Source organism: Micromys minutus (assembly GCF_963924665.1).
Source record: "Micromys minutus genome assembly, chromosome: 32".
Taxonomy (NCBI): Eukaryota; Metazoa; Chordata; class Mammalia; order Rodentia; family Muridae; genus Micromys; species Micromys minutus.
The window spans coordinates 5,725,809-5,795,488 of record NC_137967.1 but is presented as its reverse complement, the minus strand read 5'-3'; the positions used below and the strand labels follow the sequence as shown (position 1 = coordinate 5,795,488).

The window sequence follows — 69,680 nt, the reverse complement described above, 5'->3', positions numbered from 1 at the left end:
CGTGGTATCTCCCCTGCCAGGTAAGTATCCATTAGGGTTTCTATTACTGCGACAAAACACCAAGACAAAAACGCAAGTTGGGGAGGCGGTGGTGTTCCGGCAGCTTCTTGACACTTCCGCAGTCTTGATGATTGGCAGAGCCTTGTGGTTTCTTCTGGATCGGACTGCTGTTGCTGATTTGTGAATGGTGTTCTCGAATGGATCGAGCTGCCACTGCCGATTGCTGTGAACCCAACTGCTGGTTCCTGACAACACAGAATGGATTCTAAACAGGTCCACATGTCCTTTGCCCTGTTAATCTTTCCTTTTCACTACCTCTGCTGGGTGGTGGGCTAGAACGGGGTTAAAGCATTTACGTACACTTATTGAAGTAGGTTGTTAAAAACATAAGCCTACAGGGAGAAAAGGGTTTATTTTGCTTCCACGTCACTGTCAATCACTGAAGGGGTCAGGACAGGAACAGGAACCTGGAAGAAGATGCAGAGGCCGAGAAGAGGGGTTGCTGACTGCTTCACTCAGCACGCTTTCCTAAAGAACCCAGGTGCTACCACCCCAATGGCTGGGTCCTTCCCTATTGATCACCGATTGAGAAAATGCCTTACAGCTGGGTCTCACGGTGGCATTTCTTCAACTGAGGCTCCTTTCTCTAATGACTCCAGCTTGTGCCAAGTTGACATGAAAAAACAAGCCAGTACTGTTGCAGCCACAAAGACCTGAGGTTTAATTCCCATCACTCATGTAAACATCTGGTAAGGTCCGTCTCAGGGAGAGACCCTGCTCTGAAATCTGTGTGGAGAACTGGAGATGGCCCTGTGTTTGAGTCTCTTCTTAGAATCCCTCAGTGAAGGGAAGCAGTGCTGGCTCAGTTTTTGAGGCCTTGTCTAACGCTCCTTACTTAGGGATTAAGAGTGTGGCTCAGTGGTAAACCTCCTACTATGTAGTCCCCAGGAAAGATTGTAGTGGGGATCAATCAGTGACAGAGTGTCTGCCTAGAATCCCCCAGAGAGGGCCTGCGGTGTGGCTCAATGGTTGAGCTCCTACTTAGAATTTTCCAATGAGGAACTGGGGGTGTGACTCAGGGGTAAAGCACCTGATAGAATCCCAAAGGGATGGTCTGGGAGTATGGCTCAGTGGTAAAATGTTTCCATACACATGAAACTCCCCTGTTCAATTTCTAACCTTGCAATCCCAAAGGGATGGTCTGGGAGTATGGCTCGGAGGTAAAATGTTTCCATATACATGAAACTCCCATGTTCAATTTCTAACCTTGCAAAAGTAAACATTTAAACACACACACACACACACTCCAAACCCTAAAATCTAAACAATAGTCCTAGGTATACAGAGGCCCTGTGGAAGAACAACCAATCTTTGGTTCTGTGGCCACGTTATCTTCATTAGCCAAGGCTGAAAACAAATTCACGGACACAGACAATATTTACTGTCCTAAGCAGTAAAGAAGTTGGTTCTAAGTCCATTCCCTACTTGGACAGCAAGCAAAGCCGATCTCCAGAGATGCCATCTCACAAGGCTGCCTGCTGGACAAACATCCTTGAAGGGCAGCCTGGGAAGGGGGAAGAGGCAGAAGGGACAGTATGGCTGGAAGTCACACAGCACACCTCTGTCCCCTCAACTTTTCCCTGGCCTCTCCCAGCTGCAGGGCACCTCAACTGTGTGTCATGAAATACCCTGTCAGCTACATGCCTCATCTCCTTGGCCACCAAGGCTGCAGGTCCAGGTCCTGACACTGTCTGGAGCAGCCCGTTGTCAGTCCAGAAGAAAGGCAGGGTTAGAAGCTGTGGGGCTTGGCTGAGCTGGGGACCCTGGGTGGGACATGAAGGGCAGGAAGACTGGATTCTGAAGGAGGAAGAGGCTGGTGTCAGGCTTGGGCGAGGAGGGTGAAGCCTGGCACCCGAGGCTCCTGAGGGGCAGACAGGAGAGACTTCATCTCACCAGTACTGGGATGGGAATATCACACGGTGTCCAGGATTCCTGCATCCTTGGAAAGAAGACCTTGTTCAAGAGGCCATGTTCCAGTTTTGTGTGTGTGTATGTGTGTGTGTGTGTGTGTGTGTGTGTGTGTGTGGCAGCTCCATGTCCCTGAGAGGCAGGAACAATTGGTCCAGGTTCTCAGGGAAGAGCATGGGACCTCAAGGTTTCCAAAGAGATGGAGAAACAGGTTCTGCCCCTTCCATGGTCTCTTCTTCCCATGCCTCTGCTAGGGTGCTCCAGAGATAGTACAGTGAGTGTGCCATGTGAGACTCCCTAGAGGTTTGGGGAGGGGGAGCTATCCCTCCTCACCCAGAAACCAGGCTCTGAGATCTACTGCCATGATGTAGCATGGCATGACCCTCACCCATTTCCCAGGCCAGGGTCACACCGTGAGCTCACTTGTGTCCATTTCTAGGGACACCTATGGGAAGCTCCCTGGAACCTGGGTCAGACAAGCATTCTGTGAGCCAAGGGAACCTGGTTGAAATGAGCTTGAGGAATGTTGGGTGCTCAGGACAGACTCGCTATGACTTCTGGATGGAAGCAGGAAGAGCCTGTGGTTAGGAACATCATCCACCTCCACTGGCCTTCTGGGTCTCTGAGACGTGTTGGGCTGTGCCAACAGCAGAGCATCTCAGCCATGTCTAGAACAAGGGCTAGTCAGGGTGCTTGGCACATAGTCACTTTAATGCCACAGTGGAGGTGGGTGTGGGGACTCTTCTGCAGTCCTGAGAGGGACTCTTGGTGACACGTGTGGGGTCCATTTGATGATCAGGATGTGCTGGTTTGGGGTTCCTCCCAGCAGCTCAAACACTGAGCAGGCTGAGGACAGGGGATGGGGAATGGAGGATTGGGGTGCAGCTGGGGAGGTAACCAGGGTGGTGAGCAGGCTTCTGTTCTCCCCCTGAGGCACATCAGTGCAATGTTTAATCCAACCAAGTATGAGCTCTGGCTCTTTGAGCTGTACTGAGAGACTCTGGCTTCTTGACACGTTCTCTCTTGGCCTGAGAGAATATGGCAGTCTGTGGAGAGTTCAGAGGAACGAGGGGTGCCTAGGGAGGTCAGTGAACCCCACATCCTTTACATGAAGACGGACTGTGACATGCTGCAGGCTTAGTCATGGAGACCCCTGTCTCCGGACTGGAGGATTCTGGGCGGGGCATCTGTGAACCATGAGGAGGAGCATCAGGAAAGGGAGGAGCACATGTGGGAGTCCGAGCTTCTGAGTCTGAGACCGTGTCAGCTTCAGTACAAGCTTGACCCTGGGTTTGGAGCAAAGAGCTCGGCATGCAAGCATGAAGATCTGAGTTCTAGCCCCTAGATCCCCTTTTTAAAAAATGATCCCTGTCACACACCCCAGAAACCCCATTAATGAAGGGTGTGGTGATGGGGTGGTTGCTGGGGCTTGTTGACCACCAGCTGAGCTCCTGGTTGAGAGAGACCTTGTCAAGGGAGTAAGGTGGACAGTGATAATTAGGGACATCTTGTCCTCTCCTGGCCTCCATGACTGTATACAGATGCTTATACCAACACACACACACACACACACACACACACACACACACACATATAATGTAAGTATTCAGAGAGAGAATTCAGTTAGAGAGGGTTAGTCTTGGCCTCAGAGTGGAAACAGTACTGCCATATTTAGCACCAACCACTGAGTTGTGAAAGCAAGAATTTCAAGGATTTAATTGGAGTCTAGGTAAGAAAATTTCGACTGAGGGCCAGTCATACCTTTTCCAGAACTTTCAGCTTCTCTGCTCAAGCGTCCCTGCCCATAGGCCCTCCCTCAGTCACGTCTCATACCCAGTGTCAACAGAAAAAGGAGATACAGTTTCTGGTGCTCGGCCACTGTTCTTGGTGCAAGGGTCCAGTTCACAGGCTTGGGGACGTGGCTCAGACATGTATGTGTGCCAGCAGGGCGGGGCGGGAGCATGGCAAGGTGAAGGCTTTATAAGGCCTTGCAGAGAGACGTCAGCCCCAAACTCGCTGCCTCTGCCATGCCGTTCCTGGTTCCGTGTCTCTGGAGATGTATGGTGAGGGATCCACAGGAAGAGAGTGGGACCAGACTCCTCCCTATAAGTCCTCCCTCTCACGGCAGCGGCCCAGCTTCATCCTCCAGCCCGTGGCGTTCCTAGGAACTGGGACTGGGGTTCTTATTTCTTGTGGTGCCACTCTGGACACCCCGTCTCAGCCCCTCTGTGCTGCGTAGACCTTCCCGTTCTTTGTTTTCTGTCCCGATGTCCTAGATCGTCTCTTCCAGTCTGCTCCCTGCCCCCAGCCACCTTTCTTCAGGTGCAGATGCTGGGTCCTCTCTGTCTGTCATGGTGGGATTCAGAATCCTTCACCAGGGGCCATCGCTCTGCCTTCCAACACCCAACCACGACATTTCTGTCACTCTCACACGACCTCGGTGTCACCCTAGTCTCTCCACCTTGACTTCTGCCCCCCCCCCAGTTCTTTTGCTGGGAACACAGATTCCCATGACACACCCTGTTTTATCATATCACCAAGAGATCTAGTCGAAAACCGAAAACAGCCCCTCCCCTGCCTGCTACAGTCTGGAGTTGGAGTTTCTGAATTTTCTTCTTTTTTAAATCGTGCGTTGGTGTTTGGTCTGTCTCTTTGAGGGGAGTTGGACCCACTGGAACTTGACTTACAGACAGATGTGTGAGCTGCCATGTGGGTGCTGGGAATTAGACCTGGGTCTTTTGCAAGAGCAGCCAGTGCTCTTAACCGCTGAGCCATCTCTCTAGGCTTGAATTGTCTTCTTACTCTGCCTCTGCCTTACCTTTCTGAGAGGGTAGCAGGGGCTGTGCTAGGACTGCTTGCTGAGTCAAATTTAATCTAATCTGTCCCCACCCTTTCCCACTCTGATCTCTCAGCCCTACACAGAATTCTTTCCTCATCCATGGGAGCCCATCTCCACTTCGATTTATTTATTTCAGTTACGTGGATACACTGTGACTGTCCTCAGACACGCCAGAAGAGGGCATCAGATCCCATTACAGATGGTTGTGAGCCACCATGTGGTTGCTGGGATTTGAACCCAGAACCTCTGGGAGAGCAGTCAGTGCTCTTAACCGCTGAGCCATCTCTCCAGCCCTCATTTTGGGAAGTCTCTATCCCTGAGAACACAGTTTCCACCATCCCCCACCCTCCACCCCAGACCCTGCTCACTCCAAATCCCACGGAGCCCACGCAGCTCCAGACCTCGACTCCAGTCTGCTGCCTAGGGTCAGCTTTGTACCCAGAGCCTAATGTCTCCCTAGTCGGGGTAAGCTGCCATTCAGCAAGCCAGGAGTCAGTCCTGAAATCCAGTCCATTCCAGTGCCCCTTAACCTGATCACCCTCCTGGTCCTTCGCATCCACAGGAAAGCTTTCCTTCCCAATCCCTTTCCCATGCCAACCCTGGGTCCTACCCAACATTCCTTTCTACAGGTGCCTTTCCCCTCATCCAGTCCAAGATCATTGGAGGCTGGGGGTGTGAGAGACAACCCCAACCCTGGAAGGTGGCTATGTGTCATTATGACAAGGCTGTGTGTGGGGGTGTCCTGGTCCAACCCCAGTGGGTACTCACAGCTGCCCACTGCATCAGCAGGTAGGACGGGCTGGGGTGTGGCTCATGGCCAGAGCCCTTGTCTGACATGAGGGTCCCTGGGATCCAATTCCCAAACACATGAGTAGGGAAAATGTGGGGGCTTTTATCCTTCAAGGAAGAATATGTCATCCTCTTCCTTGGATGTCTCGTGGGAGGGTTGGGTCTTAGGGATCCAGAAGGGAAGAGTGGTAGGTGGGCTGGACCACCGCCACTCCATGACCACCTGAGTCTCTCCTCACGTCTCCCCATGTTCCTGACTCACTATCTCTTGGGGTCCTGCTCTTCATGTGACTCTGTGAGACTGTGTTTTGGTCTCTTCCTCCTTCCCTGAATGCATGTCTGTGTATCCCACCTACCCCTGCCCTCCCCTGGGTGCCCTGTGACCACCTGTCATTATGTGTCTCCCTGTCTAGACCTCTGCCCAACTGTCTCTGGGTCTGGGTCTCCATCTCCCATCACGACTGGCCACACTGAAGAACTGGATTAACTGGGACCTAGTAGGAAGGGGGTGGGCCCCATAGGCACATGTGAGAGAAGTCCTCAGTTTCCCCAGACCAACCTGTCACCGTAGGCTCATGTCCACTCTGGGGACATACAGGAGAAGGCAAGCGGATGAATACAGAGAGAGGGCAGGGGACAGGGAGAAAGTGGGCTCAAAGATTGGTCTGTAACCATGTCATGCGGGCCAGGTAAGCTCAGGCTAGCCCAGTGCACCTGAGCGGTTCTCAGGCCTGCCCCTTCTCTGTTCCATTTCTCCTTCTCTCTTTACTTCCTGCCTCACTTGCCTACTTCCTCTATTTGTCCCTGACTCTCATCTGCCACCACCACCCCCCTCCCCCGTCCCTTCTCTCTCTCTCCTCTCATCCCATGTGCTTGCTGTTCCCACGTGCTCCCACATGCTTTCCCACGGTGCTCCATGCGGCCCCTTCCCTCTGTTAACTTTGATAGTTCTCTTGTTCTAATCACGTGTGTGTGGTGCATGTGTGTGTGTGTGTGCTGTTGGTGTGTGTGTGTGAGCGTGCGCATGTGTACGGGGGCCAGGAGCGGATGTCAGCTGCCATCCTCCCTCGCCCTCCAGCTTGTGTTTTGTAACTTGATTTATCGCGTCTATTTGTTCTGTGTGTGCGAGTGTGTGCGCGTGTGTATGTGTGAGCATGCATGACATTGCATGAGCTTGGAAGTCACGAGACAGCCGGCAGGAGTCAGTTCCCCCACCCCCTCACCGAGGTCTTGCGATTGAACTCAGATCACACGGCTTGGCTGCAAACCCCCCTTACCCACTGAGCTGCTCCACTGCTTCTGTCCTTTTCTTCTTTTAAATCATCTTAATAAAAAAACAATCATTGTGTATGTGAGTGTTTTGCTTGTGTGTGTGTGTGTGCACCATGAACCAGAGCTACAAACAGTTACGGGCCGGTTGTCTGTGCTGGGAACTGAATCCCGGTCCTCTGAAAAAGCCGTCAGTGCTCTAACCACTGAGCCAGCATCTCTCCGACCACCTTCTGCCCCTATTTTTTTAATGACGGGAGCTCAAATATTCAGCATAGCTGGGTGCTGGGCAGCTCTAGGGATCATCACATCCCTGTGCCCTCAGTGAGGGACAGCTGATTGGTATCTCGGTTCTGAAGGTCCAATGTCAGGCGCTCGCACTAGTGTGGTAAACTCGTTACCCACTGGGCTGCTCACACCCTGGCACCTCTGCCTTTCCCATTCTGTGTCTGCCTCTGCCTTTCATCCCCTCTCCTTCTAGTACTTTCTGCCTATCTCTGCCTTCCACCCTCTTTCCCCATCCATTTCTCCTCTCACTCTCCCTTTCACCCAGATCTGTTGCCTTCTCCTCCTTCTCCCTCATCTCTGCTTCTTCCCTAGCAAAAGCGAGGTGAGGCCGGGTCGGCAGGGCCTGGATGCTGATGAAGACGCTGGTCAGTTTGTCCCCGTCAGATGCTCCATCCCACACCCGCTCTACAACCCTCTCTGGAAGCCCACGTTTCTCAGTCCGGATGCTGCCGGCAGCCATGACCTGACGTGACTTCAGCTGAGTGAGCCAGCCAGCATCACAGAGGGTGATGAGCCTCCCCACTGAGGAGCCCTAGCATCTGGCTGGGACGGCATCAGGCCAGATAAGTGTATGCCCGGGTCAGACCCTATGACCTGGAGCAGGAAGTACTGCTCTGGATGGAAAGGCTAGCAGCTGGGCTTCTGTAGACCTGCCATGGTTGTGTTCCCTTGGCCTACAGCTCTCGGGGCAGGGATGCTACAGTGTGTGGACCTCAGCCTCCTCTCCAGTGAAGCCTGTAAGAACTATTCTCAGAGGGCGACAGAATCCGTGCTGTGTGCTGGACACCAGGGGGCGGCAGAGATACCTGTTTGGTGAGTGAAGGAAACTGATTCTGGGCTGAAGCCCAGCCAGCAACTCCTCAGCCGCTTAGACACTGTGGCCCATCAGCGCCCCCCGCAATGTGTCAGGGCCCCCTCTGCTCCAGTCCCGTCCCTTCCTTCCCAAGGCACCCCGTGTCTCTCAGTCTTCCACATCCGGAACTCTCAGCCTATGAATGCCTTTTCTGTGACCATCCCAGACCCTGGGCAGCCACCAGTGAACAGAATGCAGCCCCTCCCACACAGAGCCCCGTTATGGGGTGGGAATGTTGCATTGCTTTCCCTGGGGCAACGTTTCTACTCACCACAGTCGGAGAAGACAACATACTAGTTTATCCATCTTGGCGAGCTCTTGAGTTGTTGGGGTTAGCATGGAAGACAACTGTATCATCAAAAAGCCTGCCCCGGTATAGCGCTTAGGAGAGCTGCGGTTCCCCCCAACCCCGCCCACACCGAGTCTCCTGCAAAACTTCAAGCAGTTTCACTCAAGAGTCTCCTCTCCCGAGGGGCCTCCCGAACCCCCACGCTCACGCCAGGAAGGGAGGTTTGGATGTGGAGAACGCAGCTCCACAAAAAGGGACAGCCATGGGGCAGGCAAGAGGCCTGGGACGCGGGAGGGTCACTTGTGGTAGGAGGGAATGTCGTGTGCAAGATTAGAAGAAGCAGCACAGGAGCGCAGGGTACTTGGAACTAGGGGAGAAACAAAGGGGAAAGCAGGTACCAGGTTCTCCCAGGGGAGAGGAGGTGGAGGGCTTTTGGGGTGGGGGGACAGCCAAGGAGCTTGTGACTAAATAAGTATCCGCAGACAGAACGGGGCTCAGAGCACACAGGAGGTCGCTTTCCGCAGGGCCTCTGCTGGGCCACAAGGAATCCTTTTACTCTCTTGGGTGCTGGACTGTGGTGGGGCTGGACTGAGCGGGGATAGGCTGGCTGTGCTCTCCGGCGCCCTCTGGTGTTCATAAGGTCAGGCTGCAGGAAGGCTGAAAGGGCGAGGAGGGCTTGTCGGAGGCTCGAGCTGGGTGGGTGAAGAATCATCTGGTCTCTCCGGCTTTTGCCACAGTCTCTCCCTGTGCTACGTCCAAGCAGCTCTTCAGTGCCAGAGCTGGCCTTACCCAGACCCCGCTTTGGCTGTGAGTTGTCTACTCTAGAAAAAGTTCATGGGAATGGGGCCATGAGATGACACCTCCAGGAGGAAGTGTCACCTCTGTTCCCCTACTGCCCCCTGGGGACCCTGCCTTCTGTCCCTCCCCCCTACTGATACGGGGACACTACCTTCAGTATAGGAGCTACATCTGTTCCCCTTCCTCTTTGCCCGGGACTCCAGGTATCCCCTGTGAGATGCTATCCTGCCTTCCTCTGGAAGGAAATAGCAAAGCTGCAATCAATAATCAATAATCCGTCGGGGGGTGACATATGAGAGGTGGGGCGTCCCAGACAGAAAGTGGGATGTTCTCTAGCTCTACCTCTGTGCCTTCTTCCCTCGGGGGGACTCTGGAAGCCCGCTTATCTGGGATTAGATGCTCCAAGGGTGGGCGTGGGGTGGAGACACCTGTGCCTATCCTAAGAAACCTCGAATATTCCCCAAAGTGTCAGCATATGTTAACTGGATCAAGGCCAACCTACAGGTCAACCCATGAGGTCCTGTGCCGTCCCTAGAAACCATCATTTCATGTCCCATACTGTCCCCCTTTTCTGGGCTCTAGGCATTTGGGGGCCCACGGCTCAGCTGGCAGAATACAAACCTCCTGATTCTCCCAACTCAGGTGCTCGGAAGGAAGAAAGGAGGTTCACTGGGTCTCAGACGGGTTCCATACACTTCTCTCTAGAGCATGGCAGGTCTAGAACCTGCTCGAGCAGGATGGGGGTGGTGGTGGCCTTCACATTTGTGTGTTGCAGAGATGGAGGGGGGGGGTCACCCCAGGAGAGAGGACAGAGGTATATAGTGACAAGTCCACAGAGCCCCGAGCAAGATGCAAGGCCCGTGCAACTGGGTCCATAGTGGTGCGGTGCTAAAATGTCACCCTCGTTTTTCTGGAGATGACAAGATGACACCTAAGGAAATCCGGAGCAGAGGAAGGAGGTCACTCCATGTCACAAGGCTGGGATGAGGGAGGGGGACCACAGAGTGGGGAAGCTTATTCACTCTGTGGGTGTTGGTGACAATAAGCCACAATTATCAGAGGGACTCTCAGTCACAGACGTGGAGCTAGGGTGTGTCACGGGTAAAGACCATGGCAGGAAGCAGAGAGAGATCCAGAGGCGAGCTCGAAGGTGGACTGTGGGTTGGAGAGGCAAGCCTTACCACTACCGCCACCTGCCCAGTGACTCTTCTGGACAGTGGTGTTCGAGGACATGTCCAGATTGCTTCTATCGGCAGCAGCTGACCAAGCCTGGTACGCAGGATGCTTGCTGGGCTCTGTACTCAAAGCGGTCACATGACTGACATGCTGCTCATCCCCAGACACCCAAATCCAGGTTCACACTTACAGTCACGCTGCCAGCACCAAGTGCTACTGATGTCCAGGGCTGCAGGGGACTGAGACCCCCTCAGACAGGCAAGTTTGAATCATCCAGAATTGTCTCAGGAGAGACTCAGGTTAGGGTTTTCTCGTGGTTGAGCACCAAGGCCTCCTGGGGAACCTTCCACTGTTCAGGAGATGAAGGAGGAAAGACTGAGGAAGAGGAGGAGAGGGGATGAGGAAAAGAGGTAAAAGGGAAGAGAGGGGATAATATGGGGGTGAGGAAAAGGAGGGGAGGGGAGAAGGGAAAGAAAGGAGTGGGGAGGGTTGAGGAAGGCGGCAGACCTGGTGACATCCTGTGATCTGTGGACCAGGGAGGGGGCATGCAGAAGAAAGGTAGGTGAGGGGACACACTGGGGACATGGTGGCCACTCCATTGCTTTGTCTTCACTCCCTTGTGGAAGAAAGAATCTCACCCTAGGTCCACAGGGTAGAGGAATACCCAGCATTCCATGCTGGGCACAGGAAATTATAGAGTGTGTAATAGGGACATAGAGAGACCACAGCTGGGGACGCAGGGCATGGCTGGGCACACGGGACCACACTGGACTGTAAGCAGGATCAGGCTGAGGAGTGGCACAGCTTAATAAACTCCAGTTCTCCTAGGGAGAGTGGAGCATCCTGAAGGCTGGCAGGATACGAGGACTTTGTGAGAGGCTGCTGGTGGTCCCACTGATGGAGACTAGCTAGGTTGGGAGCCTTCCTCAGGGTGGGGCCTCCTGGTGACAGACTTTGAGGCGGGAGCTGCCGTTGAGGACACTGGGTGCGGCTGGATTTCTCCCTCACAGCCCAGGGCATGGGCTTGAGAGCTTCAATTACTGGTCAGAAGGACAGGGTCTGAGTCACAGCCGTGGCCCCGGGAGAGGACGTAATGTCCAGAGCTACTCCAGGAGCTGAAACCTGGTGAGATTATAACCCTAAGAGGAGGCTGAGAAATATGGATGCTCTACTCCCCATCCAACTGGGCCTGTGAGTCACACCGACAAAGCAAAGTCCCCCAGGAAAAGCTGCCTGTTCTAGAGGCTTTGGGAATAGGATGAAGTTCGCCTAAAGTGTAGACCAGGACATAATCCGTACTCAACCCTGCAGTGTCTCTCTGTGCAATAAACTCCCATCTTCTACACAAAGCTCTGTGCCCCTCAGATGAATTCTTTTTAACGGAGATCACAGGGGCTGGGGAGTCAGGGGGAATCCAGCATGAGGTCCTGGTGACTGCACCATAGGTGTGTGGAGAGCCATTGGATGACTACAATGGTTGGATTCCAGGTTGAGGTAGAAATGTCCTAATAAGGGCTGGAGAGATGGCTCAGCAGTTAAGAGCACTGGTTGCTCTTCCAGAGGACCTGGGTTCAATTCCCAGCACCTACATGGCAGCTCACAACCATCTGTAACTCCAGTTCCGGGGGATCCGACACACATGGAGGAAAAACCCCAATGCACATAAAATAGAAATAAATAAATCATTAAAAAATAAAAAAGAGAAATGTCCTAATAAATATATTGAAGGAGATAAGATATAACAATATTGAACAAGAAAACACGAAGCAAGGCCAGAAAAAAAGTAGGTAGGAAAATTTAAATGTAGTTTAAAAAGAAATTTTCAAAATGTGAGGATCTAGGCTAGGTCAATAAAGTGATCACTGTACAAGTTCAAGGACCTAAGTTCAAGTCCCCAGTACTCACATAAAAGCCAGGTAGGGCAATGTCTATCTGATGGGGAGGCCGACAGATTCCTGGAGCTTGTTAGCCAACCAGTCTAGCTGAATCAGTGGGAGATGTTGCCCCTCCCCCAGAAAAAAATAAGAGAGGGAAGAGAAAGAGGAAGGAAGAGGAGAAGGAAGCAGGGGGGAAGGAGGAGAGAGAAGAGGAGGGAGAGGCAGAAAAGAGGGAAGAAAAGAAAAGGAGAAATACCACACAACTGATTATTTGCAATAGACTAGGGAGAACGTCAAATGTCTGCTTTCGGATCAGAGGGCTCCTCAAGGCACTCCACGCGTGAACTTGCACCATTCCTGGAAAACACTTAACGTATTACACTGACCAGGCACCGGCTGTCAGCATCTATTACAGGTCTACACCCCACAGAAACGTCTCATGAAAATCCTTGTGCCAAGGGTCACCCCTGCAGCAAACCGGGATCTTCCGGAATGTTCTTCCCGGGAGAACCACACAGTCAGTGGTGCGGTCTTTACAGCAATGAGGGCAGCGTGCAGGAAAATTGGGGCTGTGAACCAACCAAGATGGAGCAGCAGAAACATGGAGAGAGACAGAGCCTGGGGTAAAGGGAATAACAGAAGCTGAGAAGCCATACGGGTAGACAGGAAGGCAGTCTCCAGTGAAGATGAACTCAGTGGTGTCCGGGGATGGGGCTCTGTGCTGGTCCTACCAGGATTCCACTGAACACAGATTAGCCTTCTCTCTGATCCTCTCTGCCTGGTCCCCTGTCTCTATCACTGTCCACCGTCCAAAGCTGCTCTCTGCCACCGTCTCTAAGAGGCAGCCGTTCTGAGTGAGCGTCCCAGCCTCCACCTGACCTTTCACCTTCTGACCGGAAATCTGAGAGTTCCTGGAATCTGATCTAGCAGGTTGGTATATGAATATTGGGGTCTCTAAAGTCTGGGTCTGCAATTTTGAACCTCTGCAATGGACTTTTTGGGGACAGATGATGGTGTGACCCTTGACTCTCTTTATCTAGTTCTGTGAATATGTCTGAACGCACTCGCACGCACACGCACGCGCACACACACACACACACACACACACACACACACACAGTGACTGACCCTATGAATCTCCAGTACATATATCATATGCCCTTGATAAAAAAAATAATTACTGTGTACAGAGGAGGTTCTATACTTCAGACAGTATCATTCACACACAAACACACAATTTCCCTACGCCCTTGAAAACAATGGGCATCTCATAGATTAAGTAGACTGGTGTGGTCAAAGAAACTCTTCAAGGAATGAGAAATGACGTGTTAAATGCCAGAGGTTCAGACTGGGCATGTACTTGATGTGCCACAGACCCATGCTGTTGATGAGTAACTCTGTCACTCACCCACAAAGCTCCTTGGACCCACAAAGCCCTTTGGTGGAGATTCCCAGAATTGCAGACTCAGCCCCAGTGATCCAACATATAACGACACATTAGGTCAGGTTCCAACCAACTCCGAGACACAGAGTTGGGGCCTCAGTGTATGTCAGCATCTCCCCCCGCCATGCAAACTTTTTGAGACTCCTTCCTTGCACACTCAGACTCCGTGTGCAACTATTTATTTGCTTATGGGATATGAGATACTCAGATTTATACCGGATATTCATGCATGCATATGAACATACATGTTGTGGTTATGGGAGCTACACTGTGAGGCACAGCGGACAGTGTCCTGTGCACATGGGTCCACCGCTGATACGGCCACAGCCATGCTGTCCCGGTTGGGGTTACTGTTGCTGTGATGAAATGCCACCGCCAAAAGGAAATGGAGGAGGAGGGCTCCCTCCTCTCAGATGACTCTAGCTTGTGTGAAGCTGACATTAAAAGCTATCCAGCACAGAGAGGAGGGGACAAAAGCTGTAAATGCCTATAGGACAGACCGTGGGGAGGGAGGACCCTGCTCTCATAAATGGACCCTGTTCTGAGGACTGTAGCCCCCGTGCCCACAGACTAGAAAGTGACCTCATGACCTTGTCTGCTTGAACCCCACACTCACCTCAAACACGTCCCCCTAACTGAATGCAGTCTGTGGGCTACAGTCCCTGCAGAAGAAAGGTAGGCTCAGCATCCTGGAGAAGTCCTCACTGCTGGGGAAGCATTGGAGAAGACAAGAGCCCACGGTCCTGGGGGAGACAGGTGCTTGCACCCAGCCCACACCTTCAAACGCTCTTCATATCTTTGCCCAAGATTATCCCTTTTTCATCGACGCCAGAGTGCAGACTCAAACAGCTCTCCTTTAGACAAAGAATCCAGACTCCAGCCCTCAAACTCAGACCCAAAGCCTCTCCCTCAATCCCAGAGATCCACACACAAGCCCTCATCCCTTAGACCCAGGGACCTAGACCCCAGCTCCCCTTCCAAGAACCACAGGCCCAGACTCCAGCCTCTTCCCTCAGACACAGGACAATTTTTAGCCCTTGTCCCTCAGATAGAGAAAAGGACTTCCTGTGGACACACCCTGGTGCCACCTAGTGGCTAATCCCTCTAAGTACAAAACCAATTTCCACTTTCCACAGCACAACAGCCTGGGCAATGGAGACATGGGAAACCCCTGTTCTTTGCTCTGTGACGCTGCTTCATGCTGGGGCCTCCCACACTCACCAACCTCTCCCATGCCTCAAGTGCAACGGTAAACAGGGTTGTGATCGAGGGGCTTTAGGGATACAGAAAAGGATGCCATACCTGTCAGATTAAAAAGAAACAGCCAAGGATAAAGTGTGTGCATCTTTAATCCCGGCACTTGGGAGGCAGAGAGAGGTAGGCAGATTTCTGAATTTGAGGTCAGCATGGTCTACAGACTGAGTTGCAGGACAGCCGGAGCTACACAGAAAATCCTTGTGCGGAAAAACAGAAAGAAAGTAAGAATCAAAAGCAAAACGTCTTCTCCCATTGAGTCTGTCCGCCACCATGAGCTCTGTGTCCAGACAACTGTATGTAACTCAGCGCTGACTCCCAGTCAGCAGGGACCCCAGCCACCAAGATTGCTGTAGAGAAGACTTACCGTTCCTGCCTCATAAATGAGGAAAACACAGCACAGAAAGGCTAAGCGATATGCCCAAAGGCACGAAGCATTTGTGTCCAGGCAGGATTTGAACTCAGCCCACCCTGCTCCAGAGCAAACGCCCGAATCACATACATTAGCTGATTTTTAACCATTAGCCTGGTTTTATGATTTGCACGCATGCTCCACAGGCATTACCTCACTCAACCCCAGCGAGGTCCTCCACCTTCCCATCAGCCCAGTCTAAGACGTTCTGACAGCCAAGCAGGACTGTCTCACATACCCAAGGAGCAACAGGACCCCCCAGAGCCAAAATCTTAGCCTCTGTCTATAGCTCGGAGACGGGACCAGTCTTCTTGTGAGCAGCCTGTTTGTGTGTGATGAGTCTAACCTCTGTCACTTGCTATGCAAACATATTTTAATTTAGCAGCTCAGAAAAAAAAACTTCACGTGCGAGCTAGCAGAAGCATTATCCTGATGGATGTGTCTTAAAAGAGGAGAAGCCGGTAACACCAGGGTCTTCGAATTACTGACTAACAAACGAATGTTGAGAATGAAGCTTAGCCAGCGCCATCTCATCTAATGTGCACAAAGCCCGGTGCACTCCCCAGTTAGGCATAAACCAGGCACGGTGATACACTTGGGAGATTGGCAGCAAGAGAATGAGGGAAAAACGCTCAGGATCATCCTTGGCTATGTAGCAAGTTCGAGTCCAGCCTGGGCTACTTGAGGCCTTGTGGTTAATTGGGGAGATGAATTAGTTGGTAAAGTACTTGCTGCACAACCACAAGACCCTGCATTTCATCCCCAGCACCCACATAAAAGTGGGGCACACATGGAATCAATGCTCTAGGGAGGTCTGGCAGGCAGAGCCCTGAGGCTCACGGACCAGTCCGTCTAAATGGACAGATAAACTCTGGGTTCGATGAAACACCCTGTCCCAGACAATAAGATGGAGAAGGATAGAGGCACCCAAGGCCAGCCTCTAGCCTCTGCACACACACACACACACAAAGATGTGCGCACACACATACACACAGAGATGCGTGCGCACGCACATGTAAACATACCTTTTCTCCTCCTGTTGTAATTATTGTCACTGAAGTTTACTGCCTCCGACTCCTAACCTATCCCTAGTCCTGGAAGCTTCTAATCTCTGTACAATCTTACCTAGGTCTAGAATGTTTCCAGCCTCTGAGACTTCCTGCTGAAAATGCTCACCCTTTCTTGTTCTTTCTGAACTCTAGCTGTCTGACTCAACTCAGCTGTTCTGGCTCAAAATTCCTCTCCACACTAACTGATTCAAGCTGCCCCCTCCTCTCTCTCTGCTCTCTTAAGTAGCTTTCCTTCGCTCTTTCTTCTTGGGAGAGTTGGACATATCCTATCCTGTCAAATCTTTCTCTGATTTGTCACTTTGTCTGCTACTCAATTAGACATCCTTTCAAACATGTGTGTGTCCTTCTACAAACTAACTTGACCGTCATTGTTTGGGATTAAAAGTTTGCACTAAGGGTGTGTCAGTATTCCAGCCGGAGGGCTGAGCCACACCACAACTAGAAACAGGACTTTTCAGTAACTAATGCAATCTTGGGGCTCACATGTGATCGAATATCCTGCAATACACACACAGACATACACACAGACACACACACACCACTGACGCTAGAAACTAAGTGAATCGAATGGAGTCTGAGTTAGGCTCAATGAATCCAGTGTGAGTCTCTGAATGCATCCTTGAATGAACAGCCAAAGAACGGGGGTTGAGAGGTCAGGTTCCCTCAACTGAGACATCTGTTTTCCCCGAACACCAGGACTCACAAGGGCATCATCTCAAGCAAAGACACCTCAAAAGCCTGCATCTCCAGACTAAGGCAGGACCCTGGTACAGGGATGATAGAAACATCACAGAAGGGCTGTGAGCCCGGGAGGGTGTGGACAGGCGGACTGCAGGGTGAGGAGACAGGGAGGAGGGTGAGGTAACAGCAGTCAAAGGTTAGAATGTGCGCTGAAGCCAGATGGAGAGAAATGTGGGGAGCCGGCTGAGGGAGAGGCTAACAGGAAACAGCGGGGTGGGTGAGCCGCAACAGGGAAGAGGTTAGTGAATGACAGAAAGAAATAAAAGAGCGCATGGCTGGCCCTAGTGTGGTGGAGGAGAAGGTTTATGGTAGGTATGGGGGAGAGCGAAGGTTCTAGAGTAGCCATTACTGGTAAGCTGAGCTGGCAGGGGAGCGAGAAGGGGGTGGTGAGAGGCAGAAGCCAAGACACCAAAAGACCAAGTGGGCCAAAAAAAAAAAAAAAGGAATGGGGGTAGCCAGAATGGCTGAGGTTATATAGGGAAGAACAGTTGAGGGAAGGGCAGGGTACCCCAGCTTTGAGGACCCTGTAACAGGTACCAGGAAAACCTGACAGCCAGCCTCAGCACTCCAGGTTTGAGACCTAGCTAACTAGGGCAGCAGGTGGAAGCAGGGCAAGCTAAAAAGAAGAGTTTCCGAGGGAGAAGTGAGTGAGGCTCCTGGAGACATCAGGGGAGGGAGGACCAGGTGGTTGCCGAAGGCTAAACTGCGGAAGACCTGAGTTTTTCAGCAACTGAGCCATGGGAGCTGATCAAAGAAAGATGCCTCAAGAGGTGAAAGGGAAAGTAAGGATGGGGAGAGGAGTCAAGAGGGGACAAATGGAAGAGCGAGAAGGGGAGGGAGAGGAAGACGGGAAAGGGTAGAGAAGATAAAGGCAGGAAAGAGAAATAGAAAGAAAACTGGGAGGTGGGGCGGAAAGGAGAAAAGAGGGAAGAGGAGGCAGAGGAGGTGTGAAAGAGGAGACACAAAGAGTGGGAGCCAGGGGAGGAGGAAAAACAACACACCCAGCCTTAGGCTCAAGGACTTCTGGGTCGGCCAAGATATTCAAGAGGATAGTTGCAACCAGCCCGCGGCAGGCAGAACGTGCGGATGAGGTCACCGCTAGGGGGCGGGGCAGACACACTCCCAAAGCCCACACCCCGACTGTACTCGGCAGGGTGTGAGAGCTCCTAGGTTGTCCCTTTGTGTGTCTTAGGGACAGTATCTGCCTGGGCAGCTCACTGTAACAGGAGTCATACTGGAAAGCTTAGTTCAAGCTCCTCCCCCACCCCCATCAGGGGCCCATCAGTAGAACCCCAGGTATAATCCCCTTCCCCTGGCCACCAGGGTGTTCCAAAGAGGTGGCTGGAAGCTGGGAATATGAACTCTAGACTCTCCTCCCCTTGGCCTTCTGCATGAGCTTAATTTTTTTCTCTCTATTAAGGAGGGAAGCCCAGGACCCATCTCCCAAGAGGACACGGTAATCTGAGAACAGGCTGCTGTGGGTGGCAACCAGAGCTCCACAGAAAAATAACCCAGCTAAAGCAGCGCTGCCTGTGAACAAAGAGTCAAGTGGACATGGGAGATCTCTAGAACAGCTTAGCCTTGGGGGGTCCAGCGTGTCTGTAGGTCTAGGATGGAGACCTGAAATTGGGGTTCTGGGGGATCTGAAGCTCCAGGGGTCGAGAGTGCCTAGAGACCTGTGATTCCAGACAATTCTAACGCCTTGGGCTCCTGGGTTTCTGAGGACACAGGTAGACAAAATATCCTAGAGTCTGAAAGTCAGTGTTCTAAAGATATGTGTCCTGAATCTTCAGGTGGACTGAGCCAGCCGTTCAGGTTTGTCCCATAAAGTCAACAGCTTCCCAGACCTAGGGAGGGACGGGGCTTGTAACTGATGTCATGCTTGGCTGTGTGACCTCAGCTCAGTCCCTCCTGCCAGAGGGACCTTCTCATTATCGAGGTTCTAGGCACTTGTTCCAGGCCCTCTGGGGCTTCTGAGACACCAGGAGCCAGCCACAAATACCAGAAGCCTTGGATCATCTCTATGATATAGACTCCTGGCCCAAATACAGAGTCCAGAGGCCAAGCTCCAGATCCCAGGACCCCCTCAGAATCCAAAAGACAAGACCCTGTAACCTAGTTGTTCAGGGTATGTTCCACAGCCAACACTGCAGCGATCCAGAGTCAGAAGTCAAGCTGTCTGGAGTTCCAGTCCCTTTTGTCTGCCAAAATAGGATTGCACCAGGCTGGCCCCAGACCTTCCATCCCTTCCTGTCCCTCCTTCCTAAGTACTGGGATTACAGTAAAAAGGCTTGTGACACTGGGCTTGGCTCATGCAAGCTCTGTTCTTTGTCTTTTGGGGGGTCTTTTGTTTGGTTTCACCATTGTTATTTGGAGCAAGTCTCAGGTATCCCAGGCTAGCCTCAGGTTCACTTATGTAGGCAAGCAAATCCTGAACTCCTGATCCTCCTGCCTCACTCCCTTGAGAAAGTGGGTGGGAACAGAGAGGCACTACAAATGCCTTGGTGTCCAGGAGGCAAATGCTACCCTGGATGACCTGTTGTCAGGGGATTTGGGCCTTCTGGGTCCTTTTTCCTGTCTCAAATTGAATTTGAACCAAGAAAATGTCTTGGAGCTTCTAGAAAGTGCCTAGGCTGAGGGGGGAAGAGGGAAGGGGTGAGTTGGGAGGATGTCCCTGAAAACACTTGTCATGGAGCCGAGAACAGAGTCAGCAGTTATCACGGGTCAAATGACGTGGAGAAGGGGGAGGGGAAAGAGGGAGAAAAGGAGGAAGACGTGGAGATGACATCAGAAGGAGAAAAAGATTCAGAAAACAAGTCTGAGACCTCAAAAGTTCTGAGCCCAGGATGCAGACGACTGTCCGCACTGGACCTCAGATTTCAAAAGTAAACTCTCCATCAGAGGGACATGGTTCCGTTAACAAAGTGCAAGCCTGAGGACCTGAGCTCAATACTCAGAACCTACATAAAAACCCGGCTGGAGGTTGTAATCCCACACTGGGAAGATGGGGACAGGTGGGTCTCTGGAGCTGGCTGCCCATCTAGCCTGGGTCTATCAGGAAGCTCCAAGGCCCATTGAGAGACCCTGCTCAAAGGCAAGGTGGAGGGGCTAGAGAGACGGCTCAGCACTTAAGAATACAGGCTGTTCTTCCAGGGAACCTCAGTCTGGTCCTCAGCACCCTTGTCAGGTAGAAACCAACACAACCTTCTGTAAACCCTAGTTCATGGGGATTTGATGCCTCTGGCCTCAGTACATGCTCACATATGTAAGCATGCACTTAAAAAATTAAAATATAATAAAAATAAATAAATAAAACTCCCTAAGTCACTTTTGGGAGACATCCAGAGTTGATACCTAGCCTCCACATGTACACATGCATGTGTGTGCAAATTTAGTATATTTGGATGAATAAAACTAAAATCAATCAGGTGGTGGTGGTGGCACGCACCTTTGATCCCCAAATTTGGGAGGCAGAGGCAGGCAGATCGCTGAGTCCGATGCCAGCCTGGTCTATAGAGTGAGTTCTAGGGCAGCCAGGGCTACACAGAGATAAACCTGTCTCGAAAACAAAACAAAAGAATCAAACTCACACTCTAGACTTTAGGTCATAACAACCAGATCCAAGACCTTCCCAGTCCATATGCAAACATAAATCCAGATCCAAGGTGGTATGGGGTCACTCACACCCCTGTCATCCCAGCCTTTGGGAGACTGAGGCAGAAGGATCTCAAGTCCAAACTCAGATCAGTCTGAGCTACTTTAAGAAGACCCTATCTCAAAACAACAAAAAGAACCAAAGCTCCAAAGGTCTTTCAAAATCAGCTTCCATAGCTACCCAGAATTCTTTCTGTGCTACACTGTCACCCTGGTTTCTACTCTTGCTCTCCTGTCCCCTCCCTCTGAGGGAACTGCCCCTGGGTGGAATTGCTCCTCGCAGACTCAGACAATGGCTTCAGACTAATAAATGCTCATTAGAAGGACCTTGTCTCACATCCCACCAGTCACCATGGCGTCCAGCCTGTAAACCTGACCCTCCACGGCCTCTCTCTCCGCTCTACCCAGCCCCACCCTGAGACCCAGGCTGGGCTAGGAGCTTATAAATGCAGGCTTTCGGAGTCTGCTCCCTTCTGGCATCCCAGCTGCCCTGGATGTCACTGGTCACTGGAGGACCCGGAGGGGGTGAGATCTTTGAGAGAGGACTTGGGAAAGTGGGTGGGAGTGGAGAGGGGACCCCACAAATGCCTTGGTGTCCAGGAGGCAAATGCTACCCTGGATGGCCAGTTGCCAAGGGATTTGGGTCTTCTCGGTCCTTTTCCTGTCGTTTTAAGTTGAATTTGAACCGAGAAAATGTCTTGAAGCTTCTAGAAAGAGCCTAGGCTGAGGGGGGAGGAGGGAAGGGGGTGAATTGGGAGGACGTCCCTGAAAACACTTGTCATGGAGCCGAGAACAGGGTCAGCAGTTATCACGGGTCAAGTCAGTTCAGAACAACCTGCCTAAAGCGTCCCCAGTGCCAGGACCCAACTGGGCAGAGTTGGGGACAGGAGGGTCTGAACTGATTCCATCCTCTGCAAAGATAAGGACTGGGGAACAGCCAGGTCACAGTATCTGCACTGGTACCATACAGAGCCAGGACAGATGCCACAGAATCTTAATGACATCGCCTCTGGATTACCACGTCTTGGTCTTCCAAGGCCTCCAAGGTCTTTCAGGATGTGCCGAAGGCCTAAATAGCAAGATGAGAAGGACTTGAATCCACTCCCCCCCAAGCTTCCTGAGGTCTCTCCATGGGCCAGACTTCTAACACTGGGTGGTCCCTGGGAATCTAGGGTTAGTCCAGTGGGATCTGCTCAGGAGTTCTCCGTCTGATGAGGAGACACCACAGAGCCTGGAGAGAGAGGGGGTTAGAGAAGGTCAAGAGAAGGAACAAGCTGAGCAAAGTCTGGGTATAAAACAGCAGGCTGAAATCCAGCACTGGTTATGCCTAGGGCAAGGTCACAGAGACCCAGCTGGGCAGGCTGGAGGGGAGGAGGCGTTTCAACCTTCCTAAGTACTGCTGAAGATGTGGGGCTTTGTTTAGGGGCTATCAGACGTCCGTGGGAGGCCATGAGCAGGAGCAAGGAGTCCTCAGCTCTGCTGCAGAAGACCCTGTAGAAGCCAGATGGGGTAGTGAAAGCCTGTCACTCAACACCCAAGAGTCTAAGGCATGAAGGTGGAGAGTTCAAGGATAACCCCGGTAACTTAGTGAGACCCTGTCTCAAAGTGAACAGTAAAACGAGGGCTGGGGATGTAGCTTGGTAGTAGAGGGCATTTCTAGAATCCACAAATAAGGGGCAAGGGGCATGGCTCAGCCCAGTTGTCCAGCTTAGGTCAGACCCTCACCCCCACCCTTAAAAACAAGAGAAAGAAGAGAGGAAAGAAAGAAGGAAGGGAAGGAGGGAGGGAAGCTCTCTAGGGCTTTGTGTACAGAGCAGACGACAGGGCTGCTAGACTAAAGGGGACCCGGGAGTCTGTCCCCATTGGAAGCTAGAGTCCTGATCCAGGATCATGGGGATGAAAGAAAGACCTGGGAGGCTACTAAGTAACGCTGGGGTCTGCCAGTGCTGATAGGAACAGAGGCCCCTCCAGAGCTAGGGACCAGGAGGGAACACAGGTGGAGGCTGCGAGAGACGGAAGGCAGGTCAGTAAAAGTAGGTCTTTTAGTCAAGCACCATAGTGTACACCTATCCTCTCAAGGATCAGGAGGTTAAGGCTGAAGGATCATGAGTTCAAGGCCAGCCTGGGACATAGAGGAATACACTGTCACACAGGGGATGCACCTCTGTCAACAGAAGGGTGATGGGGACAGAAGGATCCAACCTTACCCCAGTTTTTGTCATGCCCCTCAGATCTCTAAGACCTGGACCTTCCTCTGCAATGTGGCTTCTCCTTGCTTTCGTCTTGCTGGTGTCTGCAGGTGAGGGATACCAAAGTCAGGTGCTGGTCTAATCTAATAGGGTGCCCCTTTCCCCAGAGTATCCACACCCTGGGACCTGCCAGCTCATACTTTACCCACAGACCCCTTATGACCCTATTCCCATTTCCGTCTGACCCACCAGCTAAATGTCCCTGAATCCTCAATCCTGAGTCACCAGAAGTTCTGGGCCACCTGAGCCCTTGAACCTGAGTTCCACGTACAATCTTTCTTGCCCTGTAACCTTGAGGGAACTCTTTTACTTCTTGGGACCTCAAGTGCTTCATACCTATTACAGTCATGGTGAAGTCCCAATCACATCATGTAGGTGATACACGGGACAAGCAATCGGGATGGTTGAGACACCAAGGGCTCAGGATCTAGGTTCGAATCCTGTGGCTGCAAGTTCCCCAACACTGCAAGTCTGGTTTCCCAACCATAGGATGGAGACAAGCATCTTCCCCTAAGATTTCAGTGCGGTGCTGCTCTGTGAGGTGTGTGACCATGGTAGGACAACTGGACACTCCAGGCTCAGTTATTCCCAGAGTGACCATGTGAGGCAGAGGGCTTGGGGGAATGGCGCGGTGCATAAGGTGCTTCCTGTGGAAGTGTGTCTGGGTTTAGATCCTCGGTACCCACATGAGCCCAGCAGCATGCCTGTAAAATCCCAGAGCTGGGAGGTGGAGACAGGGGGATCCCTGGGGTTTGCTGGCCACCCAGTCCAGCCAACCAATAAGCTCTGTTTAGTGAGGAAAAACGTGTCCCCCAAAATAAGGTTGGGACTTTTGAGATGGCATAGATGGTACTGAATACTGGGGTTCAGGACCCACACATTGGAAGGACAACCACTATTGCCTTCGTTTACTAGGGAGCAGGTTGGAATCAGGGATGGCCACTAAACCAAGGTCACCCTGGGTGACAGGCCAACTCCAGACCAGCCTCTACCACACATCTTGTGGAAATTTTCAGTGTAACCTGATGCTTTCTGTTCTGGAGAAAAACTGGAGGGGTGTCCATTAACAATCCTCCTGTTCCCCACATGACCTCTGCCCAGGGCTCTCAGCCTTCCCCGTGGCAGGCAAGCCTCGCCTTGGGCTCTCCCTGTGCTCGGCCTCCGCTGTCTGCTGCACCCAGCCAGAGCCTCCACCCTCCTCCAGCTGGGACTGGCTGGGTGCAGCCCGATGCCCATATGTTCAGCCAGTGCCCTCCCCCACAGGACAACCTTGCCCTTCCTCTGTTAAGCCCCTCGATGCCACATCCGCATTCCCGCAGCCTCCCAGACCCTTTGGCCCTATTCCTGTCCTTGGAAGGTGGAGTGAGTGTTTGTTGTGATTTTGACCTTGGAGGAATGGGGCAAGCACATTGCTGAGTATAAGGAACCATGGCCTCGGGTGGCCTGATTATGTCATTCCCTGTGTGTGTGTGTGTGTGTGTGTGTGTACATGTGTGTGTGTTGCTGTCCAGAGCATGAGAAAGGTCCCCCCTACCTTGTGAACTTCAAAAACTGTCCTTAAACATCAGTGGTCCTGCCTCTCCTGTCTGGGCTTTCCTGCTAGGTGTCTTTGACCTTGAAATTTCAGCTCTGTATCTGGTGGTATCTGAACGTGGTCTGGGTTGGTTGGACTGTCCATATCTGAGTATTCGCCCTGTAGGTGAGTACCTGGGTCCCTGAGTTCTACAGAATGGCTTGTGGACAAAACACATTTTTTTTTCATTGTATGCACGTGTCTATACATCTGGTATATCCATATGCATGTCTGCCCTGTTTCATTTTATTATTTCATGTGTAGGAGGGTTTTGTCTGCATTCACATATCTGCCCTGTGTGTGTGTCTGGTGCCCTCAGAGGTCATAAAAAGCCATCAGGTCCCCTGGAACTGGAGTTACAGATAATCATGAGCCCACCATGTGGGGGCCGGGCATCGATGCTGGATCCTCTCCAGCCCCACCTTAGTTTTTTTTGACACTGAATTTGTCAAAGGCCCAGTGGCCACTAGTTAGGCCAGGCTGTCTGGCCAAAGAGCTCCAGGGATGTGAATGGCTGCCGGTACCGGAGCTTATGGAATTACAAGCACGTGCCACCATGCCTGACGTTTTACTGAGGTGCTTGGGATCGAACCCCAGTCCTTGTGCTTACGAGGCAAGGACCTTACCAACTGAGTCACATCCCCAGCCTTTAAACTGTGGTTTGGATGTTGGCTGTGGTAACTAGATCTGCAAAGATGTCTGTTCCACTTTAGACATCACCAACCTGAACTTCCACACGGACACACCCATAAGTACATGGGTGTCCTTTGTTTAAAGTGACAAATGTAATTCCAGGACCTGAGAGATTGAATAAAGACTGACAAGCGTTCAGCCCCCCCCCCTTACCCCGTTACCTTACAAGTTTTAAGCCAGAATATACAACAGAGTAAGACCTGGCCTCGGAGCACTGAATGGATAAATCAATCCATAAAGTTACAAGGAGTTCCAATGCGCCAGGTGTGGTTCACCACACACAGACAGACAGACGGCCGCAGGCGCCTTCTTATTTTCATGGCCATCCTCCCCACGTTTTACCATTGAGAAAAACAAGCACCGAGAGTCCAAAGTCTGTCTGGGGACACCGTTCAGCCAGTGAGCTGTTTACTGTACGGGTTTGCAGATCTGAGTTTGAACATGTCATGAGCCAGACGCAGTGCAGCACTGGATGGTGAGGGGTCGGGGGAGACACAGTGGGTTCCTGAGGCTCACTGGCCTCCCGTGCCTGAGGAATGAATGACACTGGAGATTGTCCTCTGACACCCACGCGCATGCACTCATGCAAAGGAAGAAGTCAGGGCCTCGGGGCAAGAACGGGCAGCAATTGTCAAAACTAGAATACAGAAGTGGGAGTGAGCGTGTGTGTGTGTGTGTGTGTGTGTGTGTGTGTGTGTGTGTGTGATATACATGTATACTCACCTGTGCAGTGTGGGCATTTTAAAGATTTATTCTCTTTTTAATCATGTGTGCTCACACGAGCACATGCATGCATGAATGTTCGTAAGCGTGTGTGCACGTGTGTTTGTAGGTGTTCCTGAAGGCCAAAAGAAGGTGTCAGATCCCCTGGAGCTAGAGTTCCAAGTTGTGAGCTGCCATGTTGGCGCTGGGAACTCCAGTCAGGCCCTCGGCAAAATCGATCTGAGCTCTTAACACAAGAGCCATCTATCTAGCCCTCCATTTTTTCTCTTTCTCTTTTCTTTTGTTGGAAACAGGGTCTCTCACAGACCTTTACACTATCTGGTTAACAAGCCCCTGAGATCCGACTGTCTCCCCCAGGCCCCAGCACTGGGGTTGCAGGCACATGCGACCACACCCGGCTTTTTAATGTGGGTGCTGGGGACCCAAACTCCAGTGTCCAGGCAGCAAGAACCTTACCCAGGAGCCATCCCCAAACCTAAGCAGGGATTTCTTAATAAAGAAAGGGAGGAGGGCCTGGGCGAAGCCTGTGAAGAGAGGGTGAGGAGGGGGCAGGAATCCTGAAAAGCTGCGTCTCCCCACAGCACAGGATGGCGACAAGGTGCTAGAAGGTGAGGAGTGTGTGCCTCATTCGCAGCCGTGGCAAGTGGCCCTCTTCGAACGCGGCCGCTTCAACTGTGGGGCTTTCCTCATCTCCCCGAACTGGGTGTTGACTGCCGCCCACTGCCAAACCCGGTATAACGGAATTGGGGAGGGGGTCGTGGGAGAGGTGACTACAACTGGAAACTTCTAGGTTTGGGGTGCACAGACTGTGGGGCTTTGGGGGGAAGTAGCCCAAGTTCTTGGTTTCTGAAGGATGGGTAGGCTGGCGGTGAAGGCCCTGGGTGGGAAGGGAAGTGGATTTGGCCGCTGTAGGTCCTTAGAGGAGAAAGAGAAGGCTGCGGCTGCAAATGCCCATCTTTTGGTCCCCTGATGGAGAAGGGGTCAAGGTGGCAAGGATTTTCTATTCTGAAGGAAGAAAGCGGGCCAAACCTGGAGACTAAGTTCCACATGTGTACCTCACTTGGGACTCCTGGTTTTCTTTCTTTCTTTCTTTCTTTCTTTCTTTCTTTCTTTCTTTCTTTCTTTCTTTCTTTGTTTTCCGAGAAAGAGTCTCACTGTGTAACCCAGTTTGCTCTAGAACTCACTGTGTAGTCCAGGCTGGCGCACAACTTAGAGAAATCCACCTGCCTCGGCTTCCCAAGTGTTGGGGTTAAAGGCATGAGTCATCACACCTGGAAAGTCCCGGGCTCTGAAGGGATCGTGGTTGGAACCACTGGCTTCAAGGACTTGAGAAAGGGGAAGGTTCTCAGAAGATCCTAGGTTATCCACTCTGACCACTTTGTCTGCTCCTCCTCGCTCACACAGCTTCATGAGAGCGCGTCTGGGCGAGCACAACCTGCGCAAGTTTGACGGTCCAGAGCAACTGCGCTCCATCTCTCACATCATCCCACATCCGGGCTACGAGGCTCGCACCCACCGCCATGACATCATGCTGTTGCGACTTTTGCAGCCTGCCCGGCTGACACGCCAGGTGCATCCTGTGGCTCTGCCCACACGTTGCCCCCTTATCGGGGAGAACTGCGTGGTATCCGGCTGGGGCCTGTTATCAGATAACAACCCTGGAGCCTCGGGGAGTCGCAAGTCACAAGGTGAGTGGGAGGATGGGGCGGGATGAGGGTTCTTGAATGGAGGGGACAGGACCAGAGGGATTGAATATACTCAAAGCCATCTGTCCTTCTCAGTGAGGCTCCCCGACACATTGCATTGTGCCAACATCAGCATCATCTCTGAGGCATCTTGCAACAAGGACTACCCGGGTCGCGTGTTGCCCACCATGGTGTGTGCCGGAGTTGAGGGCGGAGGCACGGACTCCTGTGAGGTTAGAGTCAAAAGGGGACTTTGGGTATAAGGAGGGATGTGTTCTAACTTGATTTGCTGTCACTGTGATAAAATACTCTGACCAAAAGCAGAGTTTGGGAGGGGGGAGGAGTTTATTTAGCTTAAAGTTTATTTAGCTTAAAGCCATTGAGGGATGTCAGGTCAGGAATAATAATAATAATAATTAATAATAATAATACAATATATATAATATAATATAAGAAAAGAAATCTACTAGGCTCTGATGTCACCCAACAGAAACCATCGCTGGCTTGCTCACTGACTCCTGTTCAGCTAGTTCTCTCCCCCACTCATGTGTATGAGTGTTTTCCTGCATGTATGCCTGTGCACCACATGTGTGTGGAGCACACGAAGGCCGAAGATGGCCTTGGGGTTAAAATTAGAGATGGTTCTGAGCTGCCTTGTGGGTGCTGGGAATCAAACCTGGGTCCTGTGCAAAAACAACCAGTGCTCTTAATCACTGAGCCAGCTCTTCGTGTCCTTGCCTCAATATCTTAATACAGCCAAGGCCCATTTGCCTAGGGATGGTGCCACTCACAGTGGGCTGGATCCTCCTACATTGACCAACAACCAAGACAACTTCCCATAGACATGCTCTGGACAACCTCTCAACTGAGACATCTCAGATGGTCCAGGCTGTGTCAAGCTGGCAGCTGAATTAAGACAGACTAGGACAACTGGGGTTACTTGGATTTTATTTGCAAAGACAGTACTGTATCTGGGGATGGGATGAAATTTCAGGATCGGTTAGAATCATGGTGAGGTTGAAAGTGGACCTAGAGATGTGGGCATGGAATAGATTATATGATCTGGGAAGGCATGGGGGAAGGGAGTTTGGCTTGACTCAGGATGGGGAGGATATTATGGTTGGGATAGGATAGAGTTGGGTTGTGTTTGGAGAGCACAGGTTTAGTTTGGCTTTGGATAAAGAAGATATATAGATTTCGGGGGGCATCTGACTTGAACTGAGTGGGGCTGGGTATTGAATATGGGGACTGAGTTCTCTTGGGTTGTATTGAAGCAGAGGAGACTTGGATTGGTTTGGGTTAATGTTGGCATTTCCTGGGCTGGGGTGGGCTTGGGGGTTCACTGAGATGAGGAATAGTGGTTAGTTAGAACGAGGGTGACAGTGGGCTGGGGTGTAACTTGGCTGGAAGAGCTGCCTGGCTTCCATCTCCAGCACCACAGAAAGCCGGCATGGCGGTGCACACCTGTTGCCCCAGCAACTCGGGAGGTTGAGACAGGAGGGGCAGGTGTACATCCTCTCACTACGTGGAGTGAAATATTAAGGAAAATCCCTCCCTATGCCCACAGGGTGACTCTGGAGGACCCTTGGTCTGCGGGGGTGCCCTGCAGGGCATTGTATCCTGGGGCGATGTCCCGTGTGATACCACTACCAAACCTGGAGTCTACACAAAAGTCTGCTACTACCTGGAGTGGATCCGGAAAAATATGAGAAGGAACTGACTCATTGGTCCAACTACCTGCGTCCTTCACAGACCAACGGGGACTCTAAGAATCCCCCGCAGCTAGCCAGCAGCCCCATTCCTACCTGAGACAGAACTGAGTCCCTCTGCTTATCAACATACACTGTTAGCCACGGCCTCTCCCCTCCTGATGTCACCCGCTTAGCATGAAGAAAGCCGTGTTGGTAGGGTGATAAAGTGGGTCTTTGATCCCAGCTCTCCGGAGTCAGAGGCAGGTAGATCTCTGACTTTGAGGCCAGCCTGGACTACAGAGTGTGTTCCAGGATAGCCTGGGCTACACAGAGAACCCTTCCCTTCAAAGAAAAAAGAAAAGAAAAGAAAATCGTGTTGATCCAACTTTCTCTGTAAGGGTGTGACTTCCTTTCTTTAGGGTATTGTTGCAGTAAATAAAATTCGGGGGTTTCCACCCTCCTTAGATCCTTTAGTTCCTAAATAAAAGGCACAGAACCTTTATCCTTACAATAATCCTTCAAGCACTGGAGCTGGGCAGACGTCAGCTCTCTCTGCTGTTTTGTCTACTTCCCTGTGGTAACCCTGAGACAGGACTCTCCACGTGCCACCCGGGCTGCTCCTCTCCAAGGAGTTGGCCGTGGACATGTGCCCATGAGCCACCTACCCATGGTGTGACTTCTTCCTTCTCCCGTGTCCTTCTCTTCTCATGGTCCCTGCCTGAGACCCCAGGCCCAGGAACTTCCAACCCTGCCGATCTCTCTTCTGCCTATAGGCTGTGGGCATCTTTGTTAACCAATCACAAATAACTTGGGGGACAAGGTTGATACAACAAAAGCTGGTATACAGGAGGATCTACTGGTCTTGGAGCAACCAGATCTTGGGGTACAGAATACAAGCAGCACCAGACCAACCCCTACAGGGTATGATAGGAAATGGGTGGGGAGCCAGGACACAAAATCTACTGTTGCGTGTCTCCCAGGGTCCGGGCGTGGCTTCGCTCATTTGAATTAGATCAGGGATCATCTGCATCGGGGCATGACCTCACTCATCCTTGGTTTTCCCATTTGTGAAACAGGTCATCATAACACTTGTCTCCTAGAGTGTCTGTGAAGATTAAATGAGTCTGGCTTCTTAGCGGATCAGAACTGTGTCTGGCCCTTTGTCCACACTCATGAGCTGTACATCCCAGTAAGAGGACCTAATAACTAGATTTCCAAGATGCGCCATTAGTCCCAGGCTTCCTGGTGGCCAAGGCAATAAGGAAGACAGTCTCTTTGCCTTGGCTGTATTGGTGACATACAGCACAAGCCGTGCTGAGCTGTCTTGCTGATTGTACCCTGTAGATAGATCTATGTTAAGTTGATATGTGATTGGACAGGGAGAAGAGGTGGGGAAGAGGAGAGGAAGGAATGGGACCAGGAGGCCTGGAAAAACCGCATGCTATCAGGGATCTCCTAGGAGGGGAAGAGAGAGTGAAGTGGTAAATCCAAAATAGACACGCAGCTTGTTTTCCTAATTACTGAGTTAGGTTTTCATTGAATGGGTTGAAGAGGAAAATGCAACAAATTGTCGATTTGGCTTGAAGAGTATGTTGCAACAGTATCCAGGTCTCAGTTGGAACCCCGAGACTTTGCCATCAACGATGATATCGGAGTCCAGTTTCTGATTCTCTTCAGAGCCCCCCCAAAATGTGATTCTGAGGATCACTGAATGTTGAAATCCCTGATTTCGATCATTGAAATCAACAGATTAGACTGAGTGAAGGATTATCGTTGCAACTACTGATGATACTGTTTTTATCACAGGTCTTTATTGTGTGTGTGGGAGGGGTGTGGCTGTCAAAGGACATATTTTGAGAGTTAGCTTCCTTCCACCACTGGGGACTGAATTTAAAAGTCGTCAGGCTCCGTAGCAGACACCTTACCCACTGAATCATCTTGCCAGCCTCAGAATATTTATTTATTTATTTATCCTCTCCTGTTAGTCAAGGATGGCCTTGAACTCCTGATCCCCCTGCCTCTACACCACACATGCTGGATTCACAAGTGTGAACCCCCTCACCTGGTCAGACACAGCACTGTGGCCCGAGCGCAGAGCCTCGTCCGTTCTAGGCAATGAGTCCGCCTAGTTAGCCTGCCTCTGGGTCCCACCCACTCCCACACACACTTCCCTTGGAAGACGAGGTCTTGTGTAGCCTGACCTAGAACTTGTCCTGAACTCCTGGCCCTCCTGCCTCCACTTCCCAAGGGCTGAGGCTACAGGTGTGCGCCACCACGCAGGTTCTGAGGTGAAAAATCGTGCCCAGGCAAGGCAGTTAGTCCAGATCTTTGAAGGATATGACTTTGAGTACCTTTATCTGGGAGACAAGGAAAGGTCACTGTGACCCCCAACACTGTTCAGGGTGGGTGACACTCCCCAGGAATAGCCTGAATTTTCATATTCTTGAACCAAAGGATGGTCAGGTCATGCACCATACTTCTATTTATTTTATTTTATTGTTTTTTTTTTTTTGGGTGGGTTTTTTTTTTTTTTTTTTTTTTTTTTTTTTTTTTTTTTTGAGACAGCTCTCTATATAATCGTGGCTATCCTGAAACTCATTGTGTGAGCCAGACTGGTCTACATCACAAACGACTAGATCCTAAAATCTCAAAGATCCTTCTGCCTCTGGCTTCAAAGTATTGGGCTTAAAGTTGTGCACCACTACACCCAGCTCCCAGACTTCTAATAGGAACAAGAAAATCAGTGACCCAGAGTCCAAGTTCAAGAAGGCAAGAATTTGGGCATTCTCAAAAAAAAAAAAAGACTTGCATCTTTGGGAAGATTGCAAGCCTGCAGCCCTCTTAGCTACCACTGGTGCAAAGATTTTGTTCTAACTGCTGGTTTCCGAGGATAATCTTGGTCTTCCTTAGAGCTGTGTGCTGGGGGTCACTCGTTCCTCCACCCTCCTGTGGCATCCCTTCACCATCACCCCTGACCTTGCCATCTGGCTATGGTCCCGGAACACGAACAGCAGCTCCAGGATCAGCAGGCCCTGCCCCACCCAGTCTCAGCCCTGGGAAGGTATCCAGGGTGACCTGGGACCTACTGGACAGCAGGTGCCACGGGGCCCTCCCCTCCCACAGCCGTGAGGGTAGGAGCAAGGAGTCCACCTCCGTCAGCAAGGGCAGGACCTTGGCCAGCATCTGGGTGCCAACAGGGCAGGGGCGGGGCTGGGGGGGAGAATGGGGGTTTTTAAAGGCTCCCCAAGGAGGCTCCTCAGCTCCAAGCTCACCACCTGCTGCTCCTGGACACCTGTTACCATGTGCCTCCTGATCCTGTTCCTCGCCCTGTCCCTGGGAGGGATTGGTGAGACTCGGGGGAAGCAGAAGGGGTCAGAGCTCTGACTCTCACGCTGCCTTTGGCCCTGGGCATCCCTCTCCCCTCTCCCCTTGCCCCAGCGCCATTCTGAAGCACCAACTGCTCCTCCCTCTCTGCCCCTGCACACTGCCAAGCCCCTCACAGTCCTCGCTCCCAATGCCAGGCCCCCATTTCCTCCCATTTTCCAGAACTTTCTCTTTCTTAACCACCTGATCATCTCTGGGCTTCTCCAGTCTTTCCAAAGAATCTTTCCAACCCTCTAGTTTGTTGTTGTTGTTGTTTTCCTTCTTCCTAGAGCCTAATAATCCAACCCGAGTCAGGAGCTTGCCTAAATCCTACACTGGAGCCTTTGATGCCCAGCAGCTGTTGGCATTTGGCTGTGTTCTCCATATTCCGACAACTGGCCCCCCATCTTCTCAAGTTGCCAAGCTTCACTTCCCAAACTGGCTTGTGACACCAGACGAGTCTCCCTCCCCCTTTCTGATGTGGTGGATCTGCCCCTGTCCCTTCTCGGTGGCTTTCTGGTTTACTCTGGCTTTGGGAGGAGGAGCCAGATGGCAGACATCAAGTACCTTCGTTCATCACTTGTGACCTTGGACGAGGTCTCTCTGAATGAGGAGTCCCCCTGTTAGTCTAAATTGGCTGTCCAGCAAGCCTCAGGGGAGTCCTAACTGTTTCCATGTCCCCGGCTCTGGGGTGACAGGCGTCCCTGTACTTTTTACATGGGTTCTGGAGGTCCTAATGCTTGCATGGCCATTGCCGTCTGCCCAGCTCTTGGGAATACGTTCTAAGCTGGGGGCTCATGATGTAGCTCGGGCTTGTCTTCGGTTCGGGGCAATTCTCCTGCCTCCACCTTCTGTGTACTGGGATAAGAGATGAGTGTGGCTGAGCCTGGCTTCCAAACGCGGTGCTTTGGCCTACTCTTCTCTTCCCTCTGTGCCTCGGGCCCTCAGTCGCGGGCCCCTCCTCATTTCTGTCCTTCCCCACTCCTGTCCTGAGAACCCTGAACCTCTCCAATACCCAGACCACTTGCCCCACCTCCACGGGAAGCAGAACCTTTCTCTCACATCCCCCAGAATTTCCTTCTCCCACTGCTTGTGCATCTCAAACTCTGTCCCTAGGGAGCCCCACCCCTCTTAGACATCATCTCCCCCACAGACCCTAACAGGAGCCCACTACCTAGCCTTGACCCTGCCCATTTGACCTGGAAACCCCTCATTCTTTCCCATCCCATGAAGCTAGCCACTTCCCGCCCAATCCAGGAAACCCCAAAATCATCCCCCAAGCTCCCTTTTCTGGATTCATTTATTCACGCCAATCTAGTTTTCTGGGGCCTCTCCCTTTCCAGAATTCTCAAAACCTAACCCAGGCCCTGCCTGACTTCTTCTCAAACCTTGGAGACTCTAAATGCCAAAGCCTCTTGGCCTCTGACTTCACTCTCATTGGACTAAGAATAGACTGGAACCCCACCCCAACCCCCCCTGCTTCAGGAGTTATTTCAGTCCCCACCATGAAATCTCCCTCTCTAGGACCAGCCATAAATGGGGCCCTTCCCCAGATCCTCTAGTCGTGTCCTCTGACCCCAGCTCTGCTTAGCTGTGTCCCCCAATAGCACACCTCCCAATCTGTGCCTCCCCTCCCCCACCCCTGTTGCAGATGCTGTGCCCCCTCCCCCCGTCCAGTCTCGGATTATCGGAGGGCATGACTGTGAGAAGAATTCCCAACCCTGGCACGTGGCTGTGTACCGCTTCACCAAATACCAATGCGGGGGTATCCTGGTGCACCCCAGCTGGGTACTCACAGCTGCCCACTGTCATAACGAGTGAGTAAGGGGGAGGCGGGAGAGCAGGGTGGCAGCCAGAGAATGTAACTCCAGGACAGGCTGGGGTACTGAAGGGCAGGAGGGTGGGATTGGCTGAAAGTCTATCTGTGGCCTCCTGGGTCTCTCTTTGCTCCTCCCTCCCGGCTTGTGTTCGAGTCCTGTTTCTTTCCTGTCTTGCTGTTCATATATGCCTTCTGTCTATGTTAACATCCGAGTGCCTCCGTGGCCACTTTGTCACCGTATGTCTCCCCCCAGCACTGTCTGGGTCTGGGTCTCAGGTGTCCTTTATGTCACTGCTGACTACTAGAGGACAAGCCTAAAGGGCCCCCTGAGGATAGGAAGTGACGTCCCTGAGTAGGGTATGAGAGAAGACCTCACTCCCCTCAGACCAGCTTGGCCTTTAGGCCCTTCTGTCCACCCTGAGAACACACAGAGAAGGGCTGGTCAGAGCTGGAGCGGGTGAGGTAACAGCGCAGAGGGAGAGCAGGATGCTGGGGGGGTTAAGGGGAGGAGAGCTCAGACCTTGGGCTGTGGGCCAGGCCTTACCTGCTGGGGAAGTTCAGCCCAGTCCCAGCTGCACCTGAGTGGCTCTCAGGTCCAACCCCCCACCCTGCCCCCTCTTGCCTTTGTGTGTGTGTGTGTGTGTGTGTGTGTGTGTGTGTGTATACCCTTCTGACTCTCTCTCTGTGTTTCTGACTCTCTCTTCCTCCCTCCCTCCTCTTCTCACCCCTTCCATCCCCTTCCTGGCCCTCAGCAATTACCAGGTTTGGCTGGGCCGGAACAACCTATTTGAGGACGAGCCGTTCGCCCAGCACCGACTTGTCAGCCAGAGCTTCCCTCACCCTGGCTTCAACATGAGCCTTATGAGGAACCACACCCGAAAGCCCGGGGACGACTACAGTAATGACCTGATGCTGCTACACCTCAGCAAGCCTGCTGACGTGACCGACGGGGTGAAGGCCATCAACCTGCCCACTGAGGAGCCAAAGCTGGGGAGCACCTGCCTTGCCTCGGGCTGGGGCAGCACTGCCCCCCTTGACTGTTAAGTCTGGGCCAGGCAACACAGCTGGGTGTGAGGGAGGGGCAGAGAGGACGGGGCTGGGCTCTGCTCACCACCCTCTTGCCTCCTGACCCACAGTCGAATACCCTGATGAACTCCAGTGTGTGAACATCAAGCTCCTGGCTAATGAGGTGTGCGCCGAGGCCCACAAAGAGAAGGTGACAGATCTCATGCTGTGTGCGGGAGAGACGGAAGGAGGAAAAGACACTTGTGTGGTGAGACGGCCCCTCCCTGAAGTGAGGTGAAGGGCTGAAAGAGGGAACTGGGGTTCTTGATTTCCACTTCTGCACCCTATGGAAGTGATGACCCTGGGAGGGGAGGATCCTGTAGCTGGTACTGTTTCTCCTCTTTGACTTGGCTTCAGGGACTGTCCCGTCCACCTCTTACCCCAACCCCATGTCCCTGTAAGAGCTGGCCTCCCAAGAGCTGGACTCCCCCACCTACTGGCCAGAGCAGCCTCTTCGAGTCCCTGTCTTCCTCCCCCTGGGAGCCAGTCCCAGGTTGTCAAGTAGAACCCAACTGCCAGGGTTACTCCTTACTCCCGTCCCTCTTTCTTTCAGGGTGACTCGGGAGGCCCGTTGATCTGTGATGGTGTTCTCCAAGGTGTCACATCATGGGGCTTCACCCCATGCGCCGAACCCAATAAGCCAGCCCTCTACACCAAACTTATTAAGTTCAACTCCTGGATCAAAGAAATTATGGAGAAAAACCCCTGAGTGTCACATTGTCCCCTGCTCTCAATAAAACCCACCATGCAGCAAGTGAATTCGAGTTCTGACGTTCTCTGGCCTTATTGAGTCAGGGTACCCAACCAAGGCTCACCCAGCCTTGGTCAGGACTTCCAAAGTAGATCTGCGAGGGACAGGTGTACCCTAACGGGAAAGGATTGAGACAGATGCAGACAAAAGGCTCAGACCAAATCAAGGATGGCACAGGCGTCTCCTCTAGCAAGGAACATGTTCATACCCCAGAGGGAAAGTTAGAGACATCAGAAGGCTCGACTCCAGCTAGGCCTGACCCTACACAGGAAGCAGAAGAGATGGCAAGCTGTCGGACACTGAGAATTTATAGACTGCCGACCTGGTTTTATTGAGTCGGGGAAGCCAAGAAGGGGGGCAGGGATGTTATATTAATTAAGCCTTGACCAGGTTTGGAGGGGAGGGGTCTGCCCACAGAAGGGCAGGGACTGCCCCCAAGGCTAGGCTGCACAGTGTCCACCTGGGGCCCCTGGGGGGTATGTCTCTGGTAGTGCTGACCCAAAGGAGGAATAGTGGCTTAGGGGCGTGCCCTGTGGGGCGGAGCATCGCCCAGCTTGGGAAAAGGACCACACTGCTCCCGCTGCTTGGGACCACAAACCAGTGTCTGCTCAGAGGGACATAGCCGCAGCTGAGAGTATTGGAGGACTTCCAGTCCCTGCCAAGACTCAAGCAGCAAGGAGAGGGCCCCAACGCGGGGAGTGGGGCTCGCCACCTGTGTGCTACCTGCTCTCAAGGGGAAGTACGGGACCTCAAGGGAGGTCTGATGGAAACTGAGCCACAGGAACCGAGGTAGAGGCATCTGGCCGCGGGGACTCATCGGTGTCCCGAGCAGTTGCGGCGTCCCTCTGTTGGGGAGCCCCATGGTTGCTCACAAAGCTGCTTGTAGCAGACAGCTTCTGGGCGGGCTCCAAGTTCCTGTCCGAAAAGGACTGCAAGTGCAACGAGTGGTGTCGCGAAGCCCAACGGAAGTAGCTGAGCCTCCGCTCCACGAAAGGCGTACTGTAGCTCCACATCCGCACTTGGTTGAAGAAGGACAAAGTCCCTGTGGGAAGGGACCCCGTGGGCACTCGACTCAGAGCCCGACCCCAAGCCCCAACTAGGCCCTGGAGGCTGACCCTCCCCTTTCCTAGGCTCCGCCCCTGCCCTGCCCAGGCCCCGCCCTTCCATCCGAGGCCCCGCCCTCACCGGCCCACAGCATCAAGACGCTGGCGCACCCGCACAGGTAGAAGGCCAGCTTGTAGGATACCTTTGGCCTCGGGCGCAGCCTATTGCAGTTGACGACAAAGAGCGTCAGGCTGAGGAGAATCAGGAGCCCTGCACTGGGGTGGGGCCAGAGAAGGACAGAAGGCTAGATAGGGAACACCACCCCCCCCAAAAGGAGAGAGACAGAGACAACCTTCCTGACCTGCCACAAGTGAACACATGTACACACACACACACACACACACACACACACACACACATACATTGGACAAATGGATACATACTCAGAGGGGACAAGAAAGATGGGAGACGAAGCCATCAGTCACAACTAGTGGGCATAGCTACTTACGATGCTGGATGCTGGGGCAAGAGGGGCATAGTCAAAGCCAGCACGGACTAGCGTGAGACCACAGCCAGTCTGAGCTACAGCGAAAGCCCAAGAAAGACAAAAACACCCCTCTTGTCCCCTCCCCCCCAGTCTCCGGGGAAGCAGGATTGGAAATCTAGCCACACCTCTGGGTGGGAGGTGGCTCTGGGGTTGGGTGGGGGATCCCCGATCGCCCCTGTCCTTGCCAACACTTACCGATACCGATGCTGAGGAAACTGAAGATGAAGTCTATCTTGTTCAGCCGGCGGCAGACTGGTCGGAAGGAGAGGACCATGGCGGGCAGGAGGATTAGACATAAAGCCAGGGCCAGAAATATGAAGCCCTTGCTCATGTGAATGTAAACTGGGGAGGAGAGTAGGAGAGATAACTACAGTTATCCTCACTCCCCTTCCCCTCCCCCCTCGCCCTCCCCCTCTACCCCTTCAAGTTTCCTCTCACACTATGAGGAGCCCAACCTAAGAACTCCAGCGGCTCGGGACGAGTACCACTTCAGGGCCTGCCTGAGCAGTTGAGTGACTCCTAGACCTTATCTGTCTCAAAATCTAAAGTCAAAGCAGTCTGGGGGTGGGGGGAGTCCTGGGGTCGTGGCTTCATTGGTAGAATGCTTGCCTAGCATGTGTGAAGTCCTGCATGTCAGCCTCGGCACTGTGCTCAAGTGAGGCGGTAGCACCCGCCGAGGATCCCCGCACTTGGGAGGAGGATCCGAAATTCAAGGTTATCCACAGCTACACACCGAGCTGGAGGCCAGCCGGGCGCTACGTGAGACCCTGACCCAAACAAGGCAGAGGCTTAACACCTGAGTCTAGAATCCCCCAATGAGGGTCTGGGACTTAGTTCAGAGGTAGAGCCCCTGCCTAGAATCCTCCAATGAGGTTCTTCCGGGGGCGTGGCTCAGTGGTAGAGCCCCTGTGGAGTGTGTGTAAGGCTCTGGGTTCTAGCTTCTGCAACCCCCCAAAACAAAACAAAACAAAACAAAACAAAACAAAAGCATCGTCTCCACTCACATTACCAAAATCACTACCTAGAAATTCTACAACCTCTAATGCCACTCACAGAGTTACCCTCCAACAACAACGGTGCCCCCTAACTTACTCCCCCAGAGACACTCCTCGGAGAGTGCCCCCGACCCATCCCCACAGTCACCTCTAGCACCCATGAGCAGGACCTACGTCTACGTATACACTCACCAGTGACTTGGCCCACGTTGGCACACTTATGCCTCCTGCAGTCAATCCAGAGGCCGATGAAGCCAGTGTAAGGGCCGTGCACGTAGGCTATCTGCCCATCCACCACGCTGAACACCAACAGAGTTGCCAGGAAGATGAAGACGAGGGACCAGCCACGTAGGACCAACTTTCGGTCCTCCTCCCAGGAACAGAGCAGGTCAGCTGAGGGGGACGCGGGGGGGGGGGGGGGGGGGAGGAGAGAAAGTTCTGGGGACCTGGATCCCCACCCCCACCCCGCTCTCACTCTCCCTGCACACCAACCTTCATCCTCATCCTCATTTGCACATCCCCTCTCATCTACAAACAGTTCTCTGCGGAAGCTGTTCAAGCTGTTCGCAGCTCGTCTCCCACAGCACTGCAACTCCTCCCACCCGCGCTGGCCTCTTCCGACACGGTTCACCTATCCCAAACTCCGGCATGCATGAATGAACGAATAAATGAATGAGTGTGCGGATGAACTCCCGAATGGATGGATGCAAGCTTCCTTTCTCGCCCTTTAGAGCAAAGAACAGTGTCGTTTTCAGAAGAACTTGGGCACAGAGACCTAGAACTTGGTGGCCAATTGGTCACCAGCTCCTCAGTTAGCCTGATTTCATTTGGCCTGGCCTTCTCGGAGCTCACAGTACACACATGCACACACCCGGATGTGACAGTCGCGGAGAGAGAGTTTCGATAGTCTGGATATTCAATGAGAGAGAGGGCATCAGTCTGAAACCTGCAACAGTAAGTAGGTGTCAAAGACTAGGTATTGCTCCTTCTCTATATCAGGACCCATTCTGAACTGAACTCTTGATGCTTTAACTTGTGAGTCCAAGTCTCCGTACGTAGCTCTGGCTGGCCTGAATACACATGTACACCAGTCTACCCTGGAACTCACAGAGGTCCACCAGCTCCTGCCTCCTAAATTCTGGGCTTAAAGGTGTGCACCAAAATACGCGGCAGACAAGCTGAACCGTTCGTTCATGGAGCTCCTGGAGGTAAAGTGACATTTTCTGGTTGCTGTTTCTTGAGAAAGGGTCTCACATAATAAGCCCAGGCTGGGCTAACCTCAAAATGTAGTTCAGGAACATCTTCCACTTCTGACCTTCCTGCCTCCACCTCCCCAGTGCAGGGATGGCAGGCACACACCACTCTGCCTGGCCTGTGTCGGGCTGGGGATGGAGCCCAGGTCTCTGTGCATGCCATGTGAACACTACTGAGCTCCAGCTCCAGCCCCGCTTTTGTGGTTTGGGTTTGAGAACTTGTTTGTTTGTGTTTGTATGTTTTTGTAGTCAGGAAGGGGAAGCATGAGCTCTGCAGAACACATATCAGAGAAAACCCTAGCATGTCAGTTCAGTCTTTCCACCATGTGGGTTCCAACCATCACCAACCAGGCACGGGCCCTCAGGCCTAGCAGTGAGTGCCTTCACCAGCTGAGTCACTGGACCGGCCTGGGTTTTGTTTACTTTCTGTTTGTTTTGTAGATAGGATTTCAATATTGGCCTGGAACTCACTATGCAGACCAGACTGACTTCAACATTCTGGTGATCCTCCTGCCTCAGCACATTCAGTCCTGGAATTACAGGGGTATACCATCTAGTCCGGCAAGTATTTACGATTTAAACCACCACTGTTTGATTTTGACATTAAGCAAACTAGTAGAAGATAAACAAATATCTCAACAATGGAATATATGAGATTCTGCTTCATTTTATAATGCAGCTTGCTCTTAGATTTCAGTGTGGAGACAGGGTCTCGCCTGGAACTCAATATGTATATCAGGCTGGCCTTGAACTCAAAGTGATCTGCCTGCCTCTGCCTCCTGAGTGCACTACCACGTCTTGCTCTAAGATGCACTTTTGCACCTTTTAAACTAGACTGCATCATATAACCAGGCACATCTCACAATCCACCCTTTGACCTTTAAAAAAAAAATTTACTAAGGCTAGGTGTAGTGATGAACACCTTTAATCTCAGCACTTGGAAGGCAGAGGCAGAGGCAGAGAGATCTCTGTGAGTCTGAGACCAGCCTGGTCTACAGAGTGAGTTCCAGGCTAGCCAGCGCTACACAGAGAAACCCTGTCTTGATCACCGAAATCTGACCAAGCTTGACACAATGCCACCTGCCCATGATCTAGACATTTGAGAAGCCGATGCAGGAAGATTATCTTGAATTTGAGGCCAACTTGAACTACATAATGAGATTAGGCATAGCCAAGGCTAGATAGAAAGATAATAAACAAATTAATTAATGAATAAGAGGCCAACAAGATAGGGCTTAAGAGGCAGAAAGCTTTTGCCACCAAGGCTAATGAGCTGACCTCAGAGTCCCTACAACCCACATGAAGGAAGAAGAAAGTCCGACTCTCAGAATTTATCCTTTGACTTCCTTTGACTTGGTTCTCAACCCCCAACACACACACACACACACACACACACACACACACACAAAATGTAGAATAGGGGCATAAGCTCAGAGTTCAGAGTGTGGATGGATCTCGCTGAGGGTCAGGGCTCAGCTCTCAGCATTCCCAGTGGGAAGGCTCTCCGCTGCCTAGAGACCCCGACTCTCTCTTCTGGCCTCTACATACAGATACACTAGCACTCACACATACACACACGGAGATCTAGATGGAGGCTGCCCTTCCAAAGGACCTGGGCTCAATTCCCAGCACCCACATGGCGGCTCACAACTGTCTGCAACTCCAGTTCCAGGGGATCTGATGCTCTCACACAGACACACGTGCGGGCAAAGCATCAATATACATAAAACAAAATACAAATAACTCTTAAATAAATGTAAAAAAATGAATAAAAATCTAATAAGGCAGGTATTTATATAATAAACACACAAAATGTGTGAGTAGTCCTCTAAAGCTCATCAGATGGAAGTCTGAGGAAAGAGCAGAATGTTTTTTTCATTGTTGTTTCTGTTGTTATTATTTTGAGACAGCCTCTTATAGCCCAGGATGGGCTCAAACTCAGTGTAACCGTCCTGCCTCTGTGTGCTGGGACTACAGACATGCACCATCGTACCCACCTTAGGAAAGGGATTTCAAAGCTCCTTCCCTCTGTTTGGGATGCCTTCCTGCCTAACTCATTCCTTACCGAGTTGAGTTACGGCTGGGTCTTTCTCCTCCCCCCAACCCCAGGCTGGAAGTCTTCAGAAGCAAGAGGCAGACCTACTAGTCTTGTGTGAGGCCTCAGGGGAGGGTGAACGGAATAGAAAGAGAACAGAAAGAAAAGAGGTGGAGGGAGGGATGAAGGCAAATGCGGGAACAAAAGACAGAAATGGCTCAGAGCAGGCCCTGGGAAAAGACAGGAAGTCATGAGTGTGTCAAAGGAATTGTGAGTTCAGATATCAAGCCTTCTAGACTCTCAGTCCTGCCTCACCCTGATCCTAGCCAGGCCAAGTTCAGATCTTCATTAACCCAGGAGCACCCTGTCCTACCCAGTCCGTACTCTGCCCAGCCCCACTAGCCCAGCCCTAATAGCAGAGTCACTCACGAAGGCTTACGGTGGAGTCTGAGGCCATGGCCAACCTCAGCCTCTTGGAACCCCTCCAACTGTCATAGAACCCACCCCACCCCCAGCTGCTACCTAGCCCAAATCCCTGAGTGCTGTCTGGGGACAGAGAGACAGAGCCATAGACAGAGGGACACATAGCCTTAGAGTCAGACTGACAGGTAGAAGCAGAGGCTGATGCAGATTGCGTACATTCAGAGACTAGCCCACCCTACTCTTCAACATGGACCAGAACTCCTCTGGCCTCCAGGGCAAAGAAACAGCAGCTCCCTTCAGCAGGCAAAGTGAAACCCAAGACCCTCTGAAAGTGACCTCGAACCTCCTAGATGCCACCCAAGGTCAGCAGGCCAGCATACAAGCACCTATATCCATCATCCACACTCGCAAATTAAGCAGCGACTCAACATCCACATCCGGGACCCGAAGAGTTAGCATCCAGGAACCGCCAGCATCTATCTTTCTCCCTCGAAGGATCAGTACACAGAGTTCTCCATCCACCATTCTCCCTCGAAGGTTAAGTGCTCAAGAGACCCTTCCTCCGGGTTTCCAGCCCATCCCACAAGACATACAATCCGTGGCCTACAATCGATGGCTCAGTTCCAGAGACACAGTGTCTGTTTACCACAATTACCAAATCAGCACCATAAACTCTCACACCCTGCCCGGTGCCCAGTCGGAAAACCGAAGCTCACAAATCGACACGGAAAGGCACCCCTCCATGACCCCGTCACAAGGCCTCAAGAGAAAACAAACGCGGCCCAGTGTGGATGTCCCCCCATCCATAACCCAAAGCCCAGAGGCCAGCGTCAGAAGTTTCGACTCCTTTATCTGGGACTCCAAGGACACCTTGCAAGAGCTTTCAGACTCTACGTCTAGTCACAGTGCTCTAGGCAGCTCCTCGAAACTGTCCAGCATTTCTACTGTCATTAACTCTAGTAGGTGAGCATAGGAGGAATGTGGGCGGTGGAGGGGCATATTCAAGCCTGGAGTCCTACAACTGAATTTGAAACTGAGGGTGTAGCGGTGGGTAGAGGAGTACCTGGGTGAAAACAAAAGATAAGGTCTGGTGGTTTTTTTTTTTTTTTTTTTTTTTTTTTTTGTTTTGTTTTGTTTTGTTTTGTTTTGTTTTGTTTTTGAGATGGAGTCTCAGGGTCTCTCTAATGTAGACCAAGCTGGCCTTGAGCTCAGAGATCTTCCTGCTTCTGTCTTCTGTGATGAGACTTAAAGGCATGCGCCACCAAGCCTGGCTTCTCGGGAGGGATTTGAAGAATTGCGGGCTGGCTGGATAGGGTAGATGGGGCTTCCTGCTGATGCCGGTCACATGATCTGTCGCAGGATTCAGAGCAAACGCTGGACACTGCTTCCTATAGGCTGGAGGCTGTTGCTCGAAGCCAAGAAGATAAGCAGGCACCTCAGCCTGGTGCTGACCGTGGCCAGTATGGTGATGCTCAGCCTCATCGCCTTGTGGAAGTCCTGGATCCACTTCCAAGTGCCTATAACGGCCCCAGGGGACCCTGCTGGCTCCAAAACCATCCCGATTGACACCATCTTCTTCATGCGCTGCCCTGACATCTCCTGCATGAATGAATACGATAAGAATGCTTGTAAGGGGGCTGGAGAGATGGCTCAGTGGTTAAGGGCACTGACTGCTCTTCCAGAGGTCCCGAGTTCAATTCCCAGCAACCACATGGTGGCTCACAACCATCTGTAATGGGATCTGATGCCCTCTTCTGGTCCATCTGAAGACAGTGACTGTGTACTCATACACATACATAAAATAAATCTTTAAAAAAAGAATGCTTATAAGGTTGGCCCTGTCCTCATTCCAGAGGCTCAGGTCTCCTCTTTGTCCCAGAGAATTTCCAGAGCAGTTCCCCCCTTTGGTTACTCTGATACCCACACAGTGTCTTCATGCCCAAGAGCCTGATGTCACTTACCAAAACGCATACCTCACATGCCAGATCTGATGGTGCAAATAATACCCATTTTCTTAGAGCACCCCAATGCTGATCTGTGTGTACACACATAAGTATGCAGATTCGAGTGCATCTGTGTGTGCTTGTGTGTGTGTGTGTGTGTGTGTGTGTGTGTGTAGAGGCCAGAAGACAACTTCAGGTTTCATTTTTCAGGAACAGTCCTAGTAGGGGATTCAATGACTATGATAAAACACTGTGACCTAAAGTAACTTTGGAAGGAAAGGATTTATTTCACCTTCGGTGAATCAGCGTCTGTTTCAGCAAAGCAAAGGTTTCATTTTCCCAGCTTTTAATTCAATCCTGGGTGGCTTGCATTGCTTGCAACCACCTATCACTCCAGTTCCAGGTAGCCCGATGTCTCTCTCTGGCCTCTAGTAGAATCTGTGTGCCTGTGTGCGCATGCGGTGCATACGTGCGTGCCTGTATCTGTGTGTGTGTGTGTGCGTGTGTGTGTGTGTGTGTGTGTGTGTGTGTGTGTGTGAATGTGCATGCTACATGGGTGGAGGCCAGAGGTCGTATGTCAGGCACTTCCCCACCTTTCCATTTTAATTTTTAAGGATGTATTTTTTGGAGACCAGTTGTCAATATGTGGGCCAAGCTGGTCTCAAACTCACAAAGATCTGCTACCTTCTGCTTCCCGAGAGCTGGGGTTGGAGGCATGCACCACCATGGCCACCTATTTTCAATTTCTTCTTTATGCATCTGTGTGTGGTGTACACGTTAGTGCGGATCCTCACAGAAGCCAAAGAAGGCATCATATTCCTGGAAACTAGAGTTACAGGTGATCGTAAGCCACCAGTGTAGGTGAGAGGAACTGAACGCAGTCCTCCAGAAGAACAGCAGGGATACTTAACTGCTAAGCCATCTCTTCAGCACAGTCCTGGTGTTCTTGATTCTCCTGTTTTCCCAGATCTGCTGGACATGGCCTGGGCCTGCCTCCTCATCTCCGGCGTCATGAGTTTCTTTGTGTGCATGGGTCTTACCAGCACTATATTCTTCCCTAGCACCAACCTGCCCTTGATGGACTTCTCTCTCTTCATCTGCAGCCTCGTGACAGGTATGCTACTCCGATGCTCTCCACGGCGCCCATCACAAAGGCTAGCACCCCCCATACTCAGTCTGTCTGGCTTCATCTTCAACCTCAGCCCCAGCCCTACCTCCTTACAAATCTTCAGCCGTGATGAGACCTCCGGCCCTGAGAACTGCCCCACTGCCTTAGCTCCCATTTCATCGCCAGTGAATCCAAACCCCTAGCCCTCCTCCCTGATAGCTGGTCCATGCCCACCTCATCTTGAACACACTTTTTCCCAAACCACCCTCCTTACTCTCCTCATCCTCTCCGAAAGTCTCAACACCCAACACCTGACCCCGTCCTTCTGAGAAGTTCAGCCTCGTCCTCAGTTCCAACCCAACCACAGTTGCACGTTCTTCTCAGTCCACACTCCAACCTGTCAGCTGGGAACTTCCCTCTGAAATTTACCCCGAGCAACTTCCAAGTCTATCCTCTCCAACCAAAACTCAAGGACACCTTCCACCTTTTCTCATCAGCAGCAGGTCCTGGACCCCAGCCTCTACGCAGAGCTCCACGTGGCGTTCTGTCACGCTTTCCACAGAGTTTCCTTCAAGATCCCTCATCTTGCCAAGCCACACTTTTCTCATCTTTTGTGTGGAACTTCTCGTTTTTCTTTTCCTTTTCAAACTGGGTCTCATGTAGCTGCGGCTGGCCTTGATCATCACACATATGTAGCTGACTACGTCCACCATGTCCGTGAACTTCTGCTCTTCCTGTGCTGAGCTAATACATGCATGTTAGGCAAGCACTGTACTGAGCAACGTCTCAGCCCAGTGGAGATGAGATTTTTCTCTGCCACGTGAGAACGCAGTGAGTGTTCGCTTACAAAGTGTTGAGTCTGTCATTTCTGTCACCACATGGAGTCCCATGGTTGGTTTGGCAAATCTGACAAGCTTGGTAAGCATTCTTCCTCCCTCAACACTCCTTACCCAGGAGAGAAGGGCAGTTCTTTGGTCAGGTCAAATGTATAAATAAAACCAGGTCAAGGCTATAGAAATAAAGGAAACCCCTTGCTAAAACCTTCAGACAAGTCCATGCAAAGCACCCAAGATAGTGATGGGTCTAAAACTCTGGACTATGTGGTCTCCCTTCAAAGAAGTCACAAATGGTGGCACAGGTCTGAAATCCCAGCATTCGGGAGATGGAGTGAGAGGATAACGAAGATAAAGAGGGACCAGTGCTTCACACTACTTTGATAACAACACTCACAGTGAAAACAGCCCAGCCTCTCCCAGGTAATCCAAAACTGACATGCTGACTAGAACACCTCATGGCCATACTCAGACTGCGAGAGGTTGGGGGCATTTTAATTAGGCGACAAGTGGTGGTGTCCTCCTGTCCTTGATAATACTGCGCAGTGCTGAGGACAAGGCAGTCCTGAGGACAGGGCAGTGCTGGGGACAGGGCAGTCCTGAGGACAGGGCAGTGCTGGGGACAGGGCAGTCCTGGGGACAGGGCAGTGCTGAGGACAGGGCAGTGCTGGGGACAGGGCAGTGCTGGGGACAGGGCAGTGCTGGGGACAGGGCAGTCCTGAGGACAGGGGGGCATAAAAGTTTTGTCTGCTGTTCACTGGCTGTGTCCACTTCGTCTGGGAGCTTTTGCTGTTATTATCACTCTTTCTTTCGTTTTCTGAGACCAAGTCTTACTTTGCAACCCAGGCTGTGGAGAAATTCCCTGCCACCTTTTTGCTTCAGCCTTTCTCCCGCTGGGACTGAAGGCAGCACACTCCCACCTGTCTGAGTATAGTTGTTGGGACTAGAAAGACAACTCCAGGTTTGGAGCACATGCTGCTCAGAAGAGTAGAGCTCTGTTCCCAGCGCCGATAGCAACTCCCAGCTGTGTGTAAGTCCAGCTGGGGGAGCTACTGCCCTCTGCTGGCTTCCATGGGCACTGCAAGCAGTTGTGCACATCCCCACTCCCCCCACACACATACAATTAAAAAACTAAAATATGTTTTAAGTATAATTGTTTTAACATAAGCCACAATTAATAGAAAATGTCTTAGTGTATAATGAGGCATTTTCAGTTAGATAATTCTATTATTTTAACTGAACATCTTGTGTTATTTCCAATAACTCAAACAGGGGTGGGGGCAGGATTCGGTCCAATCTGAGTAAGAGTTTCTTTTTTTCCCCTTTTAAAAAATTACCATCTGTTCTTGTTGATTCAAAGGACCCAAAAATGATTGAATTCTCTGTCCCTCTATCTCTCTCTTTCTCTCCACCCTCTCTCTCTGTGGCTCCAGATTCCCAACATAAAAATAATAATAATAATGAGAGAATTTATTACAGTCTTTGAAGTTTACCATGGGCCACCACACACCCTCATGATGGCCCCCCAAAGACAAGCTGATGGTAATACCCACGGTAGAGCTGATCATAGTGAGACTCAGACACACTAGATAAAAGTTAGGGGCAGAGGCAGGGTAAGAGACCTGGCCTTGGAGTCCCAAAACCTCCCAGCGTCTCATATCAGGGTACTGTCATGAGTCCAAGGGTGGAGGTTTAGGTTCTGGAGATTTCATTAGAGGCAATGTGGGGGCACATGATTGAAATCCTACCACTTGGGAGGTTAGAGCAAGTTATCAGCAAGTTCAAGGTCAGCCTGAATGACACACAAGTCCAGTAGCTAGCCTGGGCTATAAATAAAGCAAGATCTTATCTCCAAAAAGGAAGGTAGGAAGGGAAGGAGGGAGGGAGAAAGGAGGGAAGGAAAATGGAGAAAGATGGGAGGAAGAAGTTACAGGAAGAGAAAAAAGAGGCCTGGAGATGTCGCTCAGTTGATAGAGTGCTTGCCTAGGGTGCACAAAACCCTGGGTTCCATCCCCAAACTGTACACTCTGAGCAAGGCTATGCCCGGCTGAGACAGGAAGAGTTCAAGGTCAACCTCAGCTGCAAAGGGAGTTTGAAGAAACCAGCACCACAGTGAGAGAGCCACAGCCTGTGACTAAGCCTGGGAGCGGGAGGGGTCACGCCTGTTCTGTGCTACACAGGGATCAACATCATTTTGGGGGTCCTGTTCTACCTGATGCAAGCCCGAAAGTTCTTACAAGAAGGCATGACCTACACACTGGGGAGCAGTTTCTACCTTGCCTGGACCAATGTCTTCTTCTTCATCGTGATTGGTCTGCTGGGCTCTGGCGTGGCATCAGCGGTGCAGATGGGGGTGTGGGGATTGTTGGGAGTCCGGGCCAGGGAGGGTGAGACTGGGCTTGGAGCCAGGGTTGGGGATTCTTGTGGGTTTGGGGTAGGTTGGGGACAAACTGAGGGTGACGTTGATTTGGGGATTAAGGATGGGGCAGGGGCTGGGTTAGGACAGTGTAGGGTAAAAGGTGAGGCTAGCCTACTGACCTTTGTGTTCTCTACCCTCTTTCTCTCCCAGGTCTCTTCTCCTATCTGAACTACATCAACTTCTGGTCTATCCTGTCACTCCGGGCTATATGGTCTTAGGACCTGACAATGAACTAGCACCAATGGTCCGCTTCGACTGCCATCTGCCTGGCAGTCCACCCCCCATACTCGTTCCGTGACTTCTGTCTCCCTCCAGCCCAGAATACTAATTTATATTTTAAAGAAAAATATCTTCTGCCCAGAATACTTCTTTATTTGGCTCTGTATGTGGAAGCAAGTCCTTCCTGGAACTGGCAAATTCTCTTACCCCCCCCCCCACCTTGTCCATCCTTGTCCTCCTAAGAAGAGGGACAGAAAAGGAACTCAGGGGCTCAGGGGTAAAACATCAAAGGTCAGAAAAGAGACTGGGGTAAGGGTCCTTGGCAAATGGTAGGTTTTTGCTTTGTTTCACTTTGGTGGGTTTTGTGGGGGTTGGTTTTCAAGACGGTTTCTTTGTGTAGCCACGGCTGTCCTGGAACTTGCTCTGTAGACCAGGCTGGCCTCGAACTCATTGAGATCTACTTGTCTCTGCCTCCGGAGTGCTGAGCTTAAAGGTGTGACCCACTACCACCTGGCCAGAAGGTGTATAATACTTGTTAAACAGTCTTTTGATTTCTGTGGGGGTTTCTTGTTTTGTTTTTGAGGCAAGGTCTCACTATGTTGAGCAGGCTAGCCGGAACTCAGACTTGGACCTGCCTCCTGATAGAATTAAAAGTGTGTATCACTGTGCCCCAGCTCTGACCTTTAGTCTTACAATCACTCTCTCACCTTTTCTGAGGAAACCCTGCTCTTATCCTCAACTCCCCTCCCATCTTTTTTTGCAGTCTAAACCCCCACACCCCGTTCTCTTTTTCCCAAGCCCACAACACAATCCTGTTCCATATAAACCTTTGGGAGGGAGGTGTGGGGCCGAGAGCCCTCTGATGAGTGGGGAAGGGTTAAAACCCAGGTAAAAATCCCAGTTCTGCCCAGGTCTACCCCAACTTCCTGCACAGGAAAATGAGAGCCATCCTTTCATTCGTGTTATGTCTAGAGAGTGCTACTTACTAGCGCTATGACTCATAGCAAGGCCAACCCACCTGGGACTCAGTTTCCTTGTCTGTAGATAACGATGATAAACTACACAGGTTGACATCTCCACATATTATCTACACAGTGCACACCCAAGAACTGCATGAACCAAGGGCTGGAGAGTTGGTGTGGTGGTCTGAACAGCTATGGCTCCCGTAGACAAATATGCATGAATGCTCCCACTGGAGTGGAGTTATTAAGAGGGTGGGAGTAGGTGTGACATTGCTGGAAGTGTGTCACCGTGGGGGCAGGTTTGAAGGTGTCGTATGCTCAAGCTCTGCCCAGTGTGAAGCACAGGCTCCTTCTGCCGCCTGCGAACCGAGATGTCGAACTCTCAGCTCCTCCAGCACCAGACCTACCACACACTGCCATGCTTCCTGCCTTGATGAGAATGGGCGAAACCGCCAAACTGTAAGCCAGCCTCAACTACATGTTTTCCTTCATAAGAGTTGCCTTGGCCCTGGTGCCTCCTCACAGCAATAAAGCCCTAAGACAGATGATGGCTTAGTGGCTGAGACCGCTTGCTTGCTTTCCCAGAAGACCGAGTGCCGTCTCCAGCACCCATGTTGGGTGCCTCACAACTCCAGCTCTGCCCTTCTAGCCTCTGCAGGCATTGCTTTCCTACATAAGCATATACACCCCCACCCCAACACGCCCCCACCCCAACACACCCCCACCCCAACATGCACACTCACACAAATGAAAATAAATTTAAATATATATATATATATATATATATATATATATATATATATATATAAATTTGAAAGAAAAGAACTGCACAGTTGAGTTGAAAAAAAAAAAATGGCCAAGTGTCTGGACGGATGGCTCAGCCAAAGGGCCAGTTTCAACACTCCCTTCTGACCTGTGAGGGTACCAGGCACACACACGCACGCGCACACACACACAAGCGAAACACTCATACAAACAAATCTAAAACAAGTACATTTTATTTTCAAAGGAGAAAGAACATGGATGTGTCTCATGTATTTCAGGCTGGTCTGGAACTCACTATGTAGCCGAGATGGAACCTAAGTTCTCAATCTCTTGCTGGCATTGTAGGTGGGCAAACCATGCCTGGTTTAATGCTGGGGATGAACCCAACGCCTCCTAACATGCTGGACACTCTACCAAGCCACACCCCCAAGCTAACGTGTCCACTTTTAAATAAACATAAACAACAGCTCTGTCTTATACTAGGATCTACAGGTGATCAAATAAACACGGGCCCAGTAAGATGGAGGCAAGGGGATCCGTGCTATGGGGAAAAAGAAAGGTGTCTTGGTTATTTTTCCTGTTGCTAGGATAAAACATCCTGATAAAAGCCACTTAAGGGGATAGGTTCACAATTCAAAGTGCAGTCCATTACATGGCGAGGTAGGGTGGGACTCATGGAGGAAGGAGCCTGAAGAGGCAGCTGGTCACACTGCATCCGAAGTCAGAGGGACATGAACACCTGAGCCCACCCTTCTCCATTTGTGCAGCCCACGGGTCCCCTTCCCAGGTCAATTAACTTAACCAAGATAATCTGTGCACAGGTATAGTCAGAGGCTAGCCTACTTACAAGGTATGCTCCAAGGCTTGTTTCCTGGGTGATACTAGATTTGGTTAAGTTGACCCTATTCATCACCAATGTGGTAATGGAAGCCAAGCATATCGGACAGGAAGATCTCTGGGTTCAAGGCCAGCCTATTCTATAGAGAGAGAGAAACCATGTCTCAAGAAACAAAACAAAAATATGGTAAGGGAGATAGTACTAGAGAGAGGGCTTGGTTGGCGTAGACTGTTTGGGGATTCTTTGAGCAAAGGTGACGGTGGGAAGAGAGAAGCTGTGTGGATTGCAGTTGGTTGAAATGCAGAGAACGGAGCGTGCCAAGAGTCCTGTGGCAAAGGACTCAGGTTCTATAGATATGTGGAAGGCCTCCAGGGAGGAAAATGAGCGGAGTGTACAGAAGGAACATCGCTGGGGGCCCTGAGGAAACCATGGCCTTTCCTCTAGGGTGGGCCAATGGACACTTATTTCCATACCTAAGAGAAGACTCTTTCCCTTCGCTTCAGACCACTAGGTTGCAAGGCCAATCTCCTCAAAGGAATGAGGAAGAGCCCTAATGATCAGAGGGTCGGCTAAACAAAGAACACTCAGGTCATAGTAAGGAATCTATAGCTTAAAGAGTAACATGGAAAGACTATTTGGAGGGCAGATTGGAGAAAAAGACAACCCGTATGAGGTACAGACTTAAAAAAAAAAAAAAGTCCTAGTAAGTTTGTGGTTGAGGACCCATCTCCAGCTCATCCAAGAATTCAAAACTCTGACCCTGATTCCCCAAGACCTCCGCCTCCTTCCTCAAACCTACCAGTCCATATCTCAGCCTCCAGATTCAGACACAGTAGCCCAGCCCTCCCAGCCCTGCTCTCTCACACCCAGGGGTCCAGACCCAAGCTACCCTCCCCCAGGCACAGGGAATCCCCGCCTTTTCGCCCTAGCGTCCCTGCTCGGGGCCTGCCCAGCGATTGCCCAAAAGTCCGCCAGCCTGTGCTGGTCCTGCCTCCCGCGTGGCAGCTGCGACTACTGCCCGGGTAGGTACTTTGGGCGTAAGCCAGTCACCGCAGCACGCACTAGCTACCCCGCCGAGCTGGCGAGTCCGGGAGCTTCCGGTTCAGGCTCCACCCTCACTCCAGGGGGCCTTTCTGGCCCCGCCTCTCCGTGGGAGCTGTCTAAGAGCTGCCTGACGAGAGTAACGGAAGAGCCTTCCGGTTATGTCCTTTATTCTTTTCATCCTCTTCGGAAACAACGTGCCTTGTCCCTGGTCAGGACTGTTCTAGCGGCAATAGACGTTTTCCCTTTTCCTGCCACCAAGAAAGCGGGATTCCCGGCTCGGGCGTAAGCAGAGGCTGCCTCGGGGCGGGGCCTAAGCCGCTGGAGGCGGTGCCCCGCGGACGCGGTGGGTGGGACTGACAGGCGGCGCGCGCTATAAAATGGGCCACGCGGCTCCGGCGCGCGCCTCTGGCGATTGCGCGTGAGGTGGGCTCTCTGCTGGTGAGTTTTCCCGAGGTTGGCCTCGGCGCCTTCCAGCCTGTGGTGCTACTTTGCGCCCCGGGAAGCGCGTGTTCCCGGGTACCCATGGCCTGGTCACGGGTGTGCCTGTCGCGTGGACGGGCTCACGGGCGCTGCTTGGGGCGGCGGGCGCGCTCGGGTTGGAACCAGGATGCCCCCTGAAGGGGTGGATCGGGTACTTTGGGGACGATACCTTTCGCCAGGTTTGTGGAGCTTGGGATGCCGGGACGGGCCTTCCTTTGTCTTGCCTTAGCCGGGCTACGCCATTTCTGCTGCTCACGTCGCGGGTCTTGTCCGCCATCTTCCCGATTTTAGGTGACAGGGAGGGGTGGGGTGTGTGTGACAGAGAATTTTTCCTCCCAATGACAGCCCCGTGCTACCTGCAGGTTCTCTCCGTAGGAAGTTTCTGCCACTGCCCCTCCCCCGTGTGGTATTTTGGCATTTTTGTGCAACCTAGAACGCATGAGGGCTGGAGGAGGATGGGGTGTAGGGGCAGATACACGATACGGAGTTACCAAGGCGGATGTGAGCGCACGTGGAGGACTGGATTGCTTCGGAGCAGCAGGTAGGAGTAGACAGGAGAAAGGAAGCCAGGCCTTTGTTCACCTGCAAGAATATTAACAGCGGTCACAAGACACCTAATGGCTTTGTGGTTGGGCCTAATGACACAAGCATGTCGTCTCAGCTACTCAAGTAGATTGCATATTTCACCCAAAATATCTTAACCACACGTTCTCCTCTAAAGCAATCTTTTTCTGCCTACTGGTCAGTGCCGTTGTCAGCCTTGATTAGACTCTGTCCTCCTGGGATCCTATTTATTCTCTTTGTGTTCCTTGCCTAGTCATCTCCCAGACGGCTTTCACGGGGTGGTTCAAATCTGGCTGAGTATGTCACGGGGTTTCGTTGGTTTATATTTTGCTCCGTAGAACAATCCCCTTAGTTCTCCCACCAGTTCCTCAGAAGGATTTGTGTCTTTGCAGGTTTTGTTTTTCAAGGTTACTTAAGACAGGGGAACATCGTGTCCATAGGGAATCTCTGTGGACCTTATTGGACTGGGGAAGTTGGAGCATCTGGTGGATTTTGTGTTTAATAATCTTTTATATTGTGTTAGCGTGGCCACCATCCTGAAGGCAGGTGGCTGACGTTGCAGAAGGCCTGAGGATCCTATGATGTTCAGCACTGGGCTCCAAACATCCTTGAGGACACAGTGCCCCTCCAGGACCTTTGACACCTGGAGGTCTGAGGACCTCTAAGTTTAATGTTCTCTGCACCTTTGGGCTGTCCCCACACAACCTCAGCAAGTCCTTTCTGTATTACAGGGGTATCTTGAAGCCAAGTGCACATCCATCATCGTCTTACTGTGGTAAGAACCTTTACTTTTAAATCTATCCACACCTAAAATATTGTACAGTCCTTTTCAATTACTTTAGTTGAATTTAATGAACCTGCAGTTACATGTCAAGATTCTTAAATAGGACCAGTCAGATGGTTGATAAAGATACCAGATCTGCTGTTCATAACTCCATATTGGTTGGTCAGTAAGCCACCTCAGTAGAGGGAACAAAATGTCAGCATTGTCGCCTGCCCACTGGATTTGTGGACTGAGGACAGTGTACCTTTGAGCCTCAATTAGGTCCTAGCAAATAAAATACTTTTTTTTTTAAGAACCTTGAATTTACATAGATGCCATTATTAAAATAACAAGATTTATCAGAAGACAGAAGTATGTGTTATCTGAAAAAGAACAAGTTCTCCGGGAGAATGTCTCCTTGTTTCTATGTTGGAAACAGGGAAAACAGTGGCTCCACTGTTGACCTGGAGGCGTTTTATCTCTGACCATAGTGGGCTTGGGATAGTCACAAAGTGTCCTGCGTAGTGCTGAGCACTTGGAGTCTGTGGGCAAAGATAGGAACTGAGGAGCACTGAGGGCTGGCAAGGAAGACCTGGTGCTTGTAGACTGTGTCTCGGAATGGAAAAGGCAGGACAGCAGCTTACCTGTTGCCTACCCCACAACCACTGCTTATATAGGTCTTAGAAGTACTTGAAACGGGGTGAGTGTGGCTGGGGCTGAATTTTTTATTATTCTGTGGCTACATCTTTAGACAGCTTGTTTTTGCACAAAATATGGAGGCTGGTGGCTGCTAAATAATTGAGCAAAATGGTGTGCCTTCCTTTTCAGTTATTTCCTATAATTTGGATTTAACAAGCCAGCAATTCTAGGATTCAAGGCCAGCCTGTGCTGTATAACAAGACTGTTGGGTGGAGGAGAAGGGGGCAATATTTGAGGGAAATGAGCTCACTACATCCCACCAAAGTGGATGGTGTCATTTCTTCTCTGCAAAATGCGGGGTCATTACTTCCCCACATTGCAGACTGAAACTATGGCACTGGCCTCGCACTTAGGCAGTTGAAGAGTTGGTTTGGGGAGAAACAGGCCTGGAAGAAGGGCAGAAGCCTTTCACTACATTCTAGGAATTCCAAACAGTCCTAGGGCTAAGCCATGACACCAGGACCAGCCTCTGTCTCATTTGCCCTACATTTCCAAGGACAAAGCAGCTTCAATCTACAGCATGCAGGCCAGCGCGGACAGTTGAGAATAATTGTGGCGTCTGCTTGTAATCCCAACATTCCAGGCGGCTGAGGCGGGAGGATCCTGAGTTCGCGTCCAGCCTGGAATCCATACAAACATAGGTAAGATTTGGAGGAGGGGAGTAGAATGTATCAAATCTACCTTAGGAGGTAGAGGCATTTTGGGAATATAAAGGCCAACTTTGCTCACATAGACTGTCCCAAACAAGTAAATGGTAACATGTTACAGACCCCTAAAGGGCCGGGGTTCTCTGTATCAGCCATTTTCTTGACTGGATTTCTGAGCACTGGGCTACACTGTCCCCCTTCAAGTGGCCCCGGACCTTAGAAAAAGAGAGGGTATTAATATTACCAGGACCCCTATGATGTTCAGCACTGGGCTCTGACCATCCTGAGGACATGGTGCCCCCAGGGACCTTTGACACCCTGGGGTCTGAGGGGCCCTGGCTACAAAGGGAGTGGATGGGGACGCTGTGGTCCTCATGAGTCTCACCAGCCTATTTCTCCTCTCCCTCCTGCCAACAGACAGGTAGTTCCTTCAGACAACCAGGCTTCCCTCCAGGTAAGCAGAAGGGCTACCTAAAGTAGGGTGAAGGTGTTGATGCTGCTGTACAAATAGCGCTTTAGACTCTGCTGTTGGTGCATATGCTTGGGGACTCCTGTGATGTCCAGCACTGGGCTCTGACCATCCTGAGGACATGGTGCCTCCAGGGACCTTTGACACCCTGGGGTCTGAGGGGTCCTGGCTACAAAAAGGAATGACTAGGGGAGTGCCATGGTCTTCCTGTCCCTTGTTAACCTCTGTCCCCTCTCCTTCCTGCCTACAGGTGGTTTCTGCAAACAGCCTACTTCCCTTCAGGTAAGAGCAGGACTGGGGTGGGGGTCTAGTGCTAATCACACGAACTTGGTTTCCACGGTGAAGCTGGACGAGGCTGCTGTTGTGCATCTTGTCATACTGTTCTCGAGAACCCCCGTGATGTAAAGCACTGGGCTCTGACCACCATGGTGACATGTTGTGCCTCCAGGACCTTTGACATCCAGGAGTCTGAGGGGTTTCTCTCTAGGGGGGTGCTGGGTGGGAGTGTGGGTCTTTGTCACCTACCAGCATGCCCTGTGTCTTTGCAGCCTCTGCAGCAGTATTGCTTTCAGCCGTCTTGCTATCTTTACCTTGAGACTGTGAGGGCCATGGCAGAGAGGGTGCTGGTGCCCACCCAGATAGGCCGAGGGGACCGCTACTACACGTACACGGAGCTGTTGGCCATCTCACGGCGTTTCAAGCAGAACCCCAATGAGCTCATGGTCACCTGGATCCTGCGGGTGTATGACCAGGGAGGCCCTGCCCTGTCCCTGAATTCCGGGGAGCTGGGGCTGCTGGGTGACCTCACCCATGATGCCATCTTTAACTACCGCTGCAAGGCCCTACGGGGGGCTGGCTGCCAAACTCTACTGAGCTGGCTGCTGCAGGCCTGGCGTCAGCGCTGGGAATCCTCCCTGCATTTTGAGGCCACTGAGCTACCCTTCAGGCCCTGGACCACCATGGAGGAAGGCATCCAGCTGGTGCGGGAGCTGGGCATGATTGAGTGGATCTACCTTGACCCAGAAGGGCCTGTGGACCTGGCCCCCGAGGATGTGGCCTTCACTCAAGGCCTGCAGCGTCGCCTGCTCACAGCAGCACCGTCTGAGCTGCGGCTGTCACTCGTCAGCCTACTGGTGCGTGGCATGACGGTACTGGAGGCTGTGATGGAGATCCAGACTATTGCTGATGTGGGCCTGCTCTGGCGCCAGAGCCACCCAGGCCGCACCAAGCTCATGCTGGGGCCCAACCCAACTCGCAAGGACCTCCTGGGCTGGCTGCTCAGCCATGGTGTACCCAGGGAGCAAGTAGACAGGCAGCCCACCAAGGTACTCCTGGAACTGTACATCAAAGAAGCCAAGCGCAGTCGAGGCCACCCCAACTATGGGCTGACTGAGGAGCAGCCCCCACCGCCCCCGTACTCTGACCAGGCCTGTGGGGAAGAGCAGCCCGTGCGTCATGACTAGTCCTGGACTGACTTGGAGAGAAAACTTGCTCCCCAGGGTTGAAGGTGGGGAGATGAGTTGCAGAGGGGTGCCTGTAGCCCAGGTCACTAGGAAGCAGCTTGGCAAGCACCTTCCCCATATTCTCATCCCTACAGCACCTCAATGCCAAGTACCAGAGAGGTGCGTGATCCCAGCTACACAGCCCCAGTCCGTGTGCAAAGTGAGCTACAAGTGGCCATTGGCTGTGAATCTAGGGTGCTTATGGCCCTGGAATTAATTAATCCCCTTGATTAATGATGGATGGAGTTTAAGGCCATGCTAAGATGTGTGGCCACATCAGGGTTCCCACCCCTCTGCCTCCACATGGACCCCAAAGCACTACATACAGGCCATCTTGAATTTTTTACTTTTTCAATGCAACACTTACATAGTATTTTAAGTATAGGCCGTACTTCCATGGACTTTTACTGGATGTTTGACACTTTAGGGCCAGTCTCCCTATTGTAAAGGCTTAACATTGCAAACTTTTCTAATGCAGCATTTTTACTTTATATTTTATTTTGAGCTTATGTGACACTTTGGTTTTGGGGAAAGGAGAACCCCCTTTTGTAAAGACTTTGCTTTGGGAACCTTGTCCCCGTTTTCTTTTAACCATGCCCTTCCCTTTTGAAACACCTTCCAGCTGGGTCTGGTCTCCCTGGCTGCACAGAGGGCCCCTGGCCAATGTAGATCTGGATTTAGTGGAGGGGCGAGGTGGGCAGCCCTGGGACTTCTGCCTTCGTGAGTTCCTATTAAATGGCTGGTTCATTGTCCTCTGTGGGGTATGCTGTTTGACGTGGTCCCGGCGTGGGTAGGATCTGGGTGATGAGCTGGGTCCAGGGCAGGTGAGGCACAGGCGTACTTGCCCACCTTTAGCCCGTTTCCAGAGGATACTCCAACGGTCTGGTGAGGAAAGGTGGGCTGGTGGGGGCCAGTCATAGCCACTGGCTGGCCTCATCCCTACCTCAGAACCTCGTTTGATTTGGGTCTATTTTGGTTCTTGTGAATCAGACCCTCTAGTTCAGGTCTGTCGTAGGATTCTGATATGCTCCTTAACTTCCTTGGGATCTTAGCTTTGATGTACCTCCCCCAGACCTCAAGACAAGGAGCACCTACTGGCTTTCCCAGTGTTGTCTGGGGCTCTGGGGGATGTGAACCCTAGACAGTGGGCATGGGGCACATGTTGATGGCTGCTGGAGGGGTGGAGCCCTCCACTTCAGGAAAAGCAAGGGTGGAGCTTAGACACTGGTTACATAAACAGTGCCCTGGAAGAGCCCCTCCCTGTCTGCCACCAGTTGGAAGGGTCGTGGGTAGAGCTGCTTAAGGCAATTCATTCAGTCCTATGTGCTCTCAGGCTACAGCTTCCCACCTGCACACACGCTTATTGTGAGTCCTGACCCCTGTACAGCAACTGAGCGCCCAAGCTGCCATAATGCTTGGGGCCCCACCCAGCCTTCGTCCCCATAGGCGCATGAGCACAGTAAGTGACAAGCCAGAGCAGCAAGTGAGCACACGTGTTGGGGTCCAGTGGCGGCTCAGGGGGGCACTTTCATGCCTATCCATTCCCTCACACAGCCCCTCCCAGAGCCCGTAGGCAGCTGGGCCTCCAGGCCAGAAGGCCAAGCCCGAGGCTCAGCACGGCCAGCACAGCCACAGCTCCGGCCAGCAGGGGCACCGTGACTGCGGGAAGAACATGGGGGTTGTGAATCCCAGGCCTTGGAAACTCCCCATTCCCACCCCTGCGCAGAGGGCTGTCACCTGGGGGGCTGGCAGGCTCATAAGAGCCATGGCAGGGGGCCCCATGGGCTGGAGGCCGGGCTGGAGCAGTCAGCTGCTGGAAGCGCCCAAGTGGGCAGGGAGCTGGGCACCCAGGGACCCTGAGTGGCAGGGGCGGGCGAGATGTGTCATTGCGGTAGATGAGAGAGACGGTGACATTCCTGGTGGTGGAAGGGACAGTAGCATCACTTGCTCCCTGTCCTAGGAAGAGCCCATACCACCCAATGCCAAGCCGTCACCCATACTCACTCTCCATCTTCCTCCTCAGGGTCCCTGGAGCTCCCCCGGAATTCAAAGGCCATGCAGGCAGCGTAAGGTGGGGTGTTCCCATCGTAGAGGCCCAGAGCCCCCTGGAGGGCCAGCAGGGTGCTGTCATGCTGAAGAGAATGCCCAGGGATAGAGGCTAGCTACATCAGGACCCCAGAGTGTCTCCAGTTAGAAGTAACCCCAGAGCACTCCCGTCTACATCATAGGCATTCTACACTGACTTCCCAGATGTGCAACTTGTGGCTGGGCAGTTCCATTCAAGTCAGTCCTTGCAGGAGGACTAAGGTCTCGCTCCTCTGACCCCTCCCTCATCTTTACTGTGTCTCTAATGGTGCCGTCTAAGTACTATAGGAGATAAGGGTGGGCCACGGCAGTGGACTTCGGTTACAGAGGCACTGTAGTCTGACCACCACAGCCTGTCACTCATGTAGCAATGCCAGCCCTTCCCAAGGACTCACCGCTGAATACATGACCATCTTGAGGGGCAGCCCCAGGCGCTGCGCCCTCGAGAAATTGCTGAGGATGGCATCCAGCAGAATCCCTGAGGGACAGGAAGAGAGTATTTAGGTGCCTCCTCCCCACCTGACAAACGGCTCCCCCGTAACCACAGACCTTACCGCCTGTCAGCTGGGCCTTTTCCGCTGCTCGGGGTGGGCCCACATGTGCTCTGATATCCAGAGCGGAAATCTGTGACAGAGTCCTCAAGACATCTGGGGAGGCCCAGGATGGAAGAGCAAGACCATGGGCACGCTGGAGGAGAGAGAAAGGGCCTCAAGAGGGAGTCCTCAGTCACCGCCCCCGTGTGTGTGTGTGTGTGTGTGTGTGTGTGTGTGTGTGTGTGTGTGTGTGTGTGTACACCTAGGTTAGAAGTTTTCTGCAAGTCTTTCTCAAGCCTGGCCCACCTAGTTTGTTTGAGAGCCTCACTGGCCTAGAACTCATCAAGTAGGCCAGGTTGGCTGGCCACTGAACCCCAGGGTCAGCACCAGAATTTAGGTGTAAGCTACTGCACCCAGCTTTTTCATGTGTGTACTAGCCATCCACATTCCTCATGCTTGTATGGCAAGCACCTTACAAAAAAGCCAACCCTCCAGACCCTGGCCCTCATTCAAACCCCTCAAAGATCAGCTCACCACAGTATGAGCCAGAGCAAGTACCAGACCAGAGTCCTTACCAAGCCCTTTGGGACCAGAGGTGCCTTGGAATCTGACATTCGGTTTTCTAGAAAGATCCAATGAAATGGTACCAGGAAAGGGGACATATATATGCTGTGTCGCCATCCTGCCAGCCTGTCATTGTCCCCACCGTGCGGAGCGCCAAACCACTTGCCCCGATGAAACAGCTAGGACGGTGCAGAGTTGGAATCCCCAGCTGGGAGAGGTGAGAAGAGGACTCACCTGGCAGATCAAAGTATCCAGAACCTTCCACGCTCTGCGGAGCGGCTCTCCAACCAGCGACAGTCCGGTGAAGTTGCTCAGGCGGGTCAGGAAGTCCTGAGTGGAGATACAGGACTGGATGAACCCTGCCCATCCTTGCCTGGCACCCGGCCCCAGCAGCCCACAGCAGCACTCACTGTCCAGCCCTCCAGGGCCTCCTGGTAGTCAGCTGCCTCTGTGGACTCCCGCAACAGCTCGTGGTATCGAGGACAGCTGCGCATGGGGAACCTCAGCAACTGGGGGAAACTGAGGCTCAGAGAAGACAGCTGCAAGTCTGGGGTCTCACAGTTGGCCATGGGACCAGGGTCTCTGGCCCTTGCCTCTCCCAGATCCCCTGTATCCAGCTGTGCTGAGCAGGGTTGGCAGCTTACCCGCTCTGGCCAGCTAGCTCTACCACGGATAACCTTGCTGATCTCGGCTGTTCTGGGCTTCTAGAAATGGATCCGCCTGGCTTGGAGCTGCCTCTGCCCCTCTCCAGCTCAGGGCTGGACTTTATTTCCATTTTTGTATGTGTGATGCTGGCTATAGAACCCAGAACCTTGGACAGGGTAGGCAATCCCTCTACCTCTAAGCCACGCCCCCAGCTCCTCACTGAGCCACACTCCCAGCCCCTCCTCACCAGAGGATTCTAAGCTGGGGAGGTCTACCCCCTAAGCTACATCCCAGTCTTGTTAAACTTCTGTTTTCATTTTGAGAAAGTCTCGCTAAGGACCCCAAGAATGATGTTGAACTCAAGATTCTTCCGTCTCTCCCACCAGATCAAGCCCCCTGACCTTGTCCTCAGACACAGGCACTGTGTGCACTGGAATGGGCTTCCAGTCAGCCTCGGGACTTCCAGGGGCAGCCTCCGGGAAGAGCCCAGCCAGGTTTGCCTGTGCACTCTCCAATGTGCGGTCAAAGTCTGTGCTGCGGATATACACCTGGGGTGGGTGAGGGTAGCAAAGCGGGTGGACAGGCCAAGGGTCAGCAGGGTCCCAAATCCAAAGCTTCAGACTTAGTTTGGGGTATGAAAGTCAAAGGTCAGGAAGGGGGAAGGGTCAAAGGACAGGCACTGAGGGTCAAAACTCAAGGTCAGTTCATGAGTCTAACGTTCAGCTTTGGAAGTTGGGATCAAAGGTCAGAGGTCAGAGTTGAGTGATGTGTTGGACTGCAGGGGTCTGCTGAGATCAGGTCAAGGGGGTTGGGGGTAAGAGGTCAAGATGTAGAATGTGGGGGCTGAATAACATGGAGCTAAAATTCAGTACTCAGACTTGAGGAGGTTGGAAGTGGGGGCGGTGCTCAGTGATAGAAGGCTTGCCAAGCATGTGTGGGTCCCGCTTCTTACCGAGAAATTCTACCCCCTAAGAAACATCAGGTGGGCAAAGGAAAAAATAAAAGGACCAGGTTCAAAGATCAGAAGGTCAGGATAGAGTGGTTGGAAATCAAGACAAAGGTTGAGGTCAGGTAAGGGGTAAGACTGATGGTTTGGGAGAAGGTCAGAGGGCAGTGTGGATTCCCTAATGACTTAGAAGCCCAAGGGTGCAGGTCAAGGGAGATCAAAGACAAGAGGTGAAGACCAAAGGGGGCCCTGGGGTCAAAGGTTAAGAAAGTACCTCTTCGCGCCTGTACTCAGGACTCAGGAAGGCCTTGTAACGCCTCCTCAGAAATCGGCCCAGTTCCAGCTGCTGGCGAATCCCCTCCTGGGGACAGAAGGGGCCTCAGCAGACCCTCATCACCTGTCCCCTAGCCCTCTTGCTCACCCCCCCCCGCTCCCTCCTCACCTTAGTCAGTTGGCCCAAGCCTCGAGGCCACAAGGTGGAGGCAGCTTCCTTGTGGGGATCTGTGGGGTAGGAGGCCAGTGGGGCCCGGTCGCCATGTCGGAATACCTGGAGATGTTGGGGAACCAGGTCAGGGCTGGCCTGCAAAGTAGAGGGTGGGTCAGGTGGGATGGGGGTCTTCGCACCAGAGCCACAAATAGCAGGGGCCCCTCCGGCAGGGCCTGGGGTAGCAGCAGCAGCAGCAGCAGCAGCAGCAGCAAGGGTCCGACGGTGTGGCCCTGAGACCCGGGCTCAGCCATTTCCACAGAGAGCAGACGCTGAGCTCAGCCTCCGTCTTCTGTGTCCTTACCTGCTCATTAGCCTCAGACTCAGCCCCCTGCAGGCCCCAGCACGCTCCCCATCACCAAGGAGGCCTGGGATTAACCCAGTTCATCTTCACAGACCCCCCAGGAGATGTCCATTTGGCCACCAGCATCTAGACTGTCCTGACAGGGAAACTGAGGCACAACAGGATGACTGACTTGCCTGAGGAAACATCTAGAAAATGGCAAAGCTGAGAGGTAGTTAGACACCTCCCTAACCCCTAGGCTTCCCCCATGTTTCCCGGTTTTCCTAAAATGTCAGGATTCTCTGAGGCCTCCTTGGACTTCTTGAAGATTTCGTTTTCTTTTCACACCTCGTACACCTGGTTAAAGCCAGCAGGGCCCTGAATCGAAATACCCAAGCCAGAAGTCAGATGGGCTGGGTTCATTGCTCTCACCGTTACAAGGTGTATAGTATTAGGCAAGTTACCGCACCTCAGTGTGCCTTCATCTTCACAAAACAGACCAGACCAGTTCAAAACGCACTGAGTGCTTAAGACAACCCATTCGTAGAGAGGAGCTGTTAGGAGGTTGTGTTGGTGACCACAGAACAAATGGCCCTAAAATTTCGTGTGTGTGCTTGTGTGTGTGCAGGAGTGCACACGTGTGTGGAGGCCAGATGCCGGGTGTCTTTTCCAAATACTCTCCACCTTTTCTTTTGAGACGGGGTCTCTCACTTAACTTGGAGCTTGCTGATTCAGAATAAACCGAGCTCCAGGAATCCTCCTGTCTCAACCCCAGCAAGCTCTAAGATCGCGATTACAAGCCGCCATGCCGAAATTTTTCAGAAGGGTGTTGGGGAACTGAGTCTCCAACCTGCTTGTGGGGCAAACATACCAGTGGGCCAGCCCTGCCCCCAGTCCCAACCTGAACATCTTAAAACAGTTGTCGTTGCCCATGGGTTTATGGGTCAAGAGTTGGGAGGGCTTAGCTTAGAGGGGACTCTAGCTGTTTACTTTCTGAGATCTTTTTCTGAAGTGGTGGCTTGTGTTGTTTTATTCACTTAGTAACAGGGTCTCATTGTCTCGGTCTGCCTTTGAACTCTCTACACACTGTGTAGGTGACGGTGACTTTGAACTCCTATCCAGGAAGAACTGCCGTGTTGCTGACCCAAGAAATCTCTCCATGTCCAGCATGGCGAACCAATTAGTTTATTGGGGTCACTCGCAGGTTTGTGAGTCAAAAGCAGTGGCCACACTGGTACCAGAAAGTCCTTGACAGATGGGGCAAGGAAGATAGATGTGTCAATGGGGGTTCTCTGTGCGCCTCAAAGGCAGCTCCACTTACGATTTCTGTCTTGGGGGCTGGAGAGATGGCTCAGAGGTTAAGAGCACTGTCTGCTCTTCCAGAGGTCCTGAGTTCAAATCTTGTATCCATATGGTGGCTCACAACTGTCTGGGGGCGATAACCATGAGATCTGGTGCCCTCTTCTGGCCTTCAGGCATACACGCAGACAGAACTCTGTATACATAATAAATTCATAAATCTTTTTAAATAAAGAGTCCCCTCTTCAGCAACCACCTGCTTCTACATCGAGTGAATCTGGAAAAGTGTCTTGAGTCTTGTGAGCCTCCTGAGCCGGCTTCCCACCCTGGACTGGAGAAACACCCGCACCACAAACAGAAGTTCTCCTTTGTGTAGAGGTCAGAGGTCAATGAGAGGTCAGAGGTCAATGTCAAATGCCTTGCTTAATTGCTTTTCACCTCTTCAGGTCTCTCTCACTGAGCCTGGCGCTCACTAATTTGGCCAGCAAGCCCCAGAATCTTCCGGTTTCTACCTCCTAGTGCCAAGGTGGCTGGCACAGCACCATGCCTGGCTTTTTCTAGGCGTGCTAGGGGAGCGAACTCAGGTCCTCCGCATGCTTAAGTTGCAAGAATTTACCCACTGGGCCATTCCCCAAACTCCTTTCCTGGGGGATATGTTTTCTTTATATTAAAAAAAAAAGTGGCGAAGACATCTTTGTGACTCACCGAAGGTCATTCCACTGGCAGGTGGGGTTCAAGCCCACATAGGCATCGCCCCAGGAGGCTTCTAGCCATGTACGTCTCCATCTCAGTGTCCAGCCTGAGGCATCACTGTGAAGAGCCTGGGGGGGGCTCCAGTGGTGCGCTCCTCTCTGCACAGAGGGTAGCAATTAGTGGGGGATGAAGGCAGCTCCACACAGGCGTGTATCTCTTCTCTCCCCTGTACCTCTAATAACCTGGACAGTTACGAGAGGAAAGACATAGAGAGGAGTTAGGAACCTGCAAAGAACACCGGGTGGTCAGAGTCAAAGTGCCTGGCTGTCCCTGCGGTCCAGAGGTCAGAAGCTACCACCTCCACCAGGCTTCCCATCATGATGAGCATTATACTGCCTTCACAAGCTGGGGACCAAATTCTGGTCTAAGTCCTGATGGTCATTCCCACCCTTGCATCTGGCAGACTCAAGGTTGCCATTTTGCTTGTGCTATTGGACCCCTTCATACCTCAGTTATTCCCCTGCCTCAACATACCAGAGCCAATCTGCTCCTTCCCTGCTCACAAGTCTCCCATGGCTCCTCAGAACATTCTAGGGGAATAAAACAGGATCCGGTGTGGAGATCCAGGCCTGTACTCACCAATCTCATAGGTCTCGACGCTGGATGTGGGTACCATGTGTGACATTATACACCCACATCCCTTTCCCCCCAATCCCCAGTGTGAATGTCTCTCCTACCCAAAATGCCCTTCCCTGGTCACCATGGTCACCATTCTGGTCTCCCCGACAACCCCCTCCCATTCTTGGAGCCTCTTTCCTGTCTGACTCAGAGGCCTGAAGGAGGGAGGTCAAGTGCTGTGTGGCTAGGACCCATGGCTATGAACTTGCAGGAAGTGAGGACAGGTGAAGGGACAGGGACAGGGGTGGGGGCAGAGAGGGGAGGGAGCTGACTCCTGACCTCCCCCCTCAGAATGTGACCTTGGCCATGGCCGTGTTCAGCATCCTAGCTTCCATTTACTTCTTCAACAAGGTGAGGGGGAGGCTGGGTGACGGAGGGGTCTGTCCCTCTTGTCTCTCTTCATTTGGCTTTATGGATCTTTCTGTACTGAGTTGCCACGTGTCTACATCCTGCTCTAGGCTCAACAGTAAGAAGGCATGGCTCCCCAGTCCAACAGCTTGGCCCTCGCCTGCCCTGCCATCGCTCTGGCCTCTGAGATCCAATAAATGTAACAGCACCAGATCAAGGCTCCCGGCTCCCTAATCTCTGCTCCCCACAAACTTGTTCCTCATAGGTCCATGGACTGCACATAACCATGGATCTCAGCAGGAAGGTGAAAAGTAGAGAGACCTGGCTCCTAGATCCGAGGGAGGAGGTTTGGGACCTGTCCCTTCAAGTCTGTGAGAGGCTGGGCCCTGGACCTCTGAGTCTGAGGGAAGAGGCTGGGCCCTGGACCTCTGAGTCTGAGGGAAGAGGCTGGGCCCTGGACCTCCAAATCTGTGGGAGGAGGCTGGGCCCTGGACCTCTGAGTCTGAGGGAAGAGGCTGGGCCCTGGACCTCCAAATCTGTGGGAGGAGGACTGGGCCCTGGACCTCCAAGTCTGGGGGAGGAGGCTGGGCCCTGGATTTCTGAGTCTTTGGAAGGAGGATTGGGCTTGGACCCCTGGGTCTGAGGGAGGAGTAGGTTTTGAAGAATGAGTAGGAATCTTTAGGTCACGTGAGTATATAAGGGGCATTTCAGCTGTGAGTGCCCGGGCACAGAGAAGACCTCCATCTGGCACTAAACAGCTTGCTCAGGACTTGAGGCTTGTCTCTCTGAGCACTCCTACCCAGCAAAGGTGGAAATCTGTTTAAAAGGAGGCCACGCTGAGGATTGTCAGAGATCAAAGGTGTGGGCAGATGCTGTGACCCTGTGTGAAGGACTCTGAGTGGATGTAATTCCTTTCCTGGTTATCTAAAGAAATGCTAATATTTCTTCCTTTTTTGTTTTTCTTGTCTTAGCAAACTCCTATTCAACTGTTATCACCTGCCATCAAACCCCTTTCTGATAGAAGTGTCCAGAACCCCACAAACAGGGAATCTGTCAGCAGCGAATTCCATCACTTTCCTGCCTCCTTCTTCAACCTCTCCAAGTTGCCCGGGGGGACACACCTGCCCAAGAAAATTCATTTGTATGCTCTGGGTCTTCTGAACAAGGACTAGAAATTTCCAATAACGAACAGATTTGTAAATCCGTTTGGTTCCGATTTGTGCAATTTCAGTGGGTTACAAGCAAACCGAGACCCTTTGTCCTCAAATCCTTGTACGCAAAGCCAGAAATCGCCGCATGGTGGCGATGTCAGACTATTTTCCCAGATTCTAATTGGCACCAGGGATTGAATTTTCAGGAGACTGAGCCTCCTGCCCGAGCTCTCTCCCAGGTATTTCTCAAGCCTCCGCCCCCTCCCCGTCCTGTAAGAAGAGTAGCCCTCCCTGCACCTCTCTACCCACAGGACCCCACCAGACCTCTCTGCTATATCCTTAGCCCCGTAACTCAAAACTGATGGGGCAGACACATCCCAACGGCTTTTCACCTGCTGTGCCCAGACACACTCCGCGAGGGGTGAGGTGCCCTTTGCAACCTCTATTTTGCAAATCCTCCACTGAAAGCTCCCGGAGCATCCCTTCCTGTCACGCCCTCTCCCTTAGCTCCCCAGGTGGGCTTGGCTGCCAGTGGTTTTTCAACCGCATAACCCGGTCAACCTCTGCGCACTCCACAAGCCTCCTTCCCCCAGGGCCTGACCGTTTATGAGGTTTCTGAGTCCTCAGGGAGCTATCAACTTGGCATTTCTCTCAACCGCAGTCCAGTGGAGACGGATGTGTCTCCGGCCGGCGCTGTGGAGAGCCACTGAGGGCTTTGTCAATTCCCACCACTCAGCTTGGGGTGGGCGGAGCATCGATTCGGCTCTGACCGGTCCCCAGGGTGCTATGAATGGGAAGCTGGGGTTCCCAGGCCGCTCCTTGCCGGGAGGAAGCTGAGCGCTTCGGAAGAGGTAGCTGTGTTGCCTGGGAAATTCTTTCAGAGGCCTCCAACTCAGACAAAGACGGGACTTTTTTTTTTTTTTTTTTTTTTTTTTTTTAATTATCACTATGCTTGTTTTTTAAAGTAAACACTAGTTATGTGCCAGGATTATATTATGTGCTTTAAAGATTATAGTTTAGTTAATAGACTTATTTCTGAGTCAGGTTAGCTGGAACTCACCACGTAAGACCAGACTGGCCTCAAAGTCACAGAAATCTGCCTGTCCCTACTAGAACAAAGGGGTGAGCCACCACCCCTTGATTTTATTTCACTTTTAAATTGCATGCATGTGGTGTGTGTGTGTGTGTGTGTGTGTGTGTGTGTGTGTGTGTGTGAATGTGTAGATGTTCATGTATGTGCCTGGAGAGGTGTTCATGGAACCCAGAAGAGGGTTTTCGATTTCCTGGAGCTAGTGTAATAGGCAGCTGCAAGCTGCCAGACATGGGTGCCCGGAAACTCGAAACTCCGGTCCACTGCAAAAGCAGCAAGGCCACTTAAAGCAAGCACTAAGCCAGTGTGAAGCAGAGTTAGAATTAAGAAATAGTTTTAGGGCTGGAGAGATGGCTCAGTGGTTAAGAGTGCTGGCTGTTTTTCCCGACGACCTGGGTTGGATTCCCTAGCGAGCTCACTGCAGGTCCCAACCTTGTTTCAGGGGATCCGGTGCCTCAGTGGGCACCTGTGCTGCACAGACACACACGCAGGCAAAACACTCACACACAGAAAAAAAAAGTAAGTAAATAAATCTCAAAATAAACTTATTTGGGAGGATGAGGATGTGGCTCGGGAGTTAAGAGTACTTGCTGGGTAAAACGAGGACCTGGTCCGGCATCCCATAAACCCACGGGAAGTCCGGATGCGGAGCAGGAAGCTGTGATCCTAGCACCTCTGTGCCAAGGTGCACGCACAGGAGAACCCTGGGAAACTCAAGGGGCAGCTACCGTGCTATCCACAGTGACAAACAGAACGAAGACGCCTAAGTCACTATTCCATGCTATGACAAGACACCATGACCACAGCACCTCAGAAAATGTAATTCATTGGAGGCTGGCTTACAGTTTCCTGGGGTCAGTCCGTGTCATCACTGTGGGGTGGCACACAAGCAGACACGGAGCTGGGGAAATAGCTGAGAGCTTGCATCCGATGCTCAAGCAGAGAGGCGCTGGGCCTCATGTGAGTTTCTGAAACCTCAAAGCTCACCCCAAGTGA

The 69,680-nt window shown here is 52.0% G+C and overlaps 4 protein-coding genes across 7 annotated transcripts; 3 read left to right on the top strand and 1 right to left on the bottom strand.

The window, feature by feature from the left end:
- Positions 1 to 22,980: 22,980 nt before the first annotated feature.
- Positions 22,981 to 36,291, top strand: LOC308414108 (uncharacterized protein; the record flags this gene model as incomplete). Its single annotated transcript, XM_080909284.1, has 9 exons — positions 22,981 to 23,020; positions 26,541 to 26,691; positions 27,364 to 27,647; positions 27,741 to 27,877; positions 29,212 to 29,352; positions 34,280 to 34,515; positions 35,270 to 35,556; positions 35,654 to 35,790; positions 36,136 to 36,291. 9 exons carry the CDS (start codon positions 22,981 to 22,983, stop codon positions 36,289 to 36,291), a joined length of 1,569 nt encoding a protein of 522 aa, XP_080765410.1.
- Positions 36,292 to 42,877: 6,586 nt separating this feature from the next.
- On the top strand, positions 42,878 to 49,151 carry LOC308413895 (uncharacterized protein; the record flags this gene model as incomplete). 2 transcript variants are annotated; one of them, XM_080909034.1, is made up of 5 exons in its annotated part: positions 42,878 to 43,593; positions 43,990 to 44,258; positions 45,541 to 45,687; positions 48,695 to 48,826; positions 49,084 to 49,151. In XM_080909034.1, the coding sequence occupies 5 exons, from the start codon at positions 42,878 to 42,880 to the stop codon at positions 49,149 to 49,151; spliced, it is 1,332 nt and encodes a 443-aa protein (XP_080765160.1). The 2 variants fall into 2 exon arrangements, with proteins under 2 accessions (XP_080765160.1, XP_080765161.1); XM_080909035.1 differs by lacking the exon at positions 48,695 to 48,826.
- Positions 49,152 to 53,656: 4,505 nt separating this feature from the next.
- Positions 53,657 to 58,327, top strand: LOC308413361 (uncharacterized protein). Of its 2 annotated transcripts, XM_080908299.1 has the most exons (6): positions 53,657 to 53,782; positions 54,537 to 54,580; positions 55,851 to 55,908; positions 56,332 to 56,368; positions 56,634 to 56,665; positions 56,932 to 58,327. In XM_080908299.1, the coding sequence occupies exon 6, from the start codon at positions 56,992 to 56,994 to the stop codon at positions 57,844 to 57,846; it is 855 nt and encodes a 284-aa protein (XP_080764425.1). In that variant the 5' UTR covers positions 53,657 to 53,782; positions 54,537 to 54,580; positions 55,851 to 55,908; positions 56,332 to 56,368; positions 56,634 to 56,665; positions 56,932 to 56,991; the 3' UTR covers positions 57,847 to 58,327. The 2 variants fall into 2 exon arrangements, with proteins under 2 accessions (XP_080764425.1, XP_080764424.1); XM_080908298.1 differs by having other exon boundaries at positions 56,634 to 58,327.
- Positions 58,328 to 59,431: 1,104 nt separating this feature from the next.
- ACP4 (acid phosphatase 4) lies at positions 59,432 to 63,396 on the bottom strand (the record flags this gene model as incomplete). 2 transcript variants are annotated; one of them, XM_080908297.1, is made up of 11 exons in its annotated part: positions 59,432 to 59,544; positions 59,623 to 59,801; positions 59,890 to 60,017; positions 60,366 to 60,448; positions 60,525 to 60,657; positions 61,302 to 61,397; positions 61,478 to 61,576; positions 62,114 to 62,260; positions 62,933 to 63,019; positions 63,101 to 63,205; positions 63,283 to 63,396. In XM_080908297.1, 11 exons carry the CDS (start codon positions 63,394 to 63,396, stop codon positions 59,432 to 59,434), a joined length of 1,284 nt encoding a protein of 427 aa, XP_080764423.1. The 2 variants fall into 2 exon arrangements, with proteins under 2 accessions (XP_080764423.1, XP_080764422.1); XM_080908296.1 differs by having other exon boundaries at positions 59,432 to 59,801.
- Positions 63,397 to 69,680: the final 6,284 nt, after the last annotated feature.

Bases quoted from the DNA above. Each gene is read 5' to 3' on its own strand.
- LOC308413361 (XM_080908298.1), top strand. From the start codon at position 56,809: ATGGTGACATGTTGTGCCTCCAGGACCTTTGACATCCAGGAGTCTGAG.